The sequence below is a fragment of the Gavia stellata genome, unplaced genomic scaffold (genome assembly GCF_030936135.1).
Source record: "Gavia stellata isolate bGavSte3 unplaced genomic scaffold, bGavSte3.hap2 HAP2_SCAFFOLD_34, whole genome shotgun sequence".
Taxonomy (NCBI): domain Eukaryota; kingdom Metazoa; phylum Chordata; class Aves; order Gaviiformes; family Gaviidae; genus Gavia; species Gavia stellata.
In genome coordinates, this window is record NW_026776320.1 from 4221230 (window position 1) to 4293318 (window position 72089).

At 43.5% G+C, this 72089-nt stretch overlaps 3 protein-coding genes across 3 annotated transcripts in view; 1 reads left to right on the plus strand and 2 right to left on the minus strand.

Moving 5' to 3' along the window:
- Window positions 1-10129: 10129 nt before the first annotated feature.
- On the minus strand, window positions 10130-18575 carry LOC132320896 (E3 ubiquitin-protein ligase TRIM36-like; the record flags this gene model as incomplete). Its single annotated transcript, XM_059834530.1, has 8 exons — window positions 10130-10484; window positions 12019-12316; window positions 12620-12913; window positions 13468-13592; window positions 14254-14507; window positions 15448-15543; window positions 16642-16788; window positions 18243-18575. Coding segments are annotated over 8 exons (1902 nt in total), but the record flags the coding sequence as incomplete, so codon positions are not given.
- A 16214-nt stretch (window positions 18576-34789) lies between these two features.
- LOC132320887 (E3 ubiquitin-protein ligase TRIM36-like) lies at window positions 34790-46595 on the minus strand (the record flags this gene model as incomplete). The annotated part of the gene is made up of 9 exons (XM_059834517.1): window positions 34790-35144; window positions 36679-36976; window positions 37280-37573; window positions 38128-38252; window positions 38914-39167; window positions 40108-40203; window positions 41306-41452; window positions 42800-43121; window positions 46369-46595. Coding segments are annotated over 9 exons (2118 nt in total), but the record flags the coding sequence as incomplete, so codon positions are not given.
- Window positions 46596-71571: 24976 nt separating this feature from the next.
- LOC132320834 (E3 ubiquitin-protein ligase TRIM36-like) overlaps window positions 71572-72089 on the plus strand; it is a gene marked incomplete at its 5' end in the record, with an annotated part of 11903 nt that continues 11385 nt past the window's right edge. Inside the window, 2 exons of the mRNA XM_059834461.1 lie at window positions 71572-71776; window positions 72047-72061. Coding sequence (XP_059690444.1) covers window positions 71572-71776; window positions 72047-72061 — 220 coding nt within the window. The remainder of the gene's footprint in view (window positions 71777-72046; window positions 72062-72089) is intronic.

Genomic DNA, 72089 nt, shown 5'->3' on the forward strand with positions numbered 1-72089 from the left:
CGCTCTTTTAAATGCAAGCGGGAGCAAGAGGTGCCTGTCTGTTCCTCCAGCACTAACAGTGTGGATCCCTTTTCCTTACAGCAGTTCTTCTGACCCTTTTGCTTCTGTCTCACTAAAGCATGCTTAAATTTGATGTTTATAAGCCAAAGGACTGGACCGCTGCAGCATGAGGAGTTACTGGTGGTGGTGCCTGGAGATGTGGAACTGGCACATACTTGCCTCTAACTGAGGCAGTTTGTCGCTCATTGCCACAGCTCAGGTGGTGAACAATAATCCATTCTTTTGGTGTGACTCGGTAGTGTCTGGTAATGTGACCGTACCCTTCGCTGTGTTTTACCTCCATCCCCAGAACTGGCTTAACATGGTTTGAGTTTCAACTAACAACTTTTGTTTTAGCAAGAAACTTTCCCTCATGTTTTGCCCTGTTGTTGTACTGGTGTTTTCATCTGTGTAAAAGCCATTCAGTGTAAGGATGAGTCTAGATGTGTGTTTCTGTAATGTAGGAAGGAATTCTTAGTATGTGCAGTACTGAAAGCATTTCACCCGTACTCATGTTTAGTTGAATCATTTGTATAGAAGGGGCTCAGTATTAGGCACTCATTCTAATTTCTTTATTTAACTGCCTTGCAAAGCATAACTTGTTAATTTTTTTGAAAGTGATTAAAAATAGAAGAGACAGTCTCTTTGTATTTTTGTCTGGTGGTTCCTTTAAATAGTCGCATGAAAGACTATGAAATTATATAAATGTAAGTCTCTGAATTCTCCAGATGGTAATTATGTGACAGAATGAATATACACTGAATAGCAATAACAGAAAGTGGTGTCCTAAGTGTTTTCAGTGGCATTTGGCATCGTTTACAGTCTGATACATTCTCGACATTTACTGCACTGCTAAAAAAATTGGTTCCTAGCTTTGCAGTGTAGAAATTACTCTAGAAAGAGAGTTTTCTAATTTCTGTGCTCTTTAGGCACTGTGTAGTTCAAAATGTAATGCTTTTAAGTCTTGGACATCTTCATATACTGTTAAAAAAGTTAAAGAAATATTCTGTACTAGATGAAGAGCATTATTCTGCTAACTTTCTTTGATTTGTGAGATGTTTCATAGAAGTGCAGTGAGGGGAACATGGAAGACTGGGGTGCTTGGGAATGTCTTGGTTTGTTTTTCATGTGGTGTTTTTTGTTTTGGATTTGTTTGGTTGTTTTGGCATGAGTTGGCTTGGTGTGACGTGAATCTGCCAATACCATAGTTACTGAGAGCTTAGACTGTCTTCCCCGTTCGTGGAAGGAATTTCCTGTATTGCTTGATTATGAGAATGTTTCATAAATTGTGTTGAGATGAGTAGCTTAGATTTCTCTGTACGCGGTTGGAGCACCTCCATCGTGTGCAATTGCTCTGGTCTGGGGAGTGTGGTTTTGGTTTTTCGGTTTGGTTTTCTTTTGGTTTCATCTTTTCAGTTTAACGCTTTTTAAAACCTGCCTTTTTCAGGATACTTTCAGTGTTTGTCGCATGTCTTGCTAGCCTCGTATCTGGGGGTCTGAGAGACAGCTGAGAACATGTCTCCTAACTGGACTCTCCTTTCCCATCCTTCTTTTGCCCCATGCTGTTCAGTACCCTCTTCAAAAACTATTACTATGACCAAGCTTATAAAGTACTGCTGTTGTCCCATTTGTGGGAGGGTTTTTAAAGTCAGTCGACAGCACTTTCTGTGTTTCACTGCTTTCTTCACAACCTCCTGTGCTCATTGTGAATCAAAGAGGAGAATTCTGGTTTGGTGGCAATGCTTCACCCATTTGTGAGGTTTTTCCAGTAAGACCTAATCCTTCTTGAAACTAGGAGAACTATTTAGTAGTTGGTTCCTTCTTCTGTTGTGGACCAGCACACACTGATCAGACTTTCTCTCTCTGTCTCTGTCCTTCCCCCACTCCCCGCTCCTGCTCTGACAGTATTGGCTTCGGCTACGTTCAGTGAGAAAAGTGATATGTGGATTTTTCAAACATCATCAAGAGGAAAAAACTACTTTTTCAGAAGCATAATATGTCACCTACTACTGTTGGGGTCTTTCCCATGCTATTCTACTGGGTTTATAAAATACCTTATGAGCAGCAACTCTTTTGCGGAGCTACGTGTCTCTAAGATCCTGCCCCAAAAAATCATCAGAAATTGAGACATATTGGGGGCATCATGAGTCATAAAAGGTATACAGTCGAGGTTGGGAGCAAATCTGGGGAGTGCGTGAGAGTTTTTTTACCTATTACCTCGCATTTGGCACAGCTGGATGGGTCATATGGCAGCTTATGCAGTCACCATGCACATTACCTTTTAAAAACTTGACAGCTACGATGTGGTTACCCTTAAAAAGCATTCCTCTCCTTTTCCTCTTCCCCCTCCCTCTGCCACTGTGCTCCTGAAACAGCTACCTGGATCTGCCAGAAGGATGGAGAAATTCAGTAAAGGTCTTGTTTGCAGGGAAAATTCCGTGTCCAAACCCCAGTATCCCTTCATGCAAATGGCAAACAGACAAGAACAAGATAGTACTCCTCTTTGATCTTCTACAAATATACCCCTTTGATTCGTATCTAAAGACAGAATAACAGAATATTGTGCTCTAGGTACAGGGCTCTTCTCTTTTTCAGGATAGGTCTTTTTTAGTTTTTCTGCACCTAGACAACAAGTTTCTGAGGAACTTACTTGGGCACCTTCCGCCGTTTGAGATTGTCTTGCACATTCTGCTTCCTGTCATTTTGAGTTCCTCCTGTTCCTATTCCAGTCATTGCACTGTGTTTTGGCAGCTGTTTTCTGACAATCTCCTTTGCCTCAGGAGCAGCAGAGGTATGCTGGTCTTAAATTAAAAAAAAAAATAATCTTGCCTGCACATTAGACTTCACATAGGGTAGACCTCAAACAAATGCTTCTCCCATATTTTTCCCTGTCTTTCTGTGTACTTTAAAAGCATTTGTTTGGATACAGACTCAAATAAGTGGGAGAGCTGAGCATTGCATTTGCAGTGAGCTCAGTAAATGGTTTAGATCAAAGTAATCTTCTCAAAAAATATGTGCACCTTTGCTCTGGAACAATTTTTGAGTTTTATGCTATTGATCCTGGGAGAAGCACCTGAAAATCCAATGGCTAACGACATGTATGAGTATTCATCTTGTATTGCGGCAGCCATCATGATGACAGTCTCGGGAACCTACCTGAGCTGGTGTGGTAGGACCCAATTTCTGTCAGTTGAAAGGTTTTTGCTGTAATTAAGCCTATGTTCAGAAGCAGTCTCAAGTACGTGACATGCTGAGGAAGAACGTGCAGCTTCTTTCAGGTTCTTGTTTCCACCAGGTCGGTTCCCCGTTCGGGTTCCCTGTGTGGCGTTGCAATGGCTGTGTCAGTGTGGTGGAGGGAGGTGCGTGGGGTAGAGAGAAGGCGGGAGTAAGGGCTCTTAAACCCAGCTTCTGCAGAGCTGTTGCTGTATGTGTAAGTGCATCCACCTCCCAGAGGTGACGTGTTGTACTCAGCAGTGGTGGGGTCAGCCCAGGGGAATCTGTACGAGAATTTGGCTTCTAGCCCCAGAAGCCCCATTTCTGAGCAACAGAGCTTATTGTTGTTCTGATTCAAAACAAAAGGTCATGTTGAGCAAATAAAAATATTTTCATTCAGGTTATCCTTATCTGCAAGGAAGTATTGTGGCAAAAAATCTTTCCTCCCTTTCATAGTGAGCTGAAAAATAATACCAGTTTGTTACAAATCTGCAATATAAAAACTCATGTATACACTGCATGTAGGTGAGCAGGCACTTCTTTATTGCAGCGCTGGACGCACAGGGGATCACTCCACCACGTGTGCGTGCCTAGTTTCTCTGCTACAAAAGTTATATACAATCAAAGTATACATATTCATCATATTTCCAGGAAACAATTAACATATTCATACGATTTCCGAGAACTCGTTAATATATGTAAAAGCTCGTGAGGCATGTGCCTTCAGGTACACAGGTGGTCGTCTAAGGTCCTCTGGTGGTCGTCCATAGTCTTCCTCATGGTGTCCTTCAGTTGAACGCCATCTTTGCTCAGGTTGGTTGCAAAATCCCATTCTTGGAATCTTCTTAAGTTTTCCTCGGTTTCCTGACCAGGTCTACAACTTATCATTCTCTTGACAAGCAAATCCTGCCTATTCACAGTGCTACATTGTTCAGCAGTTAGTTTATGATGAAATCACACATAAGTCATACCTCGTTACCTTCATACAGAATATATAAAATTTAATTTTTATTAATCGCTCTCTGGATTATACTATTCTATCAATATCCATCCTTAAAATAATCAATGGTTACTTCTATTAATATCTATTGATTGGCATTCTTGATATTTGAATCAAGATGGGAAAGGTAAGGAATTTTCCAAGCAGCATCATTGGTGCATATCAGGTCACATTGTCACGGGACTCAAACCAGACTTTTCTATTCAGTTCTTCATCGTTCCATCTCATTACTGTTAGTTCCTTAGTATGGAACAGCGACTCCCTGGTGAGGTTCCTTTGGTTATTGTTTCTAACGGAACAATCCTAACATATGCATTTGTATTTTATTATTTTATTGATTAATCAAATTTAACCTTTCTATATGATTAATTCTTGATTATTTTTTTTAAAAATCAGAGTATTTACAAAAGTTCCCCCCTGTGAAAGTTTTGAAAATTATTTCAATACTTTCATTTTAATCAGTTAAGCTGATTATGTGCATCAAGTATAGATGCCAAACGAGTTAATCGATTCATCATCCTCCAATTTATGATATGTAGTATTACTGAGAAAACAAGACTGATCAAAATCAGTATCAGGAGAATAACGATGGGGTGGCATAACTTATTTAGGATGCCTGTAGCAGTAGGTGACCATCCGAAAAGAGTGTCCCACCATTTATGTTCCGCACCTTTTCCACCCTCTCTAAAACACAGTGTATTTCTTCCACATTGTGATGAACAGTTATTAAAGTTCTGTGTCTGTTTCCCTTGACCTTTTTCAAAATTTTGATTAAATCCTGGTTGTTGTAGCAATTGTTTCACTAAAGTGAGATTCATTCCAATGGGTGCAGGCAACAGTTCCTGAGTTCATGTATAATTAGATTGCAAGAGCTGGTGAGATGTGACTGGAGCCAAGTAAGAAAAATCACATCCCGTGATTTCAGTGAAATTACAAACACAAAAATTGGAGTGATTCCTAGTATGTATAACTACATCATCTACGGATATAAAATCACAAGCTGTTCTCAAACATACACAGCCCTTACCCATACATCTATATAAGCAGTGTTTCAGGGTTTTCGTCAGGGCGAGTTTCAAAATGACTCAAAATGATTTTGTTCAGTATCTAAACAGATATCCTGACCTCTGATTGCATTACCTTCACAGATGAACCCTTGTTGTTCTCGTACAATACAAGAATCCAAATCCACAGTTTGCCATTTCTGTCCCACTTCTTGGGCCCATACTCTATGCTCAAATGGATAGAGTATGGTTCCATTGTGATTCAATCCTAATGCAATAACAGGGTAGATGGAATATATTGAAGCATTATGTCTAGTTAATACAAAAGTTGTGGCTGTACTTGTGATGGGATCGTGGGTAAAGTTTACCAAATTCCACCAGGACTGGAGTTTTTTCTCTAAATCAGTGGCACTATCTCAAATTATTTTCCGAATCTCGGTGGGGAGATTGCCTTCTTCACCCTCTCTTATGATTGAAGCGGCCACTGATTGCGCCCACAGTTGAGCCTGGATACAACTGAGAACCAAAGATAGGTTATCTTGGGCCACACCGAGTGCATCTACAACGAAATTCATGGTCTTCCACATTGACCTTTTCCCATTTTGGTAATATGTTTGACAACAGCCACTGGTTAGTTTCTAAAGCCAATAGGGAAGATTGCAAAGGCCGTTGTAATTTAGCCAAGTCACTAGATGGAGTAGCCAATTTGTCTCCTGACATATTTTCCTAATTTGCCTTTTTAATGTCAGAATGTTTTTAAACAAGGCCTTTTTGTTCAAGCTTTAGACATCTAAAAAGTGTCTACATGATTCACACCTGCATGAAGCTTTGCAAATCACACAGTAGTCACCAAACAGCTATATTGCACAAAGATCCACACAATACCACACCATTCTTAGCTTAGTCTACATTGTAAAGTGCTGTTTCGTAGGAAGAAACTTGTTCTGGAAAAATAAGTATCTGGATAGGCAAGTACTGTTGAACTGTATTTCTGAAAGGTGACACTTCCATCGTAGCGGAAAAAATCTGACAGTGTGTTGTCAGTGCCTCTGACAGTGTGTGTTTTTATTTAATAAGCTGGACTAAGCACCATAGAGTACTGTAATGAATGCATCCTAAGTATTCAGGTGACACCAAAAGCCAAATCAATTTTTAAACTCAGAATGAGATAGATACAAACAGACATATCAAAAGGTAGGTAAATGTTTAAAGTGGCGTCAGTCTCTGTCCAGGAGAATAAGTAATTGCATAGCAGAGCACATCTTAAAGTAATGTAAGATAAAGCTATAGCAGAAAAAAAACCCTCAATCTTTAATTTTTTACTTCTATATTGTCAAACCAGTAAAATTTAATCTTTTTAAAATAAATGAGTCTGAGAGACTGTCGTCATATCTAAGATAGTGTTCAGTTTATGAGTATTTCCATGAAATAATGAAAGGCCAAAGCCTGGTGGTATTGGTCCAGATGCTTCTAAAGAATCCAAATGTGGAACTGTGGCATGCTAACCATGACATAAACCCTTAATTTAGACCGGTTTCTGAAGCTGAGGAATCAAAAATTATATATTTGTCTGTGGAAAGAGATTTGGTCTGGGAACAACAAATGAGAAAGTTCAACCCTATCATCTATAGCTTTAAGCCAATACTAAGTGACCAGGTAAACGAGCAGATGAAACTCAGTATTAACAAATGCAAAAGAACACACCAGGTGGGGAAACCCTGTATGTGCACAGCTTGTTTACAACTCACCATCAGGATTGTGTGGAAAACACTGCAGAAGAAACTTGGTAAATGTCAGCTTAATACTCGGTATTGACCAAAAAGGCAAATACGGTTTCAGGACTATGGAAAGAAGGAAAACCCAGCATTTTGTCATCCTTCACAACAACAGAGTGTCTGTATGGAGGGCTCCTTCAGTCAGTCTCAGAAGGCAAGAGGAGAGAGAGGGGCAGCAGGATGCTCGCCAGTACAGAATGGCTTCCATCCAGCAAGAGGAAACATGAAGGGGAGGGCATAATAGGAAAGAAAGGCTATGACAACCATCTATTACAAAAAGAAATTACCTAAATGGTAACTAGCGAGGGACAATTTGCCATTTCTCCTGCAACAGGAAGTTCCAGAAGATATCCACTGCTTCACAGCTGCTGCCTGGGTCATCAAAGTGTTTCTCACACAAGTGCATAATGAAGCTGTGGAATGTACTTCCACGCAGCCTTACTAAGGCAGAAACATTTGCGGGTGAGACCCAGACAAGAAGTTGCTCTTGCCAGGCCTTTCTAGCCCCAAAAGGGCTGTCAGGCGCACTCTGTCGCAGATGGAACTTCTGCCAATTACCATTTCTGCCAATTTCTTCTGACAGTGGCCACTGGACAGGGGCTTAAGAGAGAGGACACTGGAGGGGTGTACTCCAGGTCAGATCAGTACAACAGTTCAGACAGCAAAGCACACAAAGGTTTTGCATTATGACCTACATTCATTTAAGTGTATTGTGATTTTCAGGTCCCGTTTCATAGCTCTACAGCTGTATGCACGTACTTAGTAAGCATACTTCACACACATTCATCAAGATGCAACACTATCCCCAAATTAGAAAGCATATCCCCAAATTAGAAAGCACCAAGTATGTATAAGAAACATCCTTCACTTTATAGCCTTATTTTTCCACAACACAAGTGAACAGTGCAAGTACCCAAATGTTTTTTTACGTAGATTTCTATAAACAGATGCAGTCCACCTCCATGCCCAGTAAGATCACCTAACAGATGCTCCTGGAAGATACGTCAAGACATATGGAAGACAGGCAGGTGATTAGAAACAGCCAACATGGGTTCACCAAGGGCAAATCATGCCTGACTCATCTAGTGACCTTCTGTGATGGAGTGACTGCACGAGTGGACAAGGGAAGAGCTACAGATGTCATATACCTGGACTTGTGTAAGGCCTTTGATACGATCCTCCACAACATTCTTATCTCTAAATTTGAGAGAGATGGGCTTGATGTATGGACTGTTCAATGGATAAGGAATTGGCTGGATGGCCACGTCCAAAGAGTTATAGTCAATAGCTCAATGTCCAAGTGGAAACCAGTAACGAGTGGGGTCCCTCAAGGGTCTGTGCTGGCACCAATATTATTTAGTATCTTCATTAACAACGCAGACAGTGGGATTGAGTGCACCCTCAGCAAGTTTGCAGATGACACCAAGCTGAGCAGTTCATTCGCTAGAGGGAAGGGATGCCATTCAGAGGGACCTTGACAGGCCTGAGGAGCAGGCCCATGTGAACCTCATGAGTGGGCACGGTGGTGTTGGTTGATGGTTGGACTTGATGATCTTACAGGTCTTTTCCAACCTTAGTGATTCTGTGATTCTGTGAGATTCGCCAAGACCAAGTGCAAGGTCCTGCACTCGGGTCCAGGCAATCCCCAGTATCAGTACAGACTGGGGGATGTAAAATGGGCCACAAAAATGGTCAGAGTGCTGGAACACCTTCCCTGTGAAGAAAGGCTGAGAGAGTTGGGGTTGCTCAGCCTGGAGAAGGCTCCAGGGAAGACTTCATTGCAGCCTTTCAATATATAAAGAGGGCTTAAACAGAAAGAGGGAGATTTAGATTAGATAGAAGGAAGAAATTTCTAATGGTGAGGGTGGTGAGACCCTGGAACAGGTTGCCCAGAGAAGCTGTGGCTGTCCCATCCCTGGAAGTGTTCAAGGTTATGTTGGACAGGGCTTTGAGCAACCTGATCTAGCGAAAGATGTCCCTGCCCATGGCAGGGGGATTGGACTAGATGATCTTTACAGGTCCCTTCCAAACCAAACCATTCTGTGGTTCTATGATTCTACGCAAAACTACTATGTGATACAGTTTTTAAAAGGAGAGGAACAGAAATTTGAGGTGAGACATCCTTTAAGGCAGAAATCAGGTCTCAGAACTTAATCAGTGCATTTTTAACATTCTTACTAAAAAACCAAGCTGCTACTAGATCCAAAAATTAACTTATAGAAACAAGTATTAAAAGAAATACCTGATTTTTTTTAAAAGTTCACATATTATTACTCATGTCAGTAACTCATATGCTTTTGCCTAAATACCAGGTACAATTACTCACACATGCAAACACTTCTGATTTTGGACTCTAAAGTGAGTCTGATGTTTAAGGTAGAATTGCACTTTATATATTTTTATATAGCCTATAGTAAAAGCCTGGAAGAGTCAAGAAACTTACCATTATGCCACCAACTACACGACACCAGGTGTCAGAATTAGAGTTTTAGCTTACCGTCACATTAAAGGTATATGACATGCAATCAGATTCTAGTTTACCCTCCTCTTTCCAAATAAAACCTAAACGTTCAGCTGCAGTTCTGATTTCTCCCTGCTTTATACTGTATTTTTGCAAATGTTCTTTCGTGCTGAAGGGCCCAACCCCTGGTGCTCAGGGGTTAATTGGAAAGCATTTGACCCCTCAGAGGCATTCAGGCAGATTTCTTGAAAGGAGAATGGCAATCACACGCTGTCAGCTTTGATTTCATTAAATGCAAAACTGACTATGTAAGGATTTACGTTACACAAAAGGTAGATTTCTACCCCCGAAGAGTAATTTTGGTTGCTAGTCAAACTTCTTCCCTGCTTCCCCCTGGGAAGAAAGTCTGTGGAGAAAAGCATTGCACAGATCACAAGAAAGGCAGGAGAGTTCCTGGAAGAACATTTCCCACTAGTGTGGGACGTGTCTGAACCGTTTGTTTAAAAAAAGCATGACCCAGAGGCTTGTAAGCAACATGTGGACAGAATGTAATTAATCAGGAGTGAAAACTAAGGTAGAATTCTTCTGCTCTCTCTCGTCTTCCACCTCAGAACAGCAATGGGAAGAGATCACTGCACTAGATGTCGTCGTGGTACTCCCCGTACTTTGCTGTGACAGGTTCCTCAAGATGAACTGCTGCACCACCCATTAAGGCAAATGCTGGGTACATTATGCCAGAGCAGTCCACCTCGCACTCATAAAGGCATTTCATACGGCCTGCGTCGTAGAACCCCACCTTGCCTTTGTCACAGTCGAGGCAGATGCCCAAGCACGATGGCAGGGGAAGGATTCTGCTCGCTGGATCCTTGGGGGCAGCAGGTGTTGTGGGGATAAAGAACTTCTTCATGCCTAAAGTGACCAGTGTGAAAGGCTGTGGTGAGTCAAAGAAGGCATCTTCACTCCCACTGTCATGACCACTGTCTTGCTCGTATCTAGAACAGAAAAACAACCATTTGCTTTTGTCAAATTCTGAAGGGGGATCAGTGATGTGAACTGGAGAAAACATTTTTGTAAGACAAGAAACACCACATGGTCACCTGCAAAACCTTGTGGGGTAAAAATATACCTAAGCCAGGAGGGAAGACGCATTTAGTAGGTGGAGAACACTCACTTGGGCCACTTCAGACAATAAATAACAGCTAAACGCTAACGAGGACAAGACCACAGAAGGCTTTACTAAGGAGCGGATGTATCTAAATGTACTCATGCTAGGTAATCATTAATGAACCTACAGGTAGAGCAAATTAGTTAACTTGAAAAGTAATTTAGCGACTATGACTAATGATTACAGACAAGGTATGTTTAACTTCATTTACATAATGTTAAATGACACGAGTAAATACATTTAACATGACTGTTGTCCTATGAGTTTTCCTCACCACTGCTGTATTACATTGTCTTTAAAATTCACAACACAAAAAGTAGTGGTTTAAGTTTTTGGTTTGGTGGTTTGGTTTTTTTTAATGCGCTCTGCCTGGAGGTTTCCATGAACCCCTGTTTCCCAGCTGGTTACTGGGGAAAGTTTGTGGCCAGATTTGTTCAGTCTACATGCTTTTGCCCCCTACTTCTGTCACCAGATGAAGACACACTGGAGAAGCACACATTCTTCTGTGCCGACAATCCCTAGCTAGGTTTGCATTTTTGGGATGTCTTGGGGGAGATTGGATTTGTGTCAGCCAAAGTTTTCCAGGTATTTGTGTGGATAAGGAAAAAGAAATCAGGAAATCAGGATCTAATTTCTCACTTTGCAAAAAGCCTCCGTCTGGCTTTAAGCAGCTCAAGACACAGGCGTTCTTACACTTTCAGTATGTTACACAGGAGGAAGCTGATACATTTTTTACATTCCTGAAAAAGTTAAGAGTCCTCAGGAGATAGCTTCCCAGCCTGCAGTTCCTAGACACATCCAGGCTTACTACAACCATACTTCAGAGCTGAAATCTTTTTATTGGTTTGTCCACTGTACTTTGGCTTGGGAACAGTAGCACTCCAGTACCATATGCAAGTGTATAGCCTGGGATAAGCCAGTGACTTGGAATCCACCGTGACGCAAGCTACAGCAAAGATACACAGATATATACAGTGAACATTGTACCTCTGAATGGCTGCCAAACCTAGTATGCTAAGGAAATTAAGGCAGAGTCTTACTATTGACAATTAAACATTGCTTCAATCTTGCAAGTGATGCTTTTTTTTTACCTTCTTGCTTTAACTGGCACATCTTGACATCTATAGGAACCTCCTTTCTTTCCCAAAAAGAATGAAAATAGGACTCTGGATAATTACAACACCTTTCTGCTAATAGCAGGGGATGAACAGGACAACCTGCTTACAGCATATCCTTCAAGCTACTTTCCACTAGTTAGGTTCACCTTGTGTACTAATTGCGACCAGACTCACTCTTAACTTATTTTTTAAAAAGCCATCTCCTTATATAAAACATGTATTGAGCAAGAGTCTGCAATTTACCTTGGGCTGGTCACATCATGGGTATTATGGAACAATTTCTGTATCTGGTTGCTAGAAACAACTCCCACTTTCACCAGGTATGAATAGGCTTCCACACGAAAAGCCCAGACGTGCTTCCCTTTGGCAATCCCGGTGTCGCCAATGATGTAATCCAGGGTTGTGTAGCATCCGACCTGCATGCGCTCAGATCCCAGCAGTAGAGGAAATCCAGCCCTGCTTTCCACAGAGGTTCTTCCTGGGTTCAGCAGGAGATGTTCACTGTTGTACCCACATTTGTCATCAAAAAGAAAACTGAAAACTGAAAAACAGTATCCAAAAAAATTTCCTCTTAGTTAAGTATTTGGCCTTCTGTGCTTATAAACTACATTTTAAGTCATGCTGGCATCAGAATTTCTCACTTTATAAGGCTACCGGGAACGTCATGCAAGCTAAAACGGTCTCAGCATGCCACCTACTTAACCTGTTTGTTAACAGTGCTTCTAAACATTTACGCAACCGGTAACAGTAGAGTAGAAGTCTGGGAACTACTGGAAACCACCTACAGCTCTTAACACTGACAGACACAGATTCAACACCTTGTGGACAGAAGAAAACCCAATACCTGGAGCTGGAGGCGTACGCAAAATAACTTCTCGGCTCCAAGGGCTACAGATGGACCCTTTATATCCTCGAACTCTAAAGGCATAGGAGCTGTCATCATCAAGATCAGATATTACTTTGCTCTTGCTGCAAACTTTGATCTCCTGCCACGTCGCACTCTCCTCTTCTCCATTAAGCTTACGATACTCAAGAACATAGATATCAGCTGAGTCTGTCTTCCCAGGGCATTCCCAGCTGATCAGAGCTTTGTTGTACATTCTGCTCTGCTCTTCATTGATTTCTGGTATTTCTAGACCTGGAATGCCAGAGATTCAGGAGAAAAAAACCCTCAAATTTAGATACATGTTGTTTTAGAATTAACCATACAAGCCCTTTGTTGAGTGGCTATAGCACTTGGGGGGGGTGGGGGTGGGGGCAGAAATCTGACTCAATCAGTTAAAGAGTACAGATGAGGATAGTTCCATTCATGCACTTACATAAATCCCTTACTTTCTGTTTTTACTTCGAAAGTTGTATTATCTATTTTTGCTGGCAGCTAAAAAAGCATATGAAAGCCTATTCTTTTCTGTCATGTTAACAAAAAGCTTCTAGGAAGACCTAGTATTCCTTAACTACAATGTTTTGGAAGCCAATGTAAACTGGTACTGAATGCAACGGCATCTTAGCTTCTTTTTCAAAGCTGAAGCTAGCATTGCTGCCAGGTAATGCCTTGTGGATCACAGAGACAGAAGGGACAATGCAAGTCACAAGACTGAGTTCTGCAGCTGCAGCCCTGCATAAGTTTTGCCTCTTTCCAGAGAAGCCCTTCAAGTCGTAACTTGAGAAAGACCTGATGCTCTCGCAATTTACCATTGGAATGGAAGGACAAGTCACCAAGGATCTCTTCTTGCTTAGCTATGTCCACCACAAAGTCTTCAAAAGTAGTTTCAGCTGCTGGCCTGAAGCTCTTCAGAGATTCAGTAGCTTTTTGGATTCTGAAAGCACAGAAGCAAAGGGATGGCAGAACAGAGAAAAGGGAATTCACATGTGTGCATTCCTTAAACTAAAAATGCTAGGTTTTGCTTTATAAAAAGTGCTGTTTTCATGTACTTACTGATGTCTCCCAGAAATTTCTGTCTCTCTAGACAGAATTCAAATGCAAAATTTAAGGGCTTTTGTACAGCAGTGTAAAGGTATCAGTGTAAAGATAATGAAGAGGTAATCGTTCAGCTGGTAGAGCATTTTAACAATTTGGGGCATTATGTTCAAAGAACACAATAGATGTGAAGCGCTAATGGAGAACAGCTATTAAGATCAAAGACTTTAAAGCCAGAAGAGACCTGTTAGATTAACTTGCAAATACCCGATACAATCTCTGAGCCAAGGAATGTGTCAGTGAGCTGAATGGGCTACCCTTCCAGTGCAGTCCTACTGAACAAGGCCACGTGTTGTCACAGGACAGAGCCCCTCCTGACTGCTGTTTCTTAACGCACACTGTAATGTAGCAATTTCTACTGAACGGTACTGGGACCATCTCTGAGCCTTTGCAATACAAGGTACTGCATTCAGTACTTTGCTAGCAGGTGTCAAAAGAATATGACTGACCAGACATCCTGGAACAGTATCTGTACTTCAAACAGAAGATAATTAAGATACCTGTCATGAAGCTGTTTTGCTGTTTGAACAAAACAAGATGGATCAGTTTCTTTAAGCACCTCTTGAGCATATCCTACAAGGCCATTATTTTCCAGGAGCCCTTGATATTCCTCTGCTTGCGTTTGCAATTTTTCCAGCCTTAAATTCTTAGAAGTTTCAATTGCCCTAAGAGCTGCGGACTTCTTCTCTTCTAGGACATGAGATAATTTCTCAAAGCTCTGAGATGCTTCTTCTTTAGCTCGTTCACTGTTGCACTAGGAGGGAACAAAAGACATTTTAGACAGATTCCACAGCACTGTGGCTGTCTACAGAAACATACCTCAAGTTGTTCAAGGTATCACAGCAATCTAGTCATCCATTTGACAGACAAGACTAATGAGCTTTGTTATACCCATCAGCACTGAAAATGTGATCAGCACTGCACCCAAGCTAGTGAGCGTTTACTGGATCAACACAGAGAACGAAGAGCAGGAAAGTATTCCTCTGATTATGTCTTGAGTTACGCATAGCATGTGTCTAAACAGCTCATGGAAAAGCACTGTAAAAACAGGTCAGTTTCTGAAGTCTTCATGCCCAAGAGCTAGGTGCTCCTCCACCTTCCCCAACCACACTGAGATGGGGGTCCAGCCCAGCTTCTCACATATGCCCTCAGAACTGTAGGGTCACCTCTAACTAGTGCCCTGGATAAAAGGAACTACAAAGCACAGAGACAATCTTTATCAAGATACAGGCAGGGCCAGGAGCTCCTGCAATTTCTGCCATTGTGTTTTTCAGCTTGTACGTGAGCTCCCAGCTCTGACTCTTCTGCAGGGAGATTTGACTCTTCATTCTGACTTTATTGCAACATCCTCAAGGCGGCAAACAGCCAGTGTAAATTGTGAAGCACCGTTAATACACAAGAGCTGTAAGTCTAACCCACCTCTCTTTGATTAAGGTATCAAACAAGCTTTCTTTCAATTAAATTTACAGCAGCACCCAAAACTTAACTTCCCTCTGTATGTTGCCCATATTTCCAACACTGTCAGGATTAGGTCTTACCATTTGTGATTCAGGACTAACACAAACTGTTCAGAAATTGTTTTACTGGCTAACTGAAAAAAGCCAAAGGATTTGAAACACTTCAGTGAAAACAGTTTGAGTCTCTGCTGTGTCCCTGCAAGGGCTATCCCCAGCCAACACGGAAGACACTCTTACCTCTGTTTCTTTCAGCAGCAGATCCAGCTGTGTGATGTGAGCTTTCACCTGGCTCTCCTTACTGATGAGGTACTCAATATCTTTTGAAAGCTTCTCCTGTTAAAACAAAACAGCGAGCTAGCAGAAGAAGGGTATCCCACCCAAACCGACAACCAGCACAGGCAGGTCATCCAGCTAGCACTCGCTTTATCTAGTTACAAGGACAACAGCCTGCCACCAGTTATGAGCAGCACCCCTGCGGAGAATTGCTCAGTGACCCGCAATGACTGCACAGGGACATCAGGCCACTGATGTGGGCAGGACTGGGGGCACAGCCTCTAAGGACAAGAGGTAACAGCCTCTAAGGACAAGAGGTAACAGCCTCAGCTGGCTCAGTCTTCCCCAGCCACAAGTGCCACCTTCTCTTAGGCTAGGAACATGAGGCTTCAGGACGTTACTAAAACTTACAGAAAAGCCACGTTAGTTATTAACTCATTTGTAGTAAGATTTGCTAGAAGAATGAGTGGTTCAAAGCATGAACTTAGGAGTGTCTCTGCATTTCCTGACTTGCAAGAGTTAACAGCTGTACAGGAAAAGCCTTGCAAACAGGCAAGGAGGCCAAAGAGCACAAGGCAGGCTGGTCTGGTCTTCCCCCCCACCCCCGCCCCCCCCTTTTTTTTTTTCTTGTGAGCAAGAGAGGAAGAGAAGGAAGAAGAGGAGGTAGAAGCAATCATTCTTTAACAACAAAGCAATGTTTGCAAGTCTTCCCTGTTGTACTGCGAATTAACAGCTATGCAACTTCAGAAACATACAAGGTCCCAACAGATACTTCCAATGCAAATTTTTCAGGAGTGCTTCTGAAGTATCAGCTAATCCAAGCCACAAGGACACTTACCTGAAAAAAGCTAGATTGTAAAGTATAAACTGCTTAAACCTTTTGCATTGGTCAGTACTGCTATACAGTTGGCTAAAACAAGGTGGAAGGACTTTTAAGAGGTTATGTTTCACGCCTCATAGAAAATACAGTTTCTCAGAAGTGCGCTATGTCACACTAATATAGATATTAACAGATGTTGCACAACAGCATGCCTCATGACTGGTTCAGTGTCCTCTAAACACACATCCTGGCTTCCTGCCACAGGGAGTTTGCCCTTACACCAGAAGCTCAGTACTTTTCCCCTTCTTAAGGCCAGGTCCAACAATATTTACTTTTACCTTAAGGGTTTTGTAGGCAGTGCTCATGGTTGTTACTCTATGGTTTGCATGACATCCACCCAGTTTACAAAGATGACAAACAGGCCTTCTGCAGATTTCACAGTACATGTTTACCCTCTCCATTTCATGTTCTGGACACATCAAAATCTGAAAAAAAAAGAGAGCAGAGAGAATGCAGGTGTACTTCCAAAAACTGAGGTGGCCAACAAACCATCAAAACACTAAATCACCCCACAGCAGCATCTGATTTCATCAGTGGATTCTTTATATTCAGTTTATCTTCCACCTTTTATATTTGTCTATGCCAGTGAAAGTCAGCAGATGAACACACACAGTTTCACGAGGTTCACAGTGAGTAAACCTGTAGCGATGTCTGTGTACACATCATGTAGCCTCCATACTGCAATCAACCATTTTGCTAATCCCTGAAGTTGTTTGCGTGCCTCAAGCTCCCTACACTCCTGTTCAGAGCTGTGAATGCAATATATAACACAGCCACGCTGCCAAATTTAACTGTGTCCATGCCAGCATCTCTTGAAACAACTACGAACTGTCTTAAAGCAGGAGTTGACATAATACTGTAATGATTTAAATTTAAGCTAGACTCTGATCAGCCACATAGCCATTGCTCTTGGAGCAACAGATGAAATGCAGCCACACCACCAGTCACAGTCATTTTAAAGATAAAAGGCTCCAGTGTTTCATTTTTTCTGTCTGACTCCAATTACAAGTTGTTCATGCTGAGCGTTAATTCCAGTAGCAGCTTAAACAGCATTGCGAAAAAGCTGGTGTTTGCTAAAAGTAATCTTTCAAAAATTGAACACGTTGAAGTAACTGCTCGAAGAGGCAAAAAAAGTGCTGCTCAACTCCAAGCTCAAGCAACAGATAAAACCGTCTAAAAGGGGGTGGGTGGGGGTGGGTGGGTGTGCTTGTGCACATGTGTGCGTGTGTGTTTTAAAAAAAAAGAAATGCTTTGCCTCATTCCAGAGCACTGAAAGACATTTGGGTCCATCTACTCCATGTTACCAAAGAGAAGCTCTTGAGAAAGCTTTTCAGTGTCATGTCAAGGAGGAGAACACGACATCAGTGCCAACAGTCAAGCTTTAAAAGCATCATCTTTTAACACACACACACACATACAAGAAAGGACAGGAAAGGGCTCAAAAATAGAAGTGAGTAGCATAAATATGGACACACTAAGCTAAAATTGCAAACCATCTCTGAAACCAACTCTCAAGCCCCAAATGTTATCTTAGTCTATGGTGAAAAGCCCAAAGACACCAGTCTCGCTAGCACCTTGGTACATAAGACTGTCATTCAGCAGAATATGCAATAAGCTATCCCATTGTCATTGACTGCTGGATTCGGGGGGAGGTGTGAGGAGAGAAGGAAACTTTCAGGAGAATCGTCTGTGCAGGCAGACATGTTCAAAACTGCAGTCATGCTGTCAGCAAGAACAAAAGCTTATGGTTCACTCAATGAATAACAGCAATAGTCAAAAAAGGAACAACGGTCCCAAAAAGCAACTACCATTGCACAGATATGTCTGAAGCTATATGCAAATGCTGCAACCCAAATTCTGTAAGATACGGGATACTTACCTTGGGTCTGAAGTTGGTGGTTGGTCCTACATGTTTATGTTGGGCTTTCACAGTTCCCCAAGGATGGTGTATTTTGAAACATTCGTTGCAATAGCTTGCCCTGCAGTCCATGCAGCTCTTTGTGGACTCTTGAGGTGGAGGTTTGCAGAAATCGCACATAATAGCAACGGCTGCCCTGGCTGCCTGTCTGTATCTTTCCACAATGGTTTCCAAAGTAAAGTTGCGAAATAAGCCATTGATGCCACGTTCTCCGAGATCAGTATCCCGCTGGCAACCCGGACAAGGAAACAGACTCGATCTAGGAGTCAGTGAATTACGTTTTCTGCCTGTGTAGACACCAAATCCTGATTTAGGAGGAGTGTAAACAGAAGAGGTTTAGATTTTAAAGGGAGAAGCACAGGAATTTATGAACCAATTTCAAACTATCCTAGCACATCATCCAAACCAGTACAATACCAATTCATATGCACTCTGCCAAGCCAAAGAGAATACATTTGCCATGACAAGGTAGTGTAATGTCTGAGTTCAGGGGGCATTACAAACTACTGCTCTAAAACTTAATTCTATGGTAAGGTTAATTTAGCTATTCCAATCCTATCTTCTTCGTCTAGTTTTGCATGCACTCAAGCCGCAGCCTTTCAAAAGACTAAACACAAAACCTTCCGGAAACCAGTTGGTTTTAGGCTAACTGGCTGCCCACATAGAGAGCAACAGCTTCGTAACACGCTGAAGTGTAAGATGTCTATTCCCAGAGTGAGACTGGTTATTCCCAGACAAATATAGCCAACTTGGAGCTCCCTGAAGTTTGCTTTGGCCGAGTCAAACTTACCTGGCTTACCCCAAGAGGCATCATAAAAATCTAAAGAGGAAAACAAGAGAACTAGATATCACCAGTACGAAATCTCAGCCAAATCATTCAGTCCAAATACGTAGAGGCTGACTTGGCCCTTGCTGAACGGCCTTGATAAAGGAGGGCTGCTAAGTAAGCCCCGCACACCAAAGGGGATGCTGAGACGGTTATGTCTGAGAGATTCCTCTACCTTGAACTGGGGAACCACAGATCTGCATGGTTACACAAGGGTACAGCTTATCTCTTTTCATTTCAAAAGGGGACAGTAGAGAAGCTGCCCTCCTACGAAACAGCTATGCACAAATTTCCCCTCTTCTCCAAAATAAAGTGATCCAAGGCTCAAGTCAAGTCGCAAGCCTAGGGATTCTTTGGAGCCTGTTCCAGGGGATGGCTCACACAGACCCAAAAACTATTTACAGGGTAACATTCTTGAGGCTATCAAACAGAGAGTGCATCCCCATGTCTCACTCATGAACCCACAGGGCACAACTATCAAAATTAGTCCTTTATGTATTACTGAAGCAGGTTAAGCCAGTGTTTAGGCTTAACATGTATCCTCTCAGCCTCCCCTTACAAAGAAATAAAAAACCATTCTCTCGAGCTGGAGCATGGTTTTAAGATCCCCTTGAGATGACTGCATGTTGGTATAACTAATTTGTAAATAGAGGTATGACTTCAAGCTGAATTCTTAGTGTTGAAACTGGTTCTTCTTCAGAAAGTGAAATTTGGTCCCATCTGTATTTAGTGAGGATCTTCCCATCAGAAATGTTGATGCTTCATTTCTTTTTGAAGTGTCCTTTGATGCTATCCAAAAGACACTTGCCTTGTGTCACTCTTCTGTGGGTGCTTCACCCAACAATCCAAAACCTCCCTACCTCTCACGCCCTTTCCAGTCTCTTTAAAAAAACAAACCAACACTCCTGTAAGAAACTAGTTCCTTTAAAAATCTTCAAAATGTACCCCATGGTAGTTATGCATCACTATCAGCTAAGAAGCCACAACCAGAGCATGAATAAATGTCAGTCTCAAACTCAGCTGGTCTCATGCTTTTCTGTAGGTTCTGAGCAGAACAGCTAGACTGCATTAACAGAACAGTATGGGTGACATCTAGTAGCATCTAAATGTCAGGTTCCCAAGGGAGCTCTGCCTCCTCTGTGCACAGCGTGGACGGTGCCACAGCACTGCCTGCGCACCCCATCATGCTAGATCACTATTTCTACTGCCCGACAGAGAGCAAGCTGGAGGGCAGCTTTCCACGGAAGATTAAGGATTACCTCCTTACTTACACTGCTGAAAGCAGCATGGGGGGCCTGGTCCCCACGCACAGCCTGTCTGATACTCCCACACTGGGCAAGCCACAGTTCTCACAAGGAGGTCAGGTCACCCACGGTGCGCCCACCACTCCTTAGGCACCCAACCTGGTGCCCTGATGTCCACGTTGTAAAACCATGTAGTGGACAGCTGCAGCGGAAACCGGTGACCGCTTCAGTCCATGCATACAATGCCGCGACAGAACATCATGCTTACTGAGGAAAAAAGGGACTAGACTTGGATTTGGGAGATGGCAGTCACCAGTGGGCTCTCTTCATTCAAACTTCACATAACGCTGCAGGTAGAGAGAGCTGAGAAAGCAGCTGAAATGTATGCAGAGCTAAACAGTGATTGTGGGGCTGTGCACCCCATATCCAGAAAACAGGACTGTAATGAAGACAACTAGCTATTTCGTTTGGGGATTCCCTCAAATGATGCAAGCCTCAACCTGCCAAGCTACAGCAAACACAGCATTTGCTTATCAAACTGATCCTGAAAGAGTACCAGTACTAACAACTCAAGAGTTGTTTAAAAGAAGTGGGTGAAATAAAATATTTGAGCTTTGAAAACTGGGAAGGGGATGATGAACGTTAGTAACATACGAAATACAAGACACAGCTTTAGGGTTTGTCTTGTGGGCGACTCTTCCAGATCACTGCGGACTGCGGTTTTAAAGTGGACAGTTACGTCAGAAGGAAGCCTAAAAGCCAAGATGAGGTTTCTTTCAAGAAGTACTTTCGAAGTATCTGTGTAAAAGAACAACTCATCTGTGGATTACACAACAGCTGTAAGAATCTTTCTAGTGTGACATCACAAAGAGCATGAGGAGTGCTCCTTAAAGCTTCCAGAGCAGACCACACTGGAAGAGGCGGTTAGCGCAGTCTTCTTACAGTCATCTGTCTCCCAATTCTGCAACCGTGCAATAACCATCATCTATGGAAAATGATTTATTGTAAGCATAATGAATTGGGTAAGACAAACCCATCATTTGCAAAGTCTGCAGAGGCTCAGAAGGAAGTCGAACTACTCAATTTAGGCTGGCCGAAACCTGAGAGAACCACCTCAACAGTACCGCTGACAGGCAATAAAACTGCTGAAATCTACACCTCAACATCGACGCTATTGAACATGATGCTACTGCATCTCAATGTAACTGAAATACAGGAATAAACAAATACAATGGTTACAAAGATTTACAGGACGCCACAAAGACTGATCTATTATATATGAAATAGAGTGCACTGTCCTTAAAAATATTCCCATTGTTCTTGCCACAGAATGAACAAGACTCACACTATCCCTAAGTCATCTCTTTAACTGCATCAGGAGTACCGGGAAGACATTTTACCAATGCAGACGCAATTCGGCTCAAGTCAGTCGAACACATAAAATAAGGAAAACACGCAAAAATTCCGATACGTACCTGATCTACTAATCCTGTCCATGCTGGAAGAAGAGCTTTGAATTCGAAGGCTACTCTGATTAGAGGATTCAGAGCCTCCATCAGCGAAAGAGTCTTCAAATGCAGAGAGTATTTCTTTCACACATTTGTGACAGACATTGTGCTGGCAAGGAAGGATCAGTGGATGGGTAAATAATTCCTTGCATGCTGGGCAGATGAGCTCTCTTTCGATACCCTTAATGGTAACCTTCATGACAGAAAGAGGGAAAAACAAGTGTAAGTGCAGAAAACGTGAGCCAGCAAGACTTAGTGCACAGCTGTATGTCTGTATGTCACAAAAGCCCAGCTCTCTAGAATAATCGTTCTATTCTAGAATCGCACATTCTAGCTGGTTTGAGGCATTCCGCTGGTTAACGCTGCAAACAAATCTCAATTAACATTTATGAAAGCACTGACAACATTCCTTTCAACTGAAATGAACACCGCCACTAGGCAAACTCGGTTCATCTTTAGGTCATGTCTGCCTTGCAGGGGAGGAAAGGAGAGGAGGGGAGTAGTCTTAATTCCACTCAAGGACCTAGTGAAACGAAAGCAACCATACTTCTTAACAATAGGAATCCATATGTTTAACTCAGCTCGCTCGCTCGCTTTTCAAGAAGGGGGGGTGGGGGAGGGAGAAAAAAGAAATTAAGTGTCAGACTGGTTAAACAACAGGCTTTCCCGCCGTGTAATCCACATTTAAGCACTGGAACTGCCTTGACTTCGTTAGGCTAATAGTTCCAGTCCGGAACATTATCTGTTTGTTTATTTATTTCCTGCACACAGAGCCGCCCGTGGATCTGTGCAGCTCTTCAGTAATTTAATGACCCCACAGCCATCTGGCACTGCGCTCCGCTCCTGCTCTGACAGTATTGGTTTCGGCTATGTTCACTGAGGGAAGTGTTATATGGATTTTTCAAACATCATCAAGAGGAAAAGACTACTTTTTCAGAAGCATAATATATCACCTACTACTGTTGGGGTCTTTCCCATGCTGTTCTACTGGGTTTATAAAATACCTTACGAGCAGCAACTCTTTTGCTCAGCAACGTGTCTGTAAGATCCTGCCCCAAAAAATCATCAGAAATTGAGACATATTTGGGGCATCATGAGTCATAAAATGTATACAGTCGAGGTTGGGAGCAAATCTGGGGAGTGAGTGAGACTATTTTTACTTATTACCTCGCATTTGGCACAGCTGGATGGATCATATGGCAGCTTATGCAGTCACCATGCACATTACCTTTTAAAAACTTGACAGCTACGATGTGGTTACCCTTAAAAAGCATTCCTCTCCTTTTCCTCTTCCCCCTCCCTCTGCATCTGTGCTCCTGAAACAGCTACCTGGATCTGCCAGAAGGACGGAGAAATTCAGTCAAGGTCTTGTTTGCACGGAAAATTCCGTGTCCAAACCCCAGTATCCCTTCATGCAAATGGCAAACAGACAAGAACAAGATAGTACTCCTCTTTGATCTTCTACAAATGTACCCCTTTGATTCGTATCTAAAGACAGAATAACAGAATATTGTGCTCTAGGTACAGGGCTCTTCTCTTTTTCAGGATAGGTCTTTTTTAGTTTTTCTGCACCTAGACAACAAGTTTCTGAGGAACTTACTTGGGCACCTTCCACAGTTTGAGATTGTCTTGCACATTTTGCTTCCTGTCATTTTGAGTTCCTCCTGTTCCTATTCCGGTCATTGCACTGTGTTTTGGCAGCTGTTTTCTGACAATCTCCTTTGCCTCAGGAGCAGCAGAGGTATGCTGGTCTTAAAAAAAAAATAAAAAAATCTTCCCTGCACATTAGACTTCACGTAGGGTAGACCTCAAACAAATGCTTCTCCCATATTTTTCCCTATCTTTCTGTGTACTTTAAAAGCATTTGTTTGGATACAGACTCAAATAAGTGGGAGCGCTGAGCATTGCATTTGCAGTGAGCTCAGTAAATGGTTTAGATCAAAGTAATCTTCTGCAAAAATATGTGCACCTTTGCTCTGGAACAATTTTTGAGTTTTATGCTATTGATCCTGGGAGAAGCACCTGAAAATCCAATGGCTAACGACATGTATGAGTGTTCATCTTGTATTGCGGCAGCCACCACGATGACAGTCTCGGGAACCTACCTGAGCTGGTGTGGTAGGACCCAATTTCTGTCAGTTGAAAGGTTTTTGCTGTAATTAAGCCTATGTTCAGAAGCAGTCTCAAGTACGTGACATGCTGAGGAAGAACGTGCAGCTTCTTTCAGGTTCTTGTTTCCACCAGGTCGGTTCCCCGTTCGGGTTCCCTGTGTGGCGTTGCAATGGCTGTGTCAGTGTGGTGGAGGGAGGTGCGTGGGGTAGAGAGAAGGCGGGAGTAAGGGCTCTTAAACCCAGCTTCTGCAGAGCTGTTGCTGTATGTGTAAGTGCATCCACCTCCCAGAGGTGACGTGTTGTACTCAGCAGTGGTGGGGTCAGCCCAGGGGAATCTGTACGAGAATTTGGCTTCTAGCCCCAGAAGCCCCATTTCTGAGCAACAGAGCTTATTGTTGTTCTGATTCAAAACAAAAGGTCATGTTGAGCAAATAAAAATATTTTCATTCAGGTTATCCTTATCTGCAAGGAAGTATTGTGGCAAAAAATCTTTCCTCCCTTTCATAGTGAGCTGAAAAATAATACCAGTTTGTTACAAATCTGCAATATAAAAACTCATGTATACACTGCATGAGTGCATGAAACTCCCCAGTCTGATACGGCCCACCGATTACTACCCGCTGGTAGTTTTGCAGGTTGGCAGCGAGGAGATAGAGCAAAGAAGCGTGAAAGGGATGAAGAAGGACTTTAAGGCGCTGGGGAGACTGATTGAGGGATCGGGTGCGCAGGTGGTGTTTTCTGCAATCCCTTCAGTGGCGGGGAGGAACACTGAAAGGAATAAGAAAGCAAACATGGTCAACGCGTGGCTCAGAGACTGGTGCCACCAGAGGAATTTTGGATTCTTTGACCATGGGGTGGTCTCCGTGGCACCGGGCCTGCTGAGTGCAGGTGGTGTCCAGCTGTCCCCAAGGGGGAAAAGAATCCTTGCCCGTAAGTTGGCAAACCTCATCAGGAGGGCTTTAAACTAGACTCGAAGGGGGAAGGGGATGAAGCCAGGCTACCCAGAGGTGAGCCTAGGGGTGGCATGCCATTGCCGGTGGCAAGACCGATAGCCCAGCTCAAGTGCATCTACTCCAATGCACGCAGCATGGGCGGCAAACAGGAGGAGCTGGAAGCCATCGTGCAGCAGGGCAGCTATGACGTGGTCGCCATCACAGAAACATGGTGGGACGACTCGCATGGCTGGAGTGCTGCAATGGAGGGCTATAAGCTCTTCAGGAGGGACAGGCAAGGAAGGAGAGGCGGTGGGGTGGCTCTGTACGTCAAGGAGTGCTTTGATTGTATAGAGCTGGATGATTGTCACGACGGGGTTGAATGCTTTTGGGCAAGGATGAGGGGGAAGGCCAACAAGCCGGATATCCTGCTGGGGGTCTGTTATAGACCACCCGACCAGGGCGTAGAAGCTGATGAAGTGTTCTTCAAGCGACTGGCAGAAGTCTCGCAGTCGCAAGCCCTTGTTCTGGTGGGGGACTTCAACTTACCGGATGTCTGCTGGAAGTACAACACAGCTAAGAGGAAACAGTCCCAGAGGTTCCTCGAGTGTGTCGAAGATAACTTCCTGACGCAGCTGGTAAGCGAGCCTACAAGGGAAGGTGCCCTGCTTGACCTGCTGTTTACGAACAGAGAGGGTCTGGTGGGTGAAGTGAAGGTCGGAGGCCGTCTTGGGCTTAGCGACCATGATATGATAGAGTTTTCAATATTTAGCCAAGTAAGGAGGCGGGTGAGCAACACCGTTACCATGGACTTCCGGAGGGCAGACTTTGCCCTGTTCAGGACACTGGTCGGGAGGGTCCCTTGGGAGACGGTCCTGAAGGGCAAAGGGGCCCAGGAAGGATGGATATTCTTCAAGAAGGAAATCTTGAAGGCGCAGGAGCAGGCAGTGCCCGTGTGCCGTAAGAAGAGCCGGCGGGGAAGACGGCCGGCCTGGCTCAACAAGGAGCTTATGCTGAGGCTTGGGGAAAAAAAGAGAACTTACCACCTCTGGAAAAAGGGGCAGGCAAGTGAAGAAGAGTACAAGGACCTCGTTCGGTCATGCAGGGAGGGAATTAGGAAGGCGAAAGCCCAGCTAGAGCTCAACCTGGCCACGGTCGTGAGGGACAACAAAAAAAGCTTCTATAAATACATTAACAGCAAAAAGAGGGCCAAGGAGGATCTCCATCCTCTACTGGATGCGGCGGGGAACCTTGTCACGAAGGATGAGGAAAAGGCTGAGGTACTTAATGCCTTCTTTGCCTCAGTCTTTAACAGCCACACCGGGTATCCTCAGGGTATCCGTCCCCCTGAGCTGGATGACAGGGATGGAGGGCAAAATAGGCTCCCCATGATCCAGGAGGAAGCAGTTAACGACCTGCTATGCCACCTGAACACCCACAAGTCTATGGGGCCTGATGGCATCCACCCAAGGGTGCTGAGGGAACTGGCGGAAGAGCTTGCCAAGCCGCTCTCCATCATTTATCAACAGTCCTGGTCAACGGGGGAGGTCCCGGATGACTGGAGGCTTGCCAACGTGACGCCCATCTACAAGAAGGGTCGGAAGGAGGATCCGGGGAACTACAGGCCTGTCAGCCTGACCTCGGTGCCGGGGAAGGTTATGGAGAGGCTCATCTTGAGGGCGCTCACGGGACACGTGCAGGCTACCCAAGGGATCAGGCCAAGCCAGCACGGGTTCATGAAAGGCAGGTCCTGCTTGACCAACCTGATCTCCTTCTATGACCAGGTGACCCGCCTAGTGGATGAGGGGAAGGCTGTTGATGTTTGTCTACCTGGACTTCAGCAAAGCCTTTGACACTGTTCCCCACAGTATTCTCCTAGAGAAGCTGGCGGCCTGTGGTTTAGACAGGTACACTCTTCGCTGGGTAAAAAACTGGCTGGATGGCCGAGCCCAGAGGGTTGTGGTGAATGGGGTGAAATCCAGCTGGCGGCCGGTCACAAGCGGAGTCCCCCAGGGCTCGGTTTTGGGACCGGTCTTGTTTAATATCTTCATTGATGATCTGGATGAGGGGATAGAGTGCTCCCTCAGCAAGTTTGCAGATGACACCAAGTTGGGAGGGAGTGTTGATCTGCTTGAGGGTAGGAAGGCTCTGCAGAGGGATCTGGACAGGCTGGATCGATGGGCTGAGGCCAACCGGATGAAGTTCAATAAGGCCAAGTGCCGGGTTCTACACTTCGGCCACAACAACCCCAGGCAACGCTACAGGCTTGGGGATGAGTGGCTGGAAAGTTCCCCTGCAGAAAAGGACCTGGGGGTGTTGATCGACACCCGGCTGAATATGAGCCAGCAGTGTGCCCAGGTGGCCAAGAAGGCCAACGGCATCCTGGCTTGCATCAGAAATGGTGTGGCCAGCAGGAGCAGGGAGGTGATCATGCCTCTGTACTCGGCTCTGGTGAGGCCGCACCTCGAATACTGTGTTCAGTTTTGGGCCCCTCACTACAAGAAGGACATTGAGGTGCTGGAGCGTGTCCAGAGAAGGGCGACGAAGCTGGTGAGGGGTCTGGAACACAAGTCTTACGAGGAGCGGCTGAGCGAGCTGGGGTTGTTTAGCCTGGAGAAGAGGAGGCTGAGGGGAGACCTCATCGCTCTCTACAACTACCTGAAAGGGGGTTGCAGAGAGGTGGGTGTTGGTCTCTTCTCCCAAGTGAATAGTGACAGGACTAGAGGAAATGGCCTCAAGTTGCGACAGGGGAGGTTCAGGCTAGACATTAGGAAAAACTTCTTCACTGAGAGAGTGGTGAAACACTGGAATAGGCTGCCCAGGGAGGTGGTAGAGTCACCCTCCCTGGAGGTATTCAAGGAGCGTGTGGATGTGGCATTGTGGGATGTAGCTTGATGGACATGGTGCTGTGTGGTGTTGGGTGGGTTGTGGCTTGTTATTGTTGTTGTGTGGCGTGGGTTTTGTGGTTGTGTTGTGGTTTTTTTTTTTTTTTTTTTTTTGTTTTTTTTTTTTTTTTTTTGTGGGTTTTTTGATGTTGTGTGTTGTGGGTTTTTTTTGTTTTTTTTTTTTTTTTTTTTTTTTTTTTCCCCCCCCGCCCCAGGTTGGACTCGATGATCTTACAGGTCTTTTCCAACCGTACTGATTCTGTGATTCTGTGATGTGGGTGAGCAGGCACTTCTTTATTGCAGCGCTGGACGCACAGGGGATCACTCCACCACGTGTGCGTGCCTAGTTTCTCTGCTACAAAAGTTATACACAATCAAAGTATACATATTCATCATATTTCCAGGAAACAATTAACATATTCATACGATTTCCGAGAACTCGTTAATATGTGTAAAAGCTCGTGAGGCATGGGCCTTCAGGTACACAGGTGGTCGTCTAAGGTCCTCTGGTGGTCGTCCATAGTCTTCCTCATGGTGTCCTTCAGTTGAACGCCATCTTTGCTCAGGTTGGTTGCAAAATTCCATTCTTGGAATCTTCTTAAGTTTTCCTCGGTTTCCTGACCAGGTCTACAACTTATCATTCTCTTGACAAGCAAATCCTGCCTATTCACAGTGCTACATTGTTCAGCAGTTAGTTTATGATGAAATCACAGATAAGTCATACCTCGTTACCTTCATACAGAATATATAAAATTTAATTTTTATTAATCGCTCTCTGGATTATACTATTCTATCAATATCCATCCTTAAAATAATCAATGGTTACTTCTATTAATATCTATTGATTGGCATTCTTGATATTTGAATCAAGATGGGAAAGGTAAGGAATTTTCCAAGCAGCATCATTGGTGCATATCAGGTCACATTGTCACGGGACTCAAACCAGACTTTTCTATTCAGTTCTTCATCGTTCCATCTCATTACTGTTAGTTCCTTAGTATGGAACAGCGACTCCCTGGTGAGGTTCCTATGGTTATTGTTTCTAACGGAACAATCCTAACATATGCATTTGTATTTTATTATTTTATTTATTAATCAAATTTAACCTTTCTATATGATTAATTCTTGATTATTTTTTTTAAAAATCAGAGTATTTACAAAAGTTCCCCCCTGTGAAAGTTTTGAAAATTATTTCAATACGTTCATTTTAATCAGTTAAGCAGATTATGTGCATCAAGTATAGATGCCAAACGAGTTAATCGATTCATCATCCTCCAATTTATGATATGTAGTATTACTGAGAAAACAAGACTGATCAAAATCAGTATCAGGAGAATAACAATGGGGTGGCATAACTTATTTAGGATGCCTGTAGCAGTAGGTGACCATCCGAAAAGAGTGTCCCACCATTTATGTTCTGCACCTTTTCCACCCTCTCTAAAACACAGTGTATTTCTTCCACATTGTGATGAACAGTTATTAAAGTTCTGTGTCTGTTTCCCTTGACCTTTTTCAAAATTTTGATTAAATCCTGGTTGTTGTAGCAATTGTTTCACTAAAGTGAGATTCATTCCAATGGGTGCAGGCAACAGTTCCTGAGTTCATGTATAATTCGATTGCAAGAGCTGGTGAGATGTGACTGGAGCCAAGTAAGAAAAATCACATCCCGTGATTTCAGTGAAATTGCAAACACAAAAATTGGAGTGATTCCTAGTATGTATAACTACATCATCTACGGATATAAAATCACAAGCTGTTCTCAAACATACACAGCCCTTACCCATACATCTATATAAGCAGTGTTTCAGGGTTTTCGTCAGGGCGAGTTTCAAAATGACTCAAAATGATTTTGTTCAGTATCTAAACAGATATCCTGACCTCTGATTGCATTACCTTCACAGATGAACCCTTGTTGTTCTCGTACAATACAAGAATCCAAATCCACAGTTTGCCATTTCTGTCCCGCTTCTTGGGCCCATACTCTATGCTCAAATGGATAGAGTATGGTTCCATTGTGATTCAATCCTAATGCAATAACAGGGTAGATGGAATATATTGAAGCATTATGTCTAGTTAATACAAAAGTTGTGGCTGTACTTGTGATGGGATCGTGGGTAAAGTTTACCAAATTCCACCAGGACTGGAGTTTTTTCTCTAAATCAGTGGCACTATCTCAAATTATTTTCCGAATCTCGGTGGGGAGATTGCCTTCTTCACCCTCTCTTATGATTGAAGCGGCCACTGATTGCGCCCACAGTTGAGCCTGGATACAACTGAGAACCAAAGATAGGTTATCTTGGGCCACACCGAGTGCATCTACAACGAAATTCATGGTCTTCCACATTGACCTTTTCCCATTTTGGTAATATGTTTGACAACAGCCACTGGTTAGTTTCTAAAGCCAATAGGGAAGATTGCAAAGGCCGTTGTAATTTAGCCAAGTCACTAGATGGAGTAGCCAATTTGTCTCCTGACATATTTTCCTAATTTGCCTTTTTAATGTCAGAATGTTTTTAAACAAGGCCTTTTTGTTCAAGCTTTAGACATCTAAAAAGTGTCTACATGATTCACACCTGCATGAAGCTTTGCAAATCACACAGTAGTCACCAAACAGCTATATTGCACAAAGATCCACACAATACCACACCATTCTTAGCTTAGTCTACATTGTAAAGTGCTGTTTCGTAGGAAGAAACTTGTTCTGGAAAAATAAGTATCTGGATAGGCAAGTACTGTTGAACTGTATTTCTGAAAGGTGACACTTCCATCGTAGCGGAAAAAAATCTGACAGTGTGTTGTCAGTGCCTCTGACAGTGTGTGTTTTTATTTAATAAGCTGGACTAAGCACCATAGAGTACTGTAATGAATGCATCCTAAGTATTCAGGTGACACCAAAAGCCAAATCAATTTTTAAACTCAGAATGAGATAGATACAAACAGACATATCAAAAGGTAGGTAAATGTTTAAAGTGGCGTCAGTCTCTGTCCAGGAGAATAAGTAATTGCATAGCAGAGCACATCTTAAAGTAATGTAAGATAAAGCTATAGCAGAAAAAAAACCCTCAATCTTTAATTTTTTACTTCTATATTGTCAAACCAGTAAAATTTAATCTTTTTAAAATAAATGAGTCTGAGAGACTGTCGTCATATCTAAGATAGTGTTCAGTTTATGAGTATTTCCGTGAAAGAATGAAAGGCCAAAGCCTGGTGGTATTGGTCCAGATGCTTATAAAGAATCCAAATGTGGAACTGTGGCGTTCTAACCGGTTTCTGAAGCTGAGGAATCAAAAATTATATATTTGTCTGTGGAAAGAGATTTGGTCTGGGAACAACAAATGAGAAAGTTCAACCCTATCATCTATAGCTTTAAGCCAATACTAAGTTTGGTAGATGAACAGACAAATGGTGATTATACAATGGGAGAAGTCACAGCTACTGCAGAGAGAATCCTGCCTCCTGGGTCTATGTGACTACTGGGCTCACACACACAAGAACATGACTCATCTACTCAACAGAGTGTACTAACATGTAGAAGTTCTCAGTGCTTGACTTGCTAGTCATGGTTTAATAAATGACTGAGGGGAAAAAAAGTGGAAGAAACGATAAATTTTAAGAGCAGAAAGAGATTTGCTGCATCTGACTACAACTGAAGTTGCTCCAAGATCTGGAAAAGCAAGCCAACAAAAGAATGATGACGTTTGTGTTACCTATGAAGCTACTCAGGAACATTCAAGTCTAGAAGTGACTGAAGAGCTGCAGGAGGCCCTCAGGACTAAGTGACCAGGTAAACGAGCAGATGAAACTCAGTATTAACAAATGCCAAATAACACACCAGGTGGGGAAACCCTGTATGTGCACAGCTTGTTTACAACTCACCATCAGGATTGTGTGGAAAACACTGCAGAAGAAACTTTGTAAATGTCAGCTTAATACTCGGTATTGACCAAAAAGGCAAATACGGTTTCAGGACTATGGAAAGAAGGAAAACCCAGCATTTTGTCATCCTTCACAACAACAGAGTGTCTGTATGGAGGGCTCCTTCAGTCAGTCTCAGAATGCAAGAGGAGAGAGAGGGGCAGCAGGATGCTCACCAGTACAGAATGGCTTCCATCCAGCAAGAGGAAACATGAAGGGGAGGGCATAATAGGAAAGAAAGGCTATGACAACCATCTATTACAAAAAGAAATTACCTAAATGGTAACTAGCGAGGGACAATTTGCCATTTCTCCTGCAACAGGAAGTTCCAGAAGATATCCACTGCTTCACAGCTGCTGCCTGGGTCATCAAAGTGTTTCTCACACAAGTGCATAATGAAGCTGTGGAATGTACTTCCACGCAGCCTTACTAAGGCAGAAACATTTGCGGGTGAGACCCAGACAAGAAGTTGCTCTTGCCGGGCCTTTCTAGCCCCAAAAGGGCTGTCAGGCGCACTCTGTCGCAGATGGAACTTCTGCCAATTACCATTTCTGCCAATTTCTTCTGACAGTGGCCACTGGACAGGGGCTTAAGAGAGAGGACACTGGAGGGGAGTACTCCAGGTCAGATCAGTACAACAGTTCAGACAGCAAAGCACACAAAGGTTTTGCATTATGACCTACATTCATTTAAGTGTATTGTGATTTTCAGGTCCCATTTCATAGCTCTACAGCTGTATACACGTACTTAGTAAGCATACTTCACACACATTCATCAAGATGCAACACTATCCCCAAATTAGAAAGCATATCCCCAAATTAGAAAGCACCAAGTATGTGTAAGAAACATCCTTCACTTTATAGCCTTATTTTTCCACAACACAAGTGAACAGTGCAAGTACCCAAATGTTTTTTTACGTAGTTTTCTATAAACAGATGCAGTCCACCTCCATGCCCAGTAAGATCACCTAACAGATGCTCCTGGAAGATACGTCAAGACATATGGAAGACAGGCAGGTGATTAGAAACAGCCAACATGGGTTCACCAAGGGCAAATCATGCCTGACTCATCTAGTGACCTTCTGTGATGGAGTGACTGCACGAGTGGACAAGGGAAGAGCTACAGATGTCATATACCTGGACTTGTGTAAGGCCTTTGATACGATCCTCCACAACATTCTTATCTCTAAATTTGAGAGAGATGGGCTTGATGTATGGACTGTTCAATGGATAAGGAATTGGCTGGATGGCCACGTCCAAAGAGTTATAGTCAATAGCTCAATGTCCAAGTGGAAACCAGTAACGAGTGGGGTCCCTCAAGGGTCTGTGCTGGCACCAATATTATTTAGTATCTTCATTAACAACGCAGACAGTGGGATTGAGTGCACCCTCAGCAAGTTTGCAGATGACACCAAGCTGAGCAGTTCATTCGCTAGAGGGAAGGGATGCCATTCAGAGGGACCTTGACAGGCCTGAGGAGCAGGCCCATGTGAACCTCATGAGTGGGCACGGTGGTGTTGGTTGATGGTTGGACTTGATGATCTTACAGGTCTTTTCCAACCTTAGTGATTCTGTGATTCTGTGAGATTCGCCAAGACCAAGTGCAAGGTCCTGCACTCGGGTCCAGGCAATCCCCAGTATCAGTACAGACTGGGGGATGTAAAATGGGCCACAAAAATGGTCAGAGTGCTGGAACACCTTCCCTGTGAAGAAAGGCTGAGAGAGTTGGGGTTGCTCAGCCTGGAGAAGGCTCCAGGGAAGACTTCATTGCAGCCTTTCAATATATAAAGAGGGCTTAAACAGAAAGAGGGAGATTTAGATTAGATAGAAGGAAGAAATTTCTAATGGTGAGGGTGGTGAGACCCTGGAACAGGTTGCCCAGAGACGCTGTGGCTGTCCCATCCCTGGAAATGTTCAAGGTTATGTTGGACAGGGCTTTGAGCAACCTGATCTAGCGAAAGATGTCCCTGCCCATGGCAGGGGGATTGGACTAGATGATCTTTACAGGTCCCTTCCAAACCAAACCATTCTGTGGTTCTATGATTCTACGCAAAACTACTATGTGATACAGTTTTTAAAAGGAGAGGAACAGAAATTTGAGGTGAGACATCCTTTAAGGCAGAAATCAGGTCTCAAAACTTAATCAGTGCATTTTTAACATTCTTACTAAAAAACCAAGCTGCTACTAGATCAAAAAATTAACTTATAGAAACAAGTATTAAAAGAAATACCTGATGTTTTTTTAAAAGTTCACATATTATTACTGATGTCAGTAACTCATATGCTTTTGCCTAAATACCAGGTACAATTACTCACACATGCAAACACTTCTGATTTTGGACTCTAAAGTAAGTCTGATGTTTAAGGTAGAATTGCACTTTATATATTTTTATATAGCCTATAGTAAAAGCCTGGAAGAGTCAAGAAACTTACCATTATGCCACCAACTACACGACACCAGGTGTCAGAATTAGAGTTTTAGCTTACCGTCACATTAAAGGTATATGACATGCAATCAGATTCTAGTTTACCCTCCTCTTTCCAAATAAAACCTAAACGTTCAGCTGCAGTTCTGATTTCTCCCTGCTTTATACTGTATTTTTGCAAATGTTCTTTCGTGCTGAAGGGCCCAACCCCTGGTGCTCAGGGGTTAATTGGAAAGCATTTGACCCCTCAGAGGCATTCAGGCAGATTTCTTGAAAGGAGAATGGCAATCACACGCTGTCAGCTTTGATTTCATTAAATGCAAAACTGACTATGTAAGGATTTACGTTACACAAAAGGTAGATTTCTACCCCCGAAGAGTAATTTTGGTTGCTAGTCAAACTTCTTCCCTGCTTCCCCCTGGGAAGAAAGTCTGTGGAGAAAAGCATTGCACAGATCACAAGAAAGGCAGGAGAGTTCCTGGAAGAACATTTCCCACTAGTGTGGGACGTGTCTGAACCGTTTGTTTAAAAAAAGCATGACCCAGAGGCTTGTAAGCAACATGTGGACAGAATGTAATTAATCAGGAGTGAAAACTAAGGTAGAATTCTTCTGCTCTCTCTCGTCTTCCACCTCAGAACAGCAATGGGAAGAGATCACTGCACTAGATGTCGTCGTGGTACTCCCCGTACTTTGCTGTGACAGGTTCCTCAAGATGAACTGCTGCACCACCCATTAAGGCAAATGCTGGGTACATTATGCCAGAGCAGTCCACCTCGCACTCATAAAGGCATTTCATACGGCCTGCGTCGTAGAACCCCACCTTGCCTTTGTCACAGTCGAGGCAGATGCCCAAGCACGATGGCAGGGGAAGGATTCTGCTCGCTGGATCCTTGGGGGCAGCAGGTGTTGTGGGGATAAAGAACTTCTTCATGCCTAAAGTGACCAGTGTGAAAGGCTGTGGTGAGTCAAAGAAGGCATCTTCACTCCCACTGTCATGACCACTGTCTTGCTCGTATCTAGAACAGAAAAACAACCATTTGCTTTTGTCAAATTCTGAAGGGGGATCAGTGATGTGAACTGGAGAAAACATTTTTGTAAGACAAGAAACACCACATGGTCACCTGCAAAACCTTGTGGGGTAAAAATATACCTAAGCCAGGAGGGAAGACGCATTTAGTAGATGGAGAACACTCACTTGGGCCACTTCAGACAATAAATAACAGCTAAACGCTAACGAGGACAAGACCACAGAAGGCTTTACTAAGGAGCGGATGTATCTAAATGTACTCATGCTAGGTAATCATTAATGAACCTACAGGTATAGCAAATTAGTTAACTTGAAAAGTAATTTAGCGACTATGACTAATGATTACAGACAAGGTATGTTTAACTTCATTTACATAATGTTAAATGACACGAGTAAATACATTTAACATGACTGTTGTCCTATGAGTTTTCCTCACCACTGCTGTATTACGTTGTCTTTAAAATTCACAACACAAAAAGTAGTGGTTTAAGTTTTTGGTTTGGTGGTTTGGTTGTTTTTAAAGTGCTCTGCCTGGAGGTTTCCATGAACCCCTGTTTCCCAGCTGGTTACTGGGGAAAGTTTGCGGCCAGATTTGTTCAGTCTACATGCTTTTGCCCCCTACTTCTGTCACCAGATGAAGACACACTGGAGAAGCACACATTCTTCTGTGCCGACAATCCCTAGCTAGGTTTGCATTTTTGGGATGTCTGGGGGGAGATTGGATTTGTGTCAGCCAAAGTTTTCCAGGTATTTGTGTGGATAAGGAAAAAGAAATCAGGAAATCAGGATCTAATTTCTCACTTTGCAAAAAGCCTCCGTCTGGCTTTAAGCAGCTCAAGACACAGGCGTTCTTACACTTTCAGTATGTTACACAGGAGGAAGCTGATACATTTTTTACATTCCTGAAAAAGTTAAGAGTCCTCAGGAGATAGCTTCCCAGCCTGCAGTTCCTAGACACATCCAGGCTTACTACAACCATACTTCAGAGCTGAAATCTTTTTATTGGTTTGTCCACTGTACTTTGGCTTGGGAACAGTAGCACTCCAGTACCATATGCAAGTGTATAGCCTGGGATAAGCCAGTGACTTGGAATCCACCGTGACGCAAGCTACAGCAAAGATACACAGATACACACAGTGAACATTGTACCTCTGAATGGCTGCCAAACCTAGTATGCTAAGGAAATTAAGGCAGAGTCTTACTATTGACAATTAAACATTGCTTCAATCTTGCAAGTGATGCTTTTTTTTTACCTTCTTGCTTTAACTGGCACATCTTGACATCTATAGGAACCTCCTTTCTTTCCCAAAAAGAATGAAAATAGGACTCTGGATAATTACAACACCTTTCTGCTAATAGCAGGGGATGAACAGGACAACCTGCTTACAGCATATCCTTCAAGCTACTTTCCACTAGTTAGGTTCACCTTGTGTACTAATTGCGACCAGACTCACTCTTAACTTATTTTTTAAAAAGCCATCTCCTTATATAAAACATGTATTGAGCAAGAGTCTGCAATTTACCTTGGGCTGGTCACATCATGGGTATTATGGAACAATTTCTGTATCTGGTTGCTAGAAACAACTCCCACTTTCACCAGGTATGAATAGGCTTCCACACGAAAAGCCCAGACGTGCTTCCCTTTGGCAATCCCAGTGTCGCCAATGATGTAATCCAGGGTTGTGTAGCATCCGACCTGCATGCGCTCAGATCCCAGCAGTAGAGGAAATCCAGCCCTGCTTTCCACAGAGGTTCTTCCTGGGTTCAGCAGGAGATGTTCACTGTTGTACCCACATTTGTCATCAAAAAGAAAACTGAAAACTGAAAAACAGTATCCAAAAAAATTTCCTCTTAGTTAAGTATTTGGCCTTCTGTGCTTATAAACTACATTTTAAGTCATGCTGGCATCAGAATTTCTCACTTTATAAGGCTACCGGGAACGTCATGCAAGCTAAAACGGTCTCAGCATGCCACCTACTTAACCTGTTTGTTAACAGTGCTTCTAAACATTTACGCAACCGGTAACAGTAGAGTAGAAGTCTGGGAACTACTGGAAACCACCTACAGCTCTTAACACTGACAGACACAGATTCAACACCTTGTGGACATAAGAAAACCCAATACCTGGAGCTGGAGGCGTACGCAAAATAACTTCTCGGCTCCAAGGGCTACAGGTGGACCCTTTATATCCTCGAACTCTAAAGGCATAGGAGCTGTCATCATCAAGATCAGATATTACTTTGCTCTTGCTGCAAACTTTGATCTCCTGCCACGTCGCACTCTCCTCTTCTCTATTAAGCTTACGATACTCAAGAACATAGATATCAGCTGAGTCTGTCTTCCCAGGGCATTCCCAGCTGATCAGAGCTTTGTTGTACATTCTGCTCTGCTCTTCATTGATTTCTGGTATTTCTAGACCTGGAATGCCAGAGATTCAGGAGAAAAAAACCCTCAAATTCAGATATATGTTGTTTTAGAATTAACCATACAAGCCCTTTGTTGAGTGGCTATAGCACTTGGGGGGGGTGGGGGTGGGGGCAGAAATCTGACTCAATCAGTTAAAGAGTACAGATGAGGATGGTTCCATTCATGCACTTACATAAATCCCTTACTTTCTGTTTTTACTTCGAAAGTTGTATTGTTTATTTTTGCTGGCAGCTAAAAAAGCATCTAAAAGCCTATTCTTTTCTGTCATGTTAACAAAAAGCTTCTAGGAAGACCTAGTATTCCTTAACTACAACGTTTTGGAAGCCAATGTAAACTGGTACTGAATGCAACGGCATCTTAGCTTCTTTTTCAAAGCTGAAGCTAGCATTGCTGCCAGGTAATGCCTTGTGGATCACAGAGACAGAAGGGACAATGCAAGTCACAAGACTGAGTTCTGCAGCTGCAGCCCTGCATAAGTTTTGCCTCTTTCCAGAGAAGCCCTTCAAGTCGTAACTTGAGAAAGACCTGATGCTCTCGCAATTTACCATTGGAATGGAAGGACAAGTCACCAAGGATCTCTTCTTGCTTAGCTATGTCCACCACAAAGTCTTCAAAAGTAGTTTCAGCTGCTGGCCTGAAGCTCTTCAGAGATTCAGTAGCTTTTTGGATTCTGAAAGCACAGAAGCAAAGGGATGGCAGAACAGAGAAAAGGGAATTCACATGTGTGCATTCCTTAAACTAAAAATGCTAGGTTTTGCTTTATAAAAAGTGCTGTTTTCATGTACTTACTGATGTCTCCCAGAAATTTCTGTCTCTCTAGACAGAATTCAAATGCAAAATTTAAGGGCTTTTGTACAGCAGTGTAAAGGTATCAGTGTAAAGATAATGAAGAGGTAATCGTTCAGCTGGTAGAGCATTTTAACAATTTGGGGCATTATGTTCAAAGAACACAATAGATGTGAAGCGCTAATGGAGAACAGCTATTAAGATCAAAGACTTTAAAGCCAGAAGAGACCTGTTAGATTAACTTGCAAATACCCGATACAATCTCTGAGCCAAGGAATGTGTCAGTGAGCTGAATGGGCTACCCTTCCAGTGCAGTCCTACTGAACAAGGCCACGTGTTGTCACAGGACAGAGCCCCTCCTGACTGCTGTTTCTTAACGCACACTGTAATGTAGCAATTTCTACTGAACGGTACTGGGACCATCTCTGAGCCTTTGCAATACAAGGTACTGCATTCAGTACTTTGCTAGCAGGTGTCAAAAGAATATGACTGACCAGACATCCTGGAACAGTATCTGTACTTCAAACAGAAGATAATTAAGATACCTGTCATGAAGCTGTTTTGCTGTTTGAACAAAACAAGATGGATCAGTTTCTTTAAGCACCTCTTGAGCATATCCTACAAGGCCATTATTTTCCAGGAGCCCTTGATATTCCTCTGCTTGCGTTTGCAATTTTTCCAGCCTTAAATTCTTAGAAGTTTCAATTGCCCTAAGAGCTGCGGACTTCTTCTCTTCTAGGACATGAGATAATTTCTCAAAGCTCTGAGATGCTTCTTCTTTAGCTCGTTCACTGTTGCACTAGGAGGGAACAAAAGACATTTTAGACAGATTCCACAGCACTGTGGCTGTGTACAGAAACATACCTCAAGTTGTTCAAGGTATCACAGCAATCTAGTCATCCATTTGACAGACAAGACTAATGAGCTTTGTTATGCCCATCAGCACTGAAAATGTGATCAGCACTGCACCCAAGCTAGTGAGCGTTTACTGGATCAACACAGAGAACGAAGAGCAGGAAAGTATTCCTCTGATTATGTCTTGAGTTACGCATAGCACGTGTCTAAACAGCTCATGGAAAAGCACTGTAGAAACAGGTCAGTTTCTGAAGTCTTCATGCCCAAGAGCTAGGTGCTCCTCCACCTTCCCCAACCACACTGAGATGGGGGTCCAGCCCAGCTTCTCACATATGCCCTCAGAACTGTAGGGTCACCTCTAACTAGTGCCCTGGATAAAAGGAACTACAAAGCACAGAGACAATCTTTATCAAGATACAGGCAGGGCCAGGAGCTCCTGCAATTTCTGCCATTGTGTTTTTCAGCTTGTACGTGAGCTCCCAGCTCTGACTCTTCTGCAGGGAGATTTGACTCTTCATTCTGACTTTATTGCAACATCCTCAAGGCGGCAAACAGCCAGTGTAAATTGTGAAGCACCGTTAATACACAAGAGCTGTAAGTCTAACCCACCTCTCTTTGATTAAGGTATCAAACAAGCTTTCTTTCAATTAAATTTACAGCAGCACCCAAAACTTAACTTCCCTCTGTATGTTGCCCATATTTCCAACACTGTCAGGATTAGGTCTTACCATTTGTGATTCAGGACTAACACAAACTGTTCAGAAATTGTTTTACTGGCTAACTGAAAAAAGCCAAAGGATTTGAAACACTTCAGTGAAAACAGTTTGAGTCTCTGCTGTGTCCCTGCAAGGGCTATCCCCAGCCAACACGGAAGACACTCTTACCTCTGTTTCTTTCAGCAGCAGATCCAGCTGTGTGATGTGAGCTTTCACCTGGCTCTCCTTACTGATGAGGTACTCAATATCTTTTGAAAGCTTCTCCTGTGAAAACAAAACAGCGAGCTAGCAGAAGAAGGGTATCCCACCCAAACCGACAACCAGCACAGGCAGGTCATCCAGCTAGCACTCGCTTTATCTAGTTACAAGGACAACAGCCTGCCACCAGTTATGAGCAGCAACCCTGCGGAGAATTGCTCAGTGACCCGCAATGACTGCACAGGGACATCAGGCCACTGATGTGGGCAGGACTGGGGGCACAGCCTCTAAGGACAAGAGGTAACAGCCTCTAAGGACAAGAGGTAACAGCCTCAGCTGGCTCAGTCTTCCCCAGCCACAAGTGCCACCTTCTCTTAGGCTAGGAACATGAGGCTTCAGGACGTTACTAAAACTTACAGAAAAGCCACGTTAGTTATTAACTCGTTTGTAGTAAGATTTGCTAGAAGAATGAGTGGTTCAAAGCATGAACTTAGGAGTGTCTCTGCATTTCCTGACTTGCAAGAGTTAACAGCTGTACAGGAAAAGCCTTGCAAACAGGCAAGGAGGCCAAAGAGCACAAGGCAGGCTGGTCTGGTCTTCCCCCCCACCCCCCCCCCCCCCCTTTTTTTTTTTCTTGTGAGCAAGAGAGGAAGAGAAGGAAGAAGAGGAGGTAGAAGCAATCATTCTTTAACAACAAAGCAATGTTTGCAAGTCTTCCCTGTTGTACTGCGAATTAACAGCTATGCAACTTCAGAAACATACAAAGTCCCAACAGATACTTCCAATGCAAATTTTTCAGGAGTGCTTCTGAAGTATCAGCTAATCCAAGCCACAAGGACACTTACCTGAAAAAAGCTAGATTGTAAAGTATAAACTGCTTAAACCTTTTGCATTGGTCAGTACTGCTATACTTTAGTTGGCTAAAACAAGGTGGAAGGACTTTTAAGAGGTTATGTTTCAAGCCTCATAGAAAATACAGTTTCTCAGAAGTGCGCTATGTCACACTAATATAGATATTAACAGATGTTGCACAACAGCATGCCTCATGACTGGTTCAGTGTCCTCTAAACACACATCCTGGCTTCCTGCCACAGGGAGTTTGCCCTTACACCAGAAGCTCAGTACTTTTCCCCTTCTTAAGGCCAGGTCCAACAATATTTACTTTTACCTTAAGGGTTTTGTAGGCAGTGCTCATGGTTGTTACTCTATGGTTTGCATGACATCCACCCAGTTTACAAAGATGACAAACAGGCCTTCTGCAGATTTCACAGTACATGTTTACCCTCTCCATTTCATGTTCTGGACACATCAAAATCTGAAAAAAAAAGAGAGCAGAGAGAATGCAGGTGTACTTCCAAAAACTGAGGTGCTCAACAAACCATCAAAACACTAAATCACCCCACAGCAGCATCTGATTTCATCAGTGGATTTTTTATATTCAGTTTATCTTCCACCTTTTATATTTGTCTATGCCAGTGAAAGCCAGCAGATGAACACACACAGTTTCACGAGGTTCACAGTGAGTAAACCTGTAGCGATGTCTGTGTACACATCATGTAGCCTCCATACTGCAATCAACCATTTTGCTAATCCCTGAAGCTGTTTGCGTGCCTCAAGCTCCCTACACTCCTGTTCAGAGCTGTAAATGCAATATATAACACAGCCACGCTGTCAAATTTAACTGTGTCCATGCCAGCATCTCTTGAAACAACTACGAACTGTCTTAAGGCAGGAGTTGACATAATACTGTAATGATTTAAATTTAAGCTAGACTCTGATCAGCCACATAGCCATTGCTCTTGGAGCAACAGATGAAATGCAGCCACACCACCATTCACAGTCATTTTAAAGATAAAAGGCTCCAGTGTTTCATTTTTTCTGTCTGACTCCAATTACAAGTTGTTCATGCTGAGCGTTAATTCCAGTACCAGCTTAAACAGCATTGCGAAAAAGCTGGTGTTTGCTAAAAGTAATCTTTCAAAAATTGAACACGTTGAAGTAACTGCTCGAAGAGGCAAAAAAAGTGCTGCTCAACTCCAAGCTCAAGCAACAGATAAAACCGTCTAAAAGGGGGTGGGTGGGGGTGGGTGGGTGTGCTTGTGCACATGTGTGCGTGTGTGTTTTAAAAAAAAAGAAATGCTTTGCCTCATTCCAGAGCACTGAAAGACATTTGGGTCCATCTACTCCATGTTACCAAAGAGAAGCTCTTGAGAAAGCTTTTCAGTGTCATGTCAAGGAGGAGAACACGACATCAGTGCCAACAGTCAAGCTTTAAAAGCATCATCTTTTAACACATGCACACACATACAAGAAAGGACAGGAAAGGGCTCAAAAATAGAAGTGAGTAGCATAAATATGGACACACTAAGCTAAAATTGCAAACCATCTCTGAAACCAACTATCCCATTGTCATTGACTGCTGGATTTGGGGGGAGGTGTGAGGAGAGAAGGAAACTTCCAGGAGAATCATCTGTGCAGGCAGACATGTTCAAAACTGCAGTCATGCTGTCAGCAAGAACAAAAGCTTATGGTTCACTCAATGAATAACAGCAATAGTCAAAAAAGGAACAACGGTCCCAAAAAGCAACTACCATTGCACAGATATGTCTGAAGCTATATGCAAATGCTGCAACCCAAATTCTGTAAGATACGGGATACTTACCTTGGGTCTGAAGTTGGTGGTTGGTCCTACATGTTTATGTTGGGCTTTCACAGTTCCCCAAGGATGGTGTATTTTGAAACATTCGTTGCAATAGCTTGCCCTGCAGTCCATGCAGCTCTTTGTGGCCTCTTGAGGTGGAGGTTTGCAGAAATCGCACATAATAGCAATGGCTGCCCTGGCTGCCTGTCTGTATCTTTCCACAATGGTTTCCAAAGTAAAGTTGCGAAATAAGCCATTGATGCCACGTTCTCCGAGATCAGTATCCCGCTGGCAACCCGGACAAGGAAACAGACTCGATCTAGGAGTCAGTGAATTACGTTTTCTGCCTGTGTAGACACCAAATCCTGATTTAGGAGGAGTGTAAACAGAAGAGGTTTAGATTTTAAAGGGAGAAGCACAGGAATTTATGAACCAATTTCAAACTATCGTAGCACATCATCCAAACCAGTACAATACCAATTCATATGCACTCTGCCAAGCCAAAGAGAATACATTTGCCATGACAAGGTAGTGTAATGTCTGAGTTCAGGGGGCATTACAAACTACTACTCTAAAACTTAATTCTACGGTAAGGTTAATTTAGCTATTCCAATCCTATCTTCTTCGTCTAGTTTTGCATGCACTCAAGCCGCAGCCTTTCAAAAGACTAAACACAAAACCTTCCGGAAACCAGTTGGTTTTAGGCTAACTGGCTGCCCACATAGAGAGCAACAGCTTCGTAACACGCTGAAGTGTAAGATGTCTATTCCCAGAGTGAGACTGGTTATTCCCAGACAAATATAGCCAACTTGGAGCTCCCTGAAGTTTGCTTTGGCCGAGTCAAACTTACCTGGCTTACCCCAAGAGGCATCATAAAAATCTAAAGAGGAAAACAAGAGAACTAGATATCACCAGTACGAAATCTCAGCCAAATCATTCAGTCCAAATACGTAGAGGCTTACTTGGCCCTTGCTGAACGGCCTTGATAAAGGAGGGCTGCTAAGTAAGCCCCGCACACCAAAGGGGATGCTGAGACGGTTATGTCTGAGAGATTCCTCTACCTTGAACTGGGGAACCACAGATCTGCATGGTTACACAAGGGTACAGCTTATCTCTTTTCATTTCAAAAGGGGACAGTAGAGAAGCTGCACTCCTACGAAACAGCTATGCACAAATTTCCCCTCTTCTCCAAAATAAAGTGATCCAAGGCTCAAGTCAAGTCGCAAGCCTAGGGATTCTTTGGAGCCTGTTCCAGGGGATGGCTCACACAGACCCAAAAACTATTTACAGGGTAACATTCTTGAGGCTATCAAACAGAGAGTGCATCCCCATGTCTCACTCATGAACCCACAGGGCACAACTATCAAAATTAGTCCTTTATGTATTACTGAAGCAGGTGAAGCCAGTGTTTAGGCTTAACATGTATCCTCTCAGCCTCCCCTTACAAAGAAATAAAAAACCATTCTCTCGAGCTGGAGCATGGTTTTAAGATCCCCTTGAGATGACTGCATGTTGGTATAACTAATTTGTAAATAGAGGTATGACTTCAAGCTGAATTCTTAGTGTTGAAATTGGTTCTTCTTCAGAAAGTGAAATTTGGTCCCATCTGTATTTAGTGAGGATCTTCCCATCAGAAATGTTGATGCTTCATTTCTTTTTGAAGTGTCCTTTGATGCTATCCAAAAGACACTTGCCTTGTGTCACTCTTCTGTGGGTGCTTCACCCAACAATCCAAAACCTCCCTACCTCTCACGCCCTTTCCAGTCTCTTTAAAAAAACAAACCAACACTCCTGTAAGAAACTAGTTCCTTTAAAAAATCTTCAAAATGTACCCCATGGTAGTTATGCATCACTATCAGCTAAGAAGCCACAACCAGAGCATGAATAAATGTCAGTCTCAAACTCAGCTGGTCTCATGCTTTTCTGTAGGTTCTGAGCAGAACAGCTAGACTGCATTAACAGAACAGTATGGGTGACATCTAGTAGCATCTAAATGTCAGGTTCCCAAGGGAGCTCTGCCTCCTCTGTGCACAGCGTGGACGGTGCCACAGCACTGCCTGCGCACCCCATCATGCTAGATCACTATTTCTACTGCCCGACAGAGAGCAAGCTGGAGGGCAGCTTTCCACGGAAGATTAAGGATTACCTCCTTACTTACACTGCTGAAAGCAGCATGGGGGGCCTGGTCCCCACGCACAGCCTGTCTGATACTGACACACTTGGCAAGCCACAGTTCTCACAAGGAGGTCAGGTCACCCACGGTGCGCCCACCACTCCTTAGGCACCCAACCTGGTGCCCTGATGTCCACGTTGTAAAACCATGTAGTGGACAGCTGCAGCGGAAACCGGTGACCGCTTCAGTCCATGCATACAATGCCGTGACAGAACATCATGCTTACTGAGGAAAAAAGGGACTAGACTTGGATTTGGGAGATGGCAGTCACCAGTGGGCTCTCTTCATTCAAACTTCACATAACGCTGCAGGTAGAGAGAGCTGAGAAAGCAGCTGAAATGTATGCAGAGCTAAACAGTGATTGTGGGGCTGTGCACCCCATATCCAGAAAACAGGACTGTAATGAAGACAACTAGTTATTTCGTTTGGGGATTCCCTCAAATGATGCAAGCCTCAACCTGCCAAGCTACAGCAAACACAGCATTTGCTTATCAAACTGATCCTGAAAGAGTACCAGTACTAACAACTCAAGAGTTGTTTAAAAGAAGTGGGTGAAATAAAATATTTGAGCTTTGAAAACTGGGAAGGGGATGATGAACGTTAGTAACATACGAAATACAAGACACAGCTTTAGGGTTTGTCTTGTGGGCGACTCTTCCAGATCACTGCGGACTGCGGTTTTAAAGTGGACAGTTACGTCAGAAGGAAGCCTAAAAGCCAAGATGAGGTTTCTTTCAAGAAGTACTTTCGATGTATCTGTGTAAAAGAACAACTCATCTGTGGATTACACAACAGCTGTAAGAATCTTTCTAGTGTGACATCACAAAGAGCATGAGGAGTGCTCCTTAAAGCTTCCAGAGCAGACCACACTGGAAGAGGCGGTTAGCGCAGTCTTCTTACAGTCATCTGTCTCCCAATTCTGCAACCGTGCAATAACCATCATCTATGGAAAATGATTTATTGTAAGCGTAATGAATTGGGTAGGACAAAACCATCATTTGCAAAGTCTGCAGAGGCTCAGAAGGAAGTCGAACTACTCAATTTAGGCTGGCCGAAACCTGAGAGAACCACCTCAACAGGCAATAAAACTGCTGAAATCTACACCTCAACATCGACGCTATTGAACATGATGCTACTGCATCTCAATGTAACTGAAATACAGGAATAAACAAATACAATGGTTACAGAGATTTACAGGATGCCACAAAGACTGATCTATTATATATGAAATAGAGTGCACTGTCCTTAAAAATATTCCCATTGTTCTCGCCACAGAATGAACAAGACTCGCACTATCCCTAAGTCATCTCTTTAACTGCATCAGGAGTACCGGGAAGACATTTTACCAATGCAGACGCAATTCGGCTCAAGTCAGTCAAACACATAAAATAAGGAAAACACGCAAAAATTCCGATACGTACCTGATCTACTAATCCTGTCCATGCTGGAAGAAGAGCTTTGAATTTGAGGGCTACTCTGATTAGAGGATTCAGAGCCTCCATCAGCGAAAGAGTCTTCAAATGCAGAGAGTATTTCTTTCACACATTTGTGACAGACATTGTGCTGGCAAGGAAGGATCAGTGGATGGGTAAATAATTCCTTGCATGCTGGGCAGATGAGCTCTCTTTCGATACCCTTAATGGTAACCTTCATGACAGAAAGAGGGAAAAACAAGTGTAAGTGCAGAAAACGTGAGCCAGCAAGACTTAGTGCACAGCTGTATGTCTGTATGTCACAAAAGCCCAGCTCTCTAGAATAATCGTTCTATTCTAGAATCGCACATTCTAGCTGGTTTGAGGCATTCCGCTGGTTAACGCTGCAAACAAATCTCAATTAACATTTATGAAAGCACTGACAACATTCCTTTCAACTGAAATGAACACCGCCACTAGGCAAACTCGGTTCATCTTTAGGTCATGTCTGCCTTGCAGGGGAGGAAAGGAGAGGAGGGGAGTAGTCTTAATTCCACTCAAGGACCTAGTGAAACGAAAGCAACCATACTTCTTAACAATAGGAATCCATATGTTTAACTCAGCTCGCTCGCTCGCTTTTCAAGAAGGGGGGGTGGGGGAGGGAGAAAAAAGAAATTAAGTGTCAGACTGGTTAAACAACAGGCTTTCCCACCGTGTAATCCACATTTAAGCACTGGAACTGCCTTGACTTCGTTAGGCTAATAGTTCCAGTCCGGAACATTATCTGTTTGTTTATTTTTTTCCTGCACAAAGAGCCGCCCGTGGATCTGTGCAGCTCTTCAGTAATTTAATGACCCCACAGCCATCTGGCACTGCGCTCCGCTCCTGCTCTGACAGTATTGGCTTCGGCTATGTTCACTGAGGGAAGTGTTATATGGATTTTTCAAACATCATCAAGAGGAAAAGACTACTTTTTCAGAAGCATAATATATCACCTACTACTGTTGGGGTCTTTCCCATGCTGTTCTACTGGGTTTATAAAATACCTTACGAGCAGCAACTCTTTTGCTCAGCAACGTGTCTGTAAGATCCTGCCCCAAAAAATCATCAGAAATTGAGACATATTTGGGGCATCATGAGTCATAAAAGGTATACCGTCGAGGTTGGGAGCAAATTTGGGGAGTGAGTGAGACTATTTTTACTTATTACCTCGCATTTGGCACAGCTGGATGGGTCATATGGCAGCTGATGCAGTCACCATGCACATTACCTTTTAAAAACTTGACAGCTACGATGTGGTTACCCTTAAAAAGCATTCCTCTCCTTTTCCTCTTCCCCCTCCCTCTGCCACTGTGCTCCTGAAACAGCTACCTGGATCTGCCAGAAGGATGGAGAAATTCAGTCAAGATCTTGTTTGCAGGGAAAATTCCGTGTCCAAACCCCAGTATCCCTTCATGCAAATGGCAAACAGACAAGAACAAGATAGTACTCCTCTTTGATCTTCTACAAATGTACCCCTTTGATTCATATCTAAAGACAGAATAATAGAATATGGTGCTCTAGGTACAGGGCTCTTCTCTTTTTCAGGACAGGTCTTTTTTAGTTTTTCTGCACCTAGACAACAAGTTTCTGAGGAACTTACTAACTTGGGCACCTTCCGCCGTTTGAGATTGTCTTGCACATTCTGCTTCCTGTCATTTTGAGTTCCTCCTGTTCCTATTCCGGTCATTGCACTGTGTTTTGGCAGCTGTTTTCTGACAATCTCCTTTGCCTCAGGAGCAGCAGAGGTATGCTGGTCTTAAAAAAAAAATAAAAAAATCTTGCCTGCACATTAGACTTCACATAGGGTAGACCTCAAACAAATGCTTCTCCCATATTTTTCCCTATCTTTCTGTGTACTTTAAAAGCATTTGTTTGGATACAGACTCAAATAAGTGGGAGAGCTGAGCATTGCATTTGCAGTGAGCTCAGTAAATGGTTTAGATCAAAGTAATCTTCTGCAAAAATATGTGCACCTTTGCTCTGGAACAATTTTTGAGTTTTATGCTGTTGATCCTGGGAGAAGCACCTGAAAATCCAATGGCTAACGACATGTATGAGTGTTCATCTTGTATTGCGGCAGCCACCACGATGACAGTCTCGGGAACCTACCTGAGCTGGTGTGGTAGGACCCAATTTCTGTCAGTTGAAATGTTTTTGCTGTAATTAAGCCTATGTTCAGAAGCAGTCTCAAGTACGTGACATGCTGAGGAAGAACGTGCAGCTTCTTTCAGGTTCTTGTTTCCACCAGGTCGGTTCCCCGTTCGGGTTCCCTGTGTGGCGTTGCAATGGCTGTGTCAGTGTGGTGGAGGGAGGTGCGTGGGGTAGAGAGAAGGCGGGAGTAAGGGCTCTTAAACCCAGCTTCTGCAGAGCTGTTGCTGTATGTGTAAGTGCATCCACCTCCCAGAGGTGACGTGTTGTACTCAGCAGGGGTGGGGTCAGCCCAGGGGAATCTGTACGAGAATTTGGCTTCTAGCCCCAGAAGCCCCATTTCTGAGCAACAGAGCTTATTGTTGTTCTGATTCAAAACAAAAGGTCATGTTGAGCAAATAAAAATATTTTCATTCAGGTTATCCTTATCTGCAAGGAAGTATTGTGGCAAAAAATCTTTCTTCCCTTTCATAGTGAGCTGAAAAATAATACCAGTTTGTTACAAATCTGCAATATAAAAACTCATGTATACACTGCATGTGGGTGAGCAGGCACTTCTTTATTGCAGCGCTGGACGCACAGGGGATCACTCCACCACGTGTGCGTGCCTAGTTTCTCTGCTACAAAAGTTATACACAATCAAAGTATACATATTCATCATATTTCCAGGAAACAATTAACATATTCATACGATTTCCGAGAACTCGTTAATATATGTAAAAGCTCGTGAGGCATGTGCCTTCAGGTACACAGGTGGTCGTCTAAGCTCCTCTGGTGGTCATCCATAGTCTTCCTCATGGTGTCCTTCAGTTGAACGCCATCTTTGCTCAGGTTGGTTGCAAAATCCCATTCTTGGAATCTTCTTAAGTTTTCCTCGGTTTCCTGACCAGGTCTACAACTTATCATTCTCTTGACAAGCAAATCCTGCCTATTCACAGTGCTACATTGTTCAGCAGTTAGTTTATGATGAAATCACAGATAAGTCATACCTCGTTACCTTCATACAGAATATATAAAATTTAATTTTTATTAATCGCTCTCTGGATTATACTATTCTATCAATATCCATCCTTAAAATAATCAATGGTTACTTCTATTAATATCTATTGATTGGCATTCTTGATATTTGAATCAAGATGGGAAAGGTAAGGAATTTTCCAAGCAGCATCATTGGTGCATATCAGGTCACATTGTCACAGGACTCAAACCAGACTTTTCTATTCAGTTCTTCATCGTTCCATCTCATTACTGTTAGTTCCTTAGTATGGAACAGCGACTCCCTGGTGAGGTTCCTATGGTTATTGTTTCTAAGGGAAAAATCCTAACATATGCATTTGTATTTTATTATTTTATTGATTAATCAAATTTAACCTTTCTATATGATTAATTCTTGATTTTTTTTAAAAAAAATCAGAGTATTTACAAAAGTTCCCCCTGTGAAAGTTTTGAAAATTATTTCAATACTTTCATTTTAATCAGTTAAGCTGATTATGTGCATCAAGTATAGATGCCAAACGAGTTAATCGATTCATCATCCTCCAATTTATGATATGTAGTATTACTGAGAAAACAAGACTGATCAAAATCAGTATCAGGAGAATAACGATGGGGTGGCATAACTTATTTAGGATGCCTGTAGCAGTAGGTGGCCATCCGAAAAGAGTGTCCCACCATTTATGTTCCGCACCTTTTCCACCCTCTCTAAAACACAGTGTATTTCTTCCACATTGTGATGAACAGTTATTAAAGTTCTGTGTCTGTTTCCCTTGACCTTTTTCAAAATTTTGATTAAATCCTGGTTGTTGTAGCAATTGTTTCACTAAAGTGAGATTCATTCCAATGGGTGCAGGCAACAGTTCCTGAGTTCATGTATAATTCGATTGCAAGAGCTGGTGAGATGTGACTGGAGCCAAGTGAGAAAAATCACATCCCGTGATTTCAGTGAAATTACAAACACAAAAATTGGAGTGATTCCTAGTATGTATAACTACATCATCTACGGATATAAAATCACAAGCTGTTCTCAAACATACACAGCCCTTACCAATACATCTATATAAGCAGTGTTTCAGGGTTTTCGTCAGGGCGAGTTTCAAAATGACTCAAAATGATTTTGTTCAGTATCTAAACAGATATCCTGACCTCTGATTGCATTACCTTCACAGATGAACCCTTGTTGTTCTCGTACAATACAAGAATCCAAATCCACAGTTTGCCATTTCTGTCCCACTTCTTGGGCCCATACTCTATGCTCAAACGGATAGAGTATGGTTCCATTGTGATTCAATCCTAATGCAATAACAGGGTAGATGGAATATATTGAAGCATTATGTCTAGTTAATACAAAAGTTGTGGCTGTACTTGTGATGGGATCGTGGGTAAAGTTTACCAAATTCCACCAAGACTGGAGTTTTTTCTCTAAATCAGTGGCACTATCTCAAATTATTTTCCGAATCTCGGTGGGGAGATTGCCTTCTTCACCCTCTCTTATGATTGAAGCGGCCACTGATTGCGCCCACAGTTGAGCCTGGATACAACTGAGAACCAAAGATAGGTTATCTTGGGCCACACCGAGTGCATCTACAACGAAATTCATGGTCTTCCACATTGACCTTTTCCCATTTTGGTAATATGTTTGACAACAGCCACTGGTTAGTTTCTAAAGCCAATAGGGAAGATTGCAAAGGCCCTTGTAATTTAGCCAATTCACTAGATGGAGTAGCCAATTTGTCTCCTGACATATTTTCCTAATTTGCCTTTTTAATGTCTGATTCATTCTTTCTATTTTTCCACTTGATTGAGGCCTCCAAGGGGTATTTAAATTTCAGGTCATTCCCAGAATTTTACTAATAGTTTGTACTACTTCTGCAACAAAATATGGGCCCCTATCAGAAGATATTCTAATAGGTACTCCAAATTTTTGAATTATTTCTTGTAACAACCATTTAATGACTTCCTTTGCTTGATTGGTCTGACACGGAAAAGCTTCAGGCCATCCTGTAAAAGTATCAACCCCCACCAGAATGTCTATCGATACCCTTTTTGTCTGGGTAATTCTGAAAAATCAATTTGCCAATAATCTCCAGGTTGTACTCCCGATTTCAAGGTTCCCATTGGAACTTTTCTCTTTATCACCGGATTGTTTCGCAAACAAATTTCACACTTGGCAGAAATCATTTTAGCCATTTCTAACATTCTTACAGACACCACATATCTCTTTAAAAAGGTGACTAATGCTTCTGGACCCCAATGGCACTCTTTATGTTTTGTTTGTAATATTTCTCTCATCAGAAGTGGGGGAATTATTACCTGTCCCTGAACTGTGACCCACCATCCTGCTAAATTTCTTTTTGCGTCTAATAACTTCCCTAGTTTCTCATCTTCCTCTGAATATTTAGGTATCTCTTTCGGTAATGTAATGTTCTTTGTAGGGATTAATGCCATTTGTAAGGCATTCCTTTTTGCTATTCCTTTAGCTGTTCTATCAGCTAATCTGTTCCCTATAGCTCTTTTTCATATTTCCTGATTGATGCGCTTTACAGGGCATGATTGCCACTTTGATCAGTCGCTGGACTGCTTGTAACAATTTCAGTATTTCCTCTTTGTATTTGATGTTTGCCCCTTGAGAGGATAATAGTCCTCTTTCTTTCCATAATATCCCATGGACATGCACTACACCAAAAGCATACTTTGAATCAGTCCAGATATTTACTTTCTTTCCTTTGCTTAGTTCTAATGCCTTCGTCAAGGCTATCAGCTCTGCCTTTTGCGCTGAGGTATTGCTGGGCAAAGCATTAGCCTCTATGACTGATCTCTCCGTTGTTACCGCACACCCAGCGTAGCGAACTCCATTCTCCACAAAGCTGCTACCATCCGTGTACAGTTCCCAGTCAGGATCCTCCCATGGTGCGTCTTTCAGGTCTTGTCGGCTGGAATACACCTGTTCAACAGCAGCTAAACAGTCATGTTCCAGTTGTCCTTCTTCCTGCACAGGAAAACTGCAGGGTTAACTAGGTTAGTTGTTTTTAGCATCACATCATCTTGCTCCGTCAATATTACTTGATACTTCATCATCCTGCTGGGAGAAAGCCTGTGACCCTCCTTTTGTTCCAAAACAGTCACCACCATGTGTGGTACATACACCACTATTGTCCGTCCCAGAGTTAACTTTCGGGCTTCTTGTGTGAGCGTTACCGCAGCAGCGACTGCCCGAAGACAGGTCGGCCATCCTGTACTTACTGTGTCCAGTTGCTTGGAAAAGTACCCCACTGGTCTCTTCCAGCTTCCCATCCGTTGGGTCAGCACTCCCAGGGCCAGATGCTGCCTTTCATGGACAAACAACTGGAAATCTTTAGTTAAATCCGGAAGTCCCAAAGCAGGAGCAGGCATCAGGGCCTGTTTCAGATCTTTGAAGGCCCTTTGCTGTTCTGGGCCCATTCAAAGGGGGGTGTCCCTTTCTGGGCCTCATACAATGGCTTAGCTATTAGACCGTAGTTCAGGATCCATAGCCTGCACCATCCAGTCATTCCCAGAAAGGCCCTTAATTCGTGAACATTTTTCGGTTCTGGTATACTACAAATGGCTTCTTTTTGGTCTGTTCCCAACTGTCGTTGCCCTTTTGAAATTTCAAAGCCCAGATATATTACAACTTGACTTGCTGCTTGAGCCTTGTTTCTGGATACTTTGTACCCATGAAGTCCCAGAAAGTTTAAAAGGTCTATCGTTACCTTTATGCAGGTTGCTCTGTCCTCGGTGGCGATCAATATATCATCCAGGTATTGCAAAAGTAGATGACCAGGTAACTCTGGATTGCTTTGTTTCCACATCTCGAGCTCTTTTGCCAGTTGATTGCTGAAGATGGTCGGGCTATTCTTAAATCCTTGTGGTAGTCTGGTCCGTGTTAATTGTGTTCTTTGTCCTGTTTGTGGATTCTCCCACTCAAAGGCAAACAATTTTCTACTTTCCTTTTCCAGAGGTATGCAGAAGAAAGCATCTTTTAAATCAAGCACTGTAAACCACTGATGACTTTCCCTTAAAGTTGTCAAAAGGGTATATGGATTCGCAACTACAGGATGAATGTCTTTTACTATCTGATTTATTGCCCTTAAATCCTGAACTAATCTGTACTCACCTGAAGGCTTCCTAACCGGTAAGATTGGAGTATTATATTCAGATTCACATTCTTTCAAAATTCCACATACCAAAAATTTATCAATTATTTTCTTAATTCCTTGTCTAGCTTCTGATTTTATTGGGTATTGTTTTATTCTTATTGGTTTGGCATGTTCCTTTAATTCAACCTTTACAGGCCGGGCTACCTTCGATCTTCCAGGTATTTCAGTGTTCCAGACCGTAGGTATCACAGCCTCATCTACTTCTTGTGGTATTTCTTGCATTTTTGCTTTTTCTTGTATCATTAATATATCCCCTGTCTTTGATTCAGGTAGTTTTAAATAAATGTCCCCTTTTTCAAAAATTATTTGTGCATTTAATTTAGAAAGCAGATCTCATCCCAACAAGGGCATTGGACATTCTGGCATATATAGAAATTCATGTGTAATTACCTTACTTCCAAATTTCAAATTAAGGGGTTTTAGGAATGGCCTTTCTTCTTGTTTCCCGGTCGCTCCAATTACACTTGCAGTTTTATTTCCCGATTTCCCTTTATAGGTGTTCAAAACAGAATACGTTGCCCCGGTATCTACTAAAAATTCGACTGCAGAGTTTCCCAGGTTAATTGTAACCAGAGGCTCAGCTGGGTTCCCCTCTGGTCCTCTTCGTTCATCCAAAGTCATCATTCTCACAGCCTCCTGCTGGTAAGCGAGCCTACAAGGGAAGGTGCCCTGCTTGACCTGCTGTTTACGAACAGAGAGGGTCTGGTGGGTGAAGTGAAGGTCGGAGGCCGTCTTGGGCGTAGCGACCATGATATGATAGAGTTTTCATTATTTAGCCAAGTAAGGAGGCGGGTGAGCAATACCGTTACCATGGACTTCCGGAGGGCAGACTTTGCCCTGTTCAGGACACTGGTCGGGAGGGTCCCTTGGGAGACGGTCCTGAAGGGCAAAGGGGCCCAGGAAGGCTGGACCCTCTTCAAGAAGGAAATCTTGAAGGCGCAGGAGCAGGCAGTGCCCATGTGCCGTAAGAAGAGCCGGCGGGGAAGACGGCCGGCCTGGCTCAACAAGGAGCTTATGCTGAGGCTTGGGGAAAAAAAGAGAACTTACCACCTCTGGAAAAAGGGGCAGGCAAGTGAAGAAGAGTACAAGGACCTCGTTCGGTCATGCAGGGAGGGAATTAGGAAGGCGAAAGCCCAGCTAGAGCTCAACCTGGCCACGGTCGTGAGGGACAACAAAAAAAGCTTCTATAAATACATTAACAGCAAAAAGAGGGCCAAGGAGGATCTCCATCCTCTACTGGATGCGGTGGGGAACATTGTCACGAAGGATGAGGAAAAGGCTGAGGTACTTAATGCCTTCTTTGCCTCAGTCTTTAACAGCCACACCGGGTATCCTCAGGGTATCCGTCCCCCTGAGCTGGATGACAGGGATGGAGGGCAAAATAGGCTCCCCATGATCCAGGAGGAAGCAGTTAATGACCTGCTATGCCACCTGGACACTCATAAGTCTATGGGGCCTGATGGCATCCACCCAAGGGTGCTGAGGGAGCTGGCGGAGGAGCTTGCCAAGCCGCTCTCCATCATTTATCAACAGTCCTGGTCAACGGGGGAGGTCCCGGATGACTGGAGGCTTGCCAACGTGACGCCCATCTACAAGAAGGGTCGGAAGGAGGATCCGGGGAAGTACAGGCCTGTCAGCCTGACCTCGGTGCCGGGGAAGGTTATGGAGAGGCTCATCTTGAGGGCGCTCACGGGACACGTGCAGGTTACCCAAGGGATCAGGCCAAGCCAGCACGGGTTCAGGAAAGGCAGGTCCTGCTTGACCAACCTGATCTCCTTCTATGACCAGGTGACCCGCCTAGTGGATGAGGGGAAGGCTGTTGATGTTGTCTACCTGGACTTCAGCAAAGCCTTTGACACTGTTCCCCACAGTATTCTCCTAGAGAAGCTGGCGGCCTGTGGTTTAGACAGGTACACTCTTCGCTGGGTAAAAAACTGGCTGGATGGCCGAGCCCAGAGGGTTGTGGTGAATGGGGTGAAATCCAGCTGGCGGCCGGTCACAAGCGGAGTCCCCCAGGGCTCGGTTTTGGGACCGGTCTTGTTTAATGTCTTCATTGATGATCTGGATGAGGGGATAGAGTGCTCCCTCAGCAAGTTTGCAGACGACACCAAGTTGGGAGGGAGTGTTGATCTGCTTGAGGGTAGGAAGGCTCTGCAGAGGGATCTGGACAGGCTGGATCGATGGGCTGAGGCCAACCGGATGAAGTTCAATAAGGCCAAGTGCCGGGTTCTACACTTCGGCCACAACAACCCCAGGCAACGCTACAGGCTTGGGGATGAGTGGCTGGAAAGTTCCCCCGCAGAAAAGGACCTGGGGGTGTTGATCGACAGCCGGCTGAATATGAGCCAGCAGTGTGCCCAGGTGGCCAAGAAGGCCAACGGCATCCTGGCTTGTATCAGAAATGGTGTGGCCAGCAGGAGCAGGGAGGTGATCGTGCCTCTGTACTCGGCTCTGGTGAGGCCGCACCTCAAATACTGTGTTCAGTTTTGGGCCCCTCACTACAAGAAGGACATTGAGGTGCTGGAGCGTGTCCAGAGAAGGGCGACGAAGCTGGTGAGGGGTCTGGAACACAAGTCTTATGAGGAGTGGCTGAGGGAGCTGGGGTTGTTTAGCCTGGAGAAGAGGAGGCTGAGGGGAGACCTTATCGCTCTCTACAACTACCTGAAAGGGGGTTGCAGAGAGGTGGGTGTTGGTCTCTTCTCCCAAGTGACTAGTGACAGGACTAGAGGAAATGGCCTCAAGTTGCGGCAGGGGAGGTTCAGGCTAGACATTAGGAAAAAGTTCTTCACTGAGAGAGTGGTGAAACACTGGAATAGGCTGCCCAGGGAGGTGGTAGAGTCACCCTCCCTGGAGGTATTCAAGGAGCGTGTGGATGTGGCATTGTGGGATGTAGCTTGATGGACATGGTGCTGTGTGGTGTTGGGTGGGTTGTGGCTTGTTATTGTTGTTGTGTGGCGTGGATTTTGTGGGTTTTTTTGTTTTTTTTTTTTCTTTTTTTTTCTTTTCTTTTGTGGGTTTTTTGATGTTGTGTGTTTTTTTTCTTTTTTTTTTTTTTTTTTTCCCAGGTTGGACTCGATGATCTTACAGGTCTTTTCCAACCGTACTGATTCTGTGATTCTGTGATTCTGTGATTTGCTTTTAATCTGGGGCAATTTTTTTTCCAATGCCCCTCTTCCCAACAGTATGCACACTGATTCATCCCTAATGACTTATTAAATCCTCTTTCCCCAAAATTCCTAAAACCTCCTCTTCCCTTCGCTTGTCCCCTTCCTCTGCCTCTTATCAAACTTCTTGTTAAAACAGCCAGCAGCCTATTTTCCCTAACTTTTCTTTCTTTCTCCTTTTTCTGTTCTTCTTTCTCCTAATTATTATAGACTCTCCATGCCACTTCGAGCAGCTTATTCAGATCCCTTGAATCTTCCCCCTCCAATTTCTGAAGTTTCTTTCTTATGTCCGGGGCTGATTGCCCCATAAAGATAGAAGCCAACTGAACAGCCTGTTCCGGTTTTTCAGGGTCCAGATTAGTGTATTGCCTGGCAGCAGTTTTTTTTAACCTTTCCAGGAATAATGAGGGGGATTCATTTTTTGTCTTGTTTTACTTCATATAATTTTGACCAATTCATAGCTTTTGGCAGTGCATGCTTAGCTCCATACAGTAGCCATCCTTGGTAACGAGTCAATTTCTGTCTGTGATCCACAACATCCCACTGGGGATTCCCCAAAGGGAAATTCTGTTCTATGCTTCCATTAAGTATACCACTTGCACTTGCTGCCTCTGCCTGTGTCTTTTGCCGACTTTAACACCATCTGTTTCTCAGTGCTGTCTAATAGTTATCTCATACCACTTGCAAATCATTCCAGTTGGGATCCTGAGTCCTAATAATCGTTTCCACAACTCTAGCTACCCTTTCCGGATCTTCTCTGTACACTCCAGCTGCCTGTTTTCATGCCATTAAATCAACAATGGAAAACGGAACTTTCACATTATCTTTTCAACAGCTAAAGCCATCGCTAAATTCTCTCGACTTGTCAACTTACACTCCTTCTGCCAATCAGTTCACTGCCTTAAATAAAAGAACAAATCTACATACGGTACTTCTTTCCATTTTCCTTCCCTTCTACAAAACAACATTAACTGCAAGATAGTATTATAATTCAAAGTCTCATTCTTTGGCCACTTTTCCTGGTCTTCTAAAACATATAAAGGCTGCCAGTGATTACAATATTCAATCATTTGGCTCCTACTCAAATCATCATGCAGCTTATTCCAATGTGCTAACAAACATTCCAAAGGTGACGTCTCATCAATAGTTAAATTCCCCACATTCTTACTTTTAAATAATTTTGTTAGTGCCATTCTATATATATATTTTTATATATATCTTTACATATATAAAAATAACAAAAATAACTATTATTGACTAAATACAAATATTATAGTTATATATATATTTAAATAACAAATATAAACAATATCTTAACCAATGCAAATATTTGAATTTTAATACCAATGCCAAATAGGTATAGAATATCAAATACGAAATTAATGCAAAAGACAATTGTCCCTCATGCAGCTTATTCCAATGTGCTAACAAACATCCCAAAGGTGACGTTTCTGGTGTTTTCTCATCAATAGTTAAATTCCCCGCACTCTTAAACAATTTTGTTAGCGCCTTTCTATATATGTATTTATATATATATAAAAATAACAAATATGATTATTATTAAATAAATACAAATATTATAATTATATATTAATAACAAATATAAACAATATCTTTACCAGTACAAATATTTGAATTCTAATAAAAATACCAAAGAGGTGTAGAATATCAAATACCAAATAAATACCAAAAGACAATTGTCAAAATACACAAATGTCCAACCCAGCAATAGCTTTCGCTTATGACTTACGGGCAGATGCCTAGGCTTCCACTACACAAACGGGTACCCTCCAAGCCCCAACCTGCAAAGCTTTCGCCGCGCCTTACGGGAAGGCTACCAAATGTTGCAAATGCAACACACCAATTCTAAAATTCCGGAATCCAAAAGTTCCAAAAAAACCAAAAGTGCCTTACCTTTTTATTTCTCCAGGGAACGTTGCGAGGAGCTTTTATGGGTCGAGGAAGACAGTCCTCCTCCGAGAATCCCTCGGTACCGGCTGGAGTCTGATCTACGCTCGATCCCTTCCAGTCTCACTCGCAAGGTCCCATCTGGGTCGCCAAAACTGTTACAAATCTGTACTATAAAAACTCACCTACACAATGTATGTAGGTGAGCAGGCACTTCTTTATTGCAGCGCTGGACGCACAGGGGATCACTCCACCATGTGTGCGTGCTTAGTTTCTCCACTACAAAAGTTATACACAATCATATTCATCATATTTCCAGGAAACAATTAACATATTCATACGATTTCCGAGAACTCGTTAATATATGTAAAAGCTCGTGAGGCATGTGCCTTCAGGTACACAGGTGGTCGTCTAAGGTCCTCTGGTGGTCGTCCATAGTCTTCCTCATGGTGTCCTTTAGTTGAACGCCATCTTTGCGCATGCTCAGGTTGGTTGCAAAATCCCATTCTTGGAATCTTCTTAAGTTTTCCTCGGTTTCCTGACCAGGCCTACAACTTATCCTTCTCTTGACAAGCAAATCCTACCTGTTCACAATGCTACATTGTTCGCAGTTAGTGTATGATTAAATCACAGATAGATCATACCTAGTTACCCTTGTACAGAATATATATATAAAATTTAATCTTTATTAATCGCTCTCTAGATTATACTTTTTTATCAATAGCAATACTTAAAATAATCAATGGTTACTTCTATTAATATCTGTTGATTGGCATTCTTGATATTTGAATGAAGATGGAAAGGGTAAGGAATTTTCCAAGCAGCATCATTGGTGCATATCAGGTCACATTGTCACAGGACTCAAACCAGACTTTTCTATTCAGTTCTTCATCGTTCCATCTCATTACTGTTAGTTCCTTAGTATGGAACAGCGACTCCCTGGTGAGGTTCCTATGGTTATTGTTTCTAACTGAAAAATCCTAACATATGCATTTGTATTTTATTATTTTATTTATTAATCAATTTTAACCTTTCTATATGATCATATTTTGATTATTTTAGAAAATCAGAGTATTTACAACACTGAGAGGCAGACGTTCCGCTACGTGCCTGTCCTGTGGCACTGGGTGAGCCCTGCCTGAAGGCTTGCTGTTGCCCAGGAGCATGATGCACGTGCCCCCAGGTGAAGGGCGTTGATGGCTGTGGGTCTTCTCAGGTCTAGTTACTTAGGCAGGAGCCTTTTTGTTGGAGAGGAAGTGTGGGGAAGAGGAATAGGGGACCTGTTCTTTTAGATAATGATTTCACACTTTGCAGTCCTGTGGCATTTGCCCAAGGCTCAGAGTTTGAAGTGTCCTGGATGGCTTCTTAATGAAATACCAGTGATGCTGACTGTGAAGCAGGAATTAACCTCCAGATATCTGCTTTGGAAGTGCTCTTGTTTGCCATCGTAGGCAACTTGAGTTTTCCACCATGATGGAAACAGCCGGTTCTGTTTTCCTAGTCGCAGAAGCATCTCTGGCCTTGAAATGGGCATGAGGGATTTGAGGAGAACTCTGCAAGCCCTGGGCTCCCTTCAGCCCTGTGTCAGACCCTGCACAGGAGTGCTGGGCAGAGGCACTCGGGTGAAATGCATCCGTTTGAGTGGACCAGCAGTGTGCCCCGTGATGGAGCTCAGAGCCCATCTGGAGCTCCTCAGTGAGGGAGTGAGGGGGAGCCTGGCTTCAGCGAAGAGTGTAGAGCTGTGTCTGTTGGGCTGTGCTTGTCAGGGTATACTTATTACAGCGCTTCCCTGAGAAATGACAAGGTTGGCTGTGCCGGTTTGTGCATCGGTGTCACCTGTGCCGAGCGCCGTGCCACAGGCAGACTGGGAGGCGCGAGGTGGCAGCTGAGCAGGTGAGCCGGTTGGACTGGGGTGCGAGTTATCACCACGTGAGCAGGAGAGGAGCAGATAGTCCCTTTTGAGGGCAGAGCTGTCACCTCCGTGGGGTGTGTGTGAGTTGATTTTTAGGCTCTGTTGACACACGGACTCTGTCCAGGTGACGTGTGGCTCTTTTCATGATCAGTGCTGCGTGCTAGCTTGCTTGCTTTTCCCTATGGGATGCCGATGTGACTGCACCGGGGCTGCGGGTTAAATGTGGAGGGGGATGGAGGCTGCCTGCCTCGCCGCTGCTGGTCTTGCCCCCCTCGTCTCGCACGTGGGCTTTCGGATGTTTTGGCCTTAAATCTTTGTGTGGCCCAGTCTGTAAATGAGGGACGAGATGCTTTATTCTTGCTCTGTCTATAAAATACCGTGAAGGCTTGTGATGCAGAACGCAACAAATGGCCTAGCTCGAAGCGACTGCCCAGCCAACTCACCCTAACTATCCTTTCCTTGCCTTCTAAATCCATAGGTGATTTCCTGAGAAGCAATTCCTGCCTACGTCGAGGGAAAATCCAAAGGCTAGACTACTCCAGGAGGTTGCAGCTTGCTCCTAACAGGTTGTGCAGCCTTGCCCCTGACTGAAGGGTGGGAAATAACTTGGTGAAGCCAAAGTCTGCTCTGTAGCACCTCGGGGTTACAGCCAGTGCTGTAGTGTTACAGGAGGAGTAATCCAGTCAACAGGGAATATTTGCTGTTCTGGTGGCCAGTAACGTATGTGTGCTGGATCATTGGGTACGAGGCTGGAGCCAGCCAAAGTGAGGCCGTGGGGTGGTAGTCCTGCCTCTGCTTACCTGTCTGCTGTTTAGCACCTTTGAATTCAATTAATGTTGATGTTTTTCCAGAGCTTGAAACTCCTTTGAGATCTGGGCATGAATACACATAAATATTTCACTCGGAAGGTTTTGAAAATTGAGATTAAAAGAGCTTGGCTTGGCTTGAGGTTCACAGGGGCTTGTCAGAGAACTCGGCTGATGCCTGACCTCTCAGGGTCCTGGCTGGTGAAGGCAGCTGGTCAGGATGTGAACATCATCAGCTCTGACCCTGCCTATGGCCGCTTGCTCCTGACCTGCAGACCGATTCGTAGTCCTTTGGTTTCTGCTTTTCCACTCCAAAGTTGCTGCCTGCATGGAAGCTGCGATGCATTGCGAACCAGAATGAAATGTGGTCGAGCTGCCAGGAAAAGAGTAAATAAAAAGAGAGAGCTGATGCAAGTAGCAAAGCCAGGATAGCAGAGATCAGGTGCTGGGAGAGGCAGTTGGGAAAGGGAAAACAGTACTGTAAATACTTAAGGCAGGAGCCACAGTTGTGAATTATAGCATGTGGAGCTGTGGAATCTCCAGCAGACCCTTGGAAGGGAGCTTGGTCCACCTCACTGACAGCTGAGGGTTGAAAGTTTATTAAAAGAAAGAAGAGGAAGGTATAACACTAGGCTCCTATTAACTATCTCGGCTGTGGTAGAGCTTTTGTAATAAATGGCAGGATGAAAAGCTGGGTATGGTGTGTTGTAGTGCAGAGTATCTGCAGAGTATCCCCACCCTTTAAGTTTGGAGGGCGATGGGTTGGTGTCGGACCAGCTCAGAGGTTGGTGCTGCTGCTTCAGCACAAGTGATGTGGGGTCCCTTGAAGTAAGAGCACTGGCACGTGGCATAGTGCCAGCCACAGGATCTGTATAGACATGAAGCTGTGCCTTTAGGTGAAACTTCCCGTTTTTTTTCTTACCGCCCATCAAGAAATTGGCTGTTTATTCTTAATTTCCTGTCTTTTTCAGCACTGCATCATCAGAGAGCAGTTTAGTTTTATTGTGATGAGGGAAGCTGTTGGACACATACACAAAGGGATCTGGATGCTTAAGGGCCATAGCAAAGTGCTCACCTTAACTTTTTCCTGAGCGCAGCTTTTGCCAAGCTCACGGGCCCTGAAGGGCCCCTCTGTGCTTGTATTTGTGCTGCTGAGCCTTCTGAATTTTCCAGGTCCTGGCATGACTGTGTGACATCTCCACACACGTGTTGGTTGTGAGTGTTGTGCAAGGATGGAGTTCGGGGATTTCTGATAACTCCTCCCCACTCTCTTCAAAGGCTCAATCTGGCTCAATCCAGCAAAACTAATGAGAAAACAAATGCCCAAAGAGAAGTAATCCCCAAAACATGTCACATCGAATCATGAAGGAGAAGCTAGTGGGGCAGAGCCACTTGGTTAGAGCGTGTGTATTCTGCTCTATATCATTAATTTCCTGGTGTTAAATATTTCAGCAGAAACTTGGGGACTTCCAGGACTATCCAAGTGGCTGTGATCACAAATTATTCATCAGTGGCACTTGACCAAGAAAAGCCTTTCTGAAGAAAGGCATTTGTGTAGCTCTTGCTGGTGTTTTGCATTTCAGCTGACTCCCTCGGCCTTCCTGAAGGAGATGTCTCTCACCACGGAGCAGAGGCTGGCCAGCACTGGGGAGATGAGGCGGCCCCGGATTATCCAGCTTCTAGACATGAGTGAAACCTCCCATCGAAAGGTAGCCTTTTCCTTGCTGTTTGATGTGGCATTTGAAGAGGGTGCGTGCTTGTGACAGGCTCGCCTCCAGCTTATCTGAATAACTCAGTGACTAGGTCATGTTGTCCTTTCAAACTGCTGGTGGTGGTGGAGTTCCTTCTGCCTTCTGCTGGGGGAAAGGTAAAACATTTTTCCCCGGTGAGACATTGAAGTCCTGATATGCTTAGTAGATGTATTGGGTTTGCGTGGCAGTGCTTTGGTAGCAGGGGGGGCTACAGGGGTGGCTTCTGCGAGAAGCTGCTAGAAGCTTCTCCTATGTCTGATAGAGTCAATGCCAGCCGACTCCAAGACGTATCTGCCACTAGCTAAGGCTGAGCTAATCAGCAACAGCTAATCATCAACCACCAGACAAAAATACAAAGAGACTGTCTCTTCTATTTTTAATCACTTTCAAAAAAATTAACAAGTTATGCTTTGCAAGGCAGTTAAATAAAGAAATTAGAATGAGTGCCTAATACTGAGCCCCTTCTATACAAATGATTCAACTAAACATGAATACGGGTGAAATGCTTTCAGTACTGCACATACTAAGAATTCCTTCCTACATTACAGAAACACACATCTAGACTCATCCTTATACTGAATGGCTTTTACACAGATGAAAACACCAGTACAACAACAGGGCAAAACATGAGCTTTGAAAAAGGAAAACAAAGACAAAACTAACACTGACAAAGAAAGGTATAAGATGAAAAATACCAGGTTAGATCTTGCAGTGTAGTATTTTTCTTCTGAATTGTCCACAAATCACTCCTGCCAGGCTGTTTGTTAGACAGAGATCAAGACACTCAAGTTATTTACATTGTGACTGAAAGCCAGGTAGACACAAAGGGAAAGTTTCTTGCTAAAACAAAAGTTGTTAGTTGAAACTCAAACCATGTTAAGCCAGTTCTGGGGATGGAGGTAAAACACAGCGAAGGGTACGGTCACATTACCAGACACTACCGAGTCACACCAAAAGAATGGATTATTGTTCACCACCTGAGCTGTGGCAATGAGCGACAAACTGCCTCAGTTAGAGGCAAGTATGTGCCAGTTCCACATCTCCAGGCACCACCACCAGTAACTCCTCATGCTGCAGCGGTCCACTCCTTTGGCTTATAAACATCAAATTTAAGCATGCTTTAGGGAGACAGAAGCAAAAGGGTCAGAAGAACTGCTGTAAGGAAAAGGGATCCACACTGTTAGTGCTGGAGGAACAGACAGGCACCTCTTGCTCCCGCTTGCATTTAAAAGAGCGTGTAGGTTGTTACAAACTTCTCCCTCAGCCTGCTTTGTGCTAAGGCTCTTTGCTGGAGCAGCCATTCTGTGAACAGAGCTCTAGTTCGCATTTGACATGCCACTTTAAATTGTCCATCGGTTCTATATCTAATGACAAAATACAGTTTTTCTTTGGTCTCTAGACCCAACATCATCATTTTCAAAATCATTGCTCTGTTTTATCTGGAAAGGACAGATCAGGACTGCATGCTTCATTCTGATAGGAGCAGTGGACCAGTTAATTGCCCTCTTCAGAAAGATCCAAACAAGCAATCAGGGATCTTCCCTACAGGCAGGGAGATGAGGCAAGTTCTTTGGACAGGTTTCAAATACCCAAACTCCAACAGGAGCAGACCATACTAAGAGATTTCCTTATCAGCAGAATTAATCTGCATCCTTCAAGTCCCTTCTTGGAGCAGCAAGGGCTTCTGCCATTCCAAAGTGCAAAGGCCCTGATTGCTAACCCACAAGGTAGGAAAAGGCTCTGTTCCTCCCTCCCAACAACACCGGACAAAGAAGTGCTCTCCAAAGTGGTGCTTTAGTCCCTGCAGAAAATCCCTCTCCCCGGTTTAGCAACTCAGGTTCCTAAGGTGCAAGGAAAACACGTCTCTGCCCCATGAAGCTGTCCGCTAACTGGTTTGGTTTGGTCAGTAACTGATAAAGCAAGAAAGAAACAGAAAAAGTATTTTTAAAACTTCAGCTTCTTCCTTAACATCTCTTTGCAATTATGATTCTGTGTCTGTAGAAATAAATGACATTCTTAAGGAGCCAAGCATTATAATTTGAACTACACGATGCTACCAATTGTATTTTCTTTATAATCCAGACAATGCAACAGGGGAGCAAAGCCAGGATAACTTGGAATCAGTTCAAAAATCTTTTGGAGTTAACTGATGAGTTTACGGTGAAACACTGACTTCATTACCATGTTTAAGAAACACTTGTATAACCAGGGCTCTGAAATGATGTTGGTATGCAGTCATGTCAAGGTCTAAATAACATATCTGAAACAATTGCCTAAGTCCTACGTGAGATGTGGTAAGCTATTCTCCTCTGTCTCCAACGGGCACTAGAACCTGCAGACTACCTGTCCAGCCATTGCTGAGGAAGAGCAAGATCACGTACAAACTCATACACCCAGAGCCAGCTGACCCACTACCAAAGGACAAGGCACCGGGAAGGAGATTCTAGTACAACGACAGAGCAGTACAAGGAAACCTATGCCAGAAAACCCACTCACGTGTAGTTTGTAGCCTTCAGAAGAGGAATTACATTCCCAGCTACACACCCTTCCCAAAACCAACTCAGAGCAAAGCCAATGTCCCTCCCACCTATGCACTAAGCCAACTTTTTCACCTCAACACCTGCCTTAGAAAAACAAAGAGAACACAGAAGTCTGCAGTAAGGAAGCAAAGGAGTGTCTTTTTTATCCAGGAATGTGAAGAAACTGCCCAAGTGCACAAGTGTGGAAAGCAACAGTCTCCACAGAAGAGAGGAAGCTGCTGCAATCGTGTGCGTGAGGCAGCACAGACACCTTTTCCCTCACTGCTTGAGTTCTCACACCCCTTGTACTGACAGGTCCGTAGGATGAAAACATTGGCAACACACCTTCACAGAATACATCAACTGCCAGACTCGGCGTGGCTCAAGTGTCAATACAAGCACAAGGGAGAGAAACATTTGAATATGCACATGCATTCTACAATTAAAAAAATAACTCTATAATTAAAGGGAATGATATACTTGGCAATGAGGTATAAAGCATAGGGGAAACCCAGAAGACCAAGGGCTGTTGCTTAGCACATACATCACACCTGGCAGAGCCCACAAATAAGGGGTCTTGCTGCATATAGTGCAATGGCACCAAAAGATCCAGGACCAATATGTTACTTGTCAGAAAAATCACTACCAACTTCAGTAGCACTAAGGAGGTATGCTACACATCTTGGATTTCTCCTCCTCCACAGACATTTGCAGGGAATAATGTGCAGAGCATAGCCCACGCTGCTTGCAACTCACGAACTCACGATGTGGCTCCGTCTCTTCCCTCAAGGGTGGACCAAATTTTACTTGACCAACTACAGAGGAGAAAAGGAAAACAAGAATCGAAGTTGGACTGTAATTAGACCCAATTCAGCTCCAAAGGCTAACCAAAAAGGCAAATCCAGTTTAATGAGTGCATCACAGCCCCACTGATGGAAACTTCTGACACAGGCACACCCCCAACTTGTGCCTGCTGGAAACTAAGGGGCACAGAAAGTACTCTTCTGTCACAAAGGCAGCACGATCGCCACTTGCCCCACCCGCTCATTAGGAAGGATGAGGAAAACCATTCAGCAAACAAGGCCGTCAAGTGCCCTCTTTAGAGCACCAATACAGATGTAATTTAGAGAAAACACGTTCTTTGGGGCGATTCAATAGCACTAAAGAGCCATGAATGAAGTTTGGAGAGAGCTTATCGCATCTTCTAGGAAAGCTCTTTGGCAGACGCTCTTTAACACTCCTTCCCACAATTTTAGCTTCAGAAAAGACAACTAAAGCTCCAAGTACTGCTCTGATTTAATTCAAGCAAAAGAATGACCACAGTTTGGGGGATGGAGTCTGCTTTTAATGGCCAGCGATCAACCACCTCCTTTACTGATTTCTAAAGGACTGTTTCAGTTCAAAAGCAAAAACCACAACAAGAGACTAATTTAAGGCAGAAAAATCTTCCTCTGCCATTCTGCTACCTAGCACAATCTGGCATCACTCCGAATATCCCTGCTGCAGTGGCGTATGAAGCGATACCAACCAGCTCTCAGAAAAGCTCAGGTTGCGTCCTGTTCCGTTAAGATGAAGCAATAGTGAGATTTGCTGAAGTGCTGACAAAAGGGGCATTCAAATGTTTTACACTAATGTTTCTTTTGCATAGTCATCTAGAAACTATATCCGTAAGTGAAACAGCGTAAGTTTTTCTTTTCCTGAATATCACTAAAACTGTTTCTATATACGTCAGCTATGCAGAATACGAGTTGAAATAAGTGAATATCAATGATTATTTTAAGAATAGTTAATGGTGTCATAGTACACATGCTTACAGTTTATTTCAGAGCGTGTCTTTTCTCCTCTCCCATTTCTAATTGTCAAATGAATCCTCTGAGGCACTACAAGAGGCTAGAAGTGAACAATAAAATACTTCAATTCCAAAATATATTCACTTTAAAGCCAGTATTGTGTACCTGGTTTTTAGCAGGTTTCTTTAGCATAATAGCAACAAAGACAGACAGAAATCAAGCGGAAGCTAAAAATAAAGATTGCATGTACTTTTTAGTACATGAAAGTTAGAATTATTTGGAGACATTTTATATGTAGAGTGTCTTTAACTTCAAGACAAGGGTTTTTAAAACACTGGATTTGAGCAAGTAAAGACAATGCTGGCCGGCATTTGTCTTTGCTCAGATAACATTTCCTTTTTGGCCTCTCAGTTTAACGGTATTGATAGTTGGAAAGTCTTCACTAACATACAGTTAAGTATGAAGACAGGCTGCAGTAACAGAATATCTGTTTTCTCTTGTTTATGAAACACTTCAGTCCTGCACCGCTTATCACCTTCCATAAGCGTGCTGTTTCTTCCCAGCTGTTAAAGCAGAAAGTCAGAAACTTTGTCTTTGACAAAACCGTAGGTGAAATGGAGTTTCAGAGTATTCCAAGATAGAAAATAGAATCTGCAAGAAACACATACCAAACTGCTTGACAAAAACAACTACAGGATCGTTCTCTCCTTCTCATAAGAAAGCAAATGAGGAACAAAAGAACAAGTTCTGCAGAGGTAGAACACGATTTTTATGAATGCTTGCTTTGCAGACGAATGGAAACATAATTCCACAAAGAAACAGAAAGCAGAATGCACGCCAGAACTCGGGACTGGAGAAGCAGTCCACACAAACTGCTGCAAAATTGTTGAAGGACAACCGCAAACAAAATTTTAAAGTGTTTTCATCTCTTTCTCTTTGAGTGTCTCTCCCCCAAATATAATGAGTTTTGCTAAGGGCCTGTACGTGTGACAGAGCAGCACAACCAAAAGTAAAAGCAACCCCTGAGCCTGTTCCCAGATCACAAAACATTCTGTGGCTCAAGAAATCATAAGCATTTAGTTTTGTCGGCAAACGAAAACTTAATCTGAGTCTGTGATTAAAATGTATTCCCACCTCAGGATCATCGCCATCAAAATCACGGTAAGTGGAATGCTCAGAATTATTCATTTTATCCAAAAGTTCAATAGCAAGACTTGGATTTAATGGCTGGGTAACAGAAAGGATGCTGAAAGACAGAAGGAAAAACACAGATTAAAATTCCAACCACTCATATTAAGCATATTTTAATTTTAGAACTTAAAAAAAATCCCATACATAAATTTATACCTGTAGTAACTTTTCAGCTGTCGGTCCTTTTTTAGGATTTTTTTCTAAGTACCATTTTCACAGAATGATGGAAACTATTGGACCTGTAAAAGGAAGTGGTAAACATGAGAATCAATTGCCCAGTGAACTACATGATCATTATCTACTGAAACAGAAAAGTACTTGCCATTTCATTTTGTCCTTTAATTCAGGAGGCTGGAAGTTCCTTTCCATCATTAGCAGAAGCGCTCTAAAAAATCCAACAGTATTTCTGTGGGTTACATGGCAGTACATATCTGCCATGAATTTTGAATACATTGTTTAGTTGGCAGGAAGAAGTCCATCCGTTTAAGAGATGCTACCAGGACAACATGATGCATTTATGCAGCAAAAGGAGTTGTCACAATTTCTATCACGTACATCCAGAACACTTACAACCCACTACCCTTGCAGTACCCCCAAACACCACAAGCACACATGTAGCCACTACTCCAGATGGATGATTTGGGGAGCTGTACTTACACACCGCGCTTTAACCCCTTGCTAACCTCACTGGATGTAGGTCAAACATTGGATGGAGACTGAAGCTCAGCAAGCTCTATAGCGGTTATTCCAGATGCCCACAGATCACAGAGGTGGTTATAGCCACCTTTTCTTCCTACTGCAGCAACTTCTGGCGCCATCCTAAAGGGTAAAAGACATTTTTAGATAAAATTCTCGCCCCAAATCAAACATTCTTCTGTACGCAGCAGTTTACTACTCTTTTTCCTAAAGCTCTCAACCTGTAAGCTCACAGCATATACACTTACAGATGTGGATATAGACACATGCGTGCACGTGTGCGCGCGTGTGTGTAAAAAGTTACGTAATGTATCCATGAAGTTCTCCTCAATCACCTTCTAGTAACTAACAGGCAGTTTCCAAAACAGCTATTTAGGCTGTGGGACAACAGGAGGAAAATGTGTGCTCTAGGTTTGTCCACGCTAGCAACACCCACCTCTGCTGGCATCTACACCTCTGGCATGAAGTGCAGAATGGTTTGCCTTGCTGTGCCACCAAAGACCAATTTCTTCACACTGTTTCAAAGGTGGCAGCAGAGCCAAAGGGGCTTTGTTCTGGTCTGCGGCTGCTAGTTTATTTGGCCCCAAATAAACCACATCCGATGTCAGCGATGGGTAGTGTGCCAATGTAGACAAGGGCTTAGGAAGAGCTACATCCTTTAAAGCCTGCCTGTGACATCGGGAAGTTTGGGGATGGCGGAGGTGGTTAAGGGGTAATAGAGTTATTCACAAGCTTGCAAATTATTACTCAAAACATAGTTGGAAGGCTGACAACTCACGTCCTTACCAGTCCGTTCTCCCCCCGCCTCGGTTAAGTAACATGTTTCAGTTTGAATATACAGACTGTGCATTACTGGCATTATCAGAATCATTTCAAGCACAGTGTTTTGTATTTTTATGAAGGTGGTTTCTAAAGTAGATGTGAAATAACATCTTTACATGTGTTCTCTAGTTCTTTGTAACACCAGGCGTGCAGAAACATCACGGGCGTGGCCGCTGCCGCTGCGGGCGCGGCCGCCCCGGCGCCGCGCCCCTGGTGCCCGGGGGGAGCCTGGGGACGCGGCCGCCGGGTCGGGGTTTGTCGTCCCCTCCGCTGTTGCGCCCTGTGCTGCGGGGGGGCGGGGGGGGCGGTGGATTGGGGGGTGTTTGCCCCCCGCGGTGTGCGCCGGCAGCCTCGTCCCTGCCCGGCTGGGAGCGGCACCGGCGGCAGCCCGAGGTGCTGGGGCGGCGGGCAGGGCTGGCCCCTAGATCTTCAGACGGGGCTCGGTGCTGGCGGGGGAACCGCATAAATAAAGTCGGTCTGGTCTGGCGGCGGGCTGGACGGTGAAAACCCACCCGAGAGGGGACGAGCGGGCGCTGGGCAGCCGGTGTCCGCGCCCGCCACTTGATGCTTCGCTGGGTTTCGGTTGCCGTTGGCTCTCCCGGCAGATACTCCGGCCTCGGAGCGCAGTGCCAGATGGCTGTGGGGTCATTAAATTACTGAAGAGCTGCACAGATCCACGGGCGGCTCTTTGTGCAGGAAATAAATAAACAAACAGATAATGTTCCGGACTGGAACTATTAGCCTAACGAAGTCAAGGCAGTTCCAGTGCCTAAATGTGGATTACACGGCGGGAAAGCCTGTTGTTTAACCAGTCTGACACTTAATTTCTTTTTTCTCCCTCCCCCACCCCCCCTTCTTGAAAAGCGAGCGAGCGAGCTGAGTTAAACATATGGATTCCTATTGTTAAGAAGTATGGTTGCTTTCGTTTCACTAGGTCCTTGAGTGGAATTAAGACTACTCCCCTCCTCTCCTTTCCTCCCCTGCAAGGCAGACATGACCTAAAGATGAACCGAGTTTGCCTAGTGGCGGTGTTCATTTCAGTTGAAAGGAATGTTGTCAGTGCTTTCATAAATGTTAATTGAGATTTGTTTGCAGCGTTAACCAGCGGAATGCCTCAAACCAGCTAGAATGTGCGATTCTAGAATAGAACGATTATTCTAGAGAGCTGGGCTTTTGTGACATACAGACATACAGCTGTGCAGTAAGTCTTGCTGGCTCACGTTTTCTGCACTTACACTTGTTTTTCCCTCTTTCTGTCATGAAGGTTACCATTAAGGGTATCGAAAGAGAGCTCATCTGCCCAGCATGCAAGGAATTATTTACCCATCCACTGATCCTTCCTTGCCAGCACAATGTCTGTCACAAATGTGTGAAAGAAATACTCTCTGCATTTGAAGACTCTTTCGCTGATGGAGACTCTGAATCCTCTAATCAGAGTAGCCCTCGAATTCAAAGCTCTTCTTCTAGCATGGACAGGATTAGTAGATCAGGTACGTATCGGAATTTTTGCGTGTTTTCCTTATTTTATGTGTTCGACTGACTTGAGCCGAATTGCGTCTGCATTGGTAAAATGTCTTCCCGGTACTCCTGATGCAGTTAAAGAGATGACTTAGGGATAGTGCGAGTCTTGTTCATTCTGTGGCAAGAACAATGGGAATATTTTTAAGGACGGTGCACTCTATTTCATATATAATAGATCAGTCTTTGTGGCGTCCTGTAAATCTTTGTAACCATTGTATTTGTTTATTCCTGTATTTCAGTTACATTGAGACGCAGTAGCATCATGTTCAATAGCGTCGATGT